The 69,378-nt window shown below is 47.9% G+C and overlaps 5 protein-coding genes across 9 annotated transcripts in view; all 5 read right to left on the reverse strand.

Annotated features, from left to right (window-relative positions):
• Positions 1–4,178: 4,178 nt before the first annotated feature.
• On the reverse strand, positions 4,179–10,193 carry LOC141942013 (AF4/FMR2 family member 1-like). Its single transcript, XM_074864955.1, has 9 exons — positions 10,176–10,193; positions 9,948–10,026; positions 9,033–9,231; positions 8,381–8,452; positions 7,675–7,768; positions 7,529–7,572; positions 6,542–6,714; positions 4,468–4,590; positions 4,179–4,320 (listed from the first exon to the last, which is right to left on the reverse strand). The coding sequence occupies exons 1-8, from the start codon at positions 10,191–10,193 to the stop codon at positions 4,469–4,471; spliced, it is 801 nt and encodes a 266-aa protein (XP_074721056.1). The 3' UTR covers positions 4,179–4,320; position 4,468.
• A 21,899-nt stretch (positions 10,194–32,092) lies between these two features.
• On the reverse strand, positions 32,093–32,963 carry LOC141942233 (placenta-specific gene 8 protein-like). Its single transcript, XM_074865179.1, has 3 exons — positions 32,858–32,963; positions 32,501–32,625; positions 32,093–32,200 (listed from the first exon to the last, which is right to left on the reverse strand). Exons 1-3 carry the CDS (start codon positions 32,961–32,963, stop codon positions 32,093–32,095), a joined length of 339 nt encoding a protein of 112 aa, XP_074721280.1.
• Positions 32,964–38,211: 5,248 nt separating this feature from the next.
• On the reverse strand, positions 38,212–45,867 carry LOC141942234 (placenta-specific gene 8 protein-like). Of its 4 annotated transcripts, XM_074865181.1 has the most exons (5): positions 45,675–45,862; positions 39,732–39,854; positions 39,403–39,527; positions 38,616–38,719; positions 38,212–38,365 (listed from the first exon to the last, which is right to left on the reverse strand). In XM_074865181.1, coding segments are annotated over exons 1-5 (417 nt in total). In that variant the 5' UTR covers positions 45,739–45,862; the 3' UTR covers positions 38,212–38,364. The 4 variants fall into 4 exon arrangements, with proteins under 4 accessions (XP_074721282.1, XP_074721281.1, XP_074721284.1 ...); XM_074865180.1 differs by lacking the exon at positions 38,212–38,365 and having other exon boundaries at positions 38,612–38,719; positions 45,675–45,867; XM_074865183.1 differs by lacking the exons at positions 38,212–38,365; positions 45,675–45,862 and adding an exon at positions 41,757–41,881 and having other exon boundaries at positions 38,612–38,719.
• An 8,208-nt stretch (positions 45,868–54,075) lies between these two features.
• COQ2 (coenzyme Q2, polyprenyltransferase) lies at positions 54,076–62,361 on the reverse strand. The gene is made up of 7 exons (XM_074867435.1): positions 62,145–62,361; positions 61,691–61,857; positions 59,542–59,663; positions 59,232–59,317; positions 58,236–58,369; positions 57,599–57,787; positions 54,076–54,594 (listed from the first exon to the last, which is right to left on the reverse strand). Exons 1-7 carry the CDS (start codon positions 62,359–62,361, stop codon positions 54,439–54,441), a joined length of 1,071 nt encoding a protein of 356 aa, XP_074723536.1. The 3' UTR covers positions 54,076–54,438.
• Positions 62,362–64,899: 2,538 nt separating this feature from the next.
• HPSE (heparanase) overlaps positions 64,900–69,378 on the reverse strand; it is a 15,413-nt gene continuing 10,934 nt past the window's right edge. For both annotated transcript variants that reach the window (XM_074867436.1, XM_074867437.1), the window contains 3 exons: positions 68,248–68,366; positions 67,946–68,092; positions 64,900–67,236 (listed from right to left, as the gene is read on the reverse strand). In XM_074867436.1, the coding sequence (XP_074723537.1) occupies positions 67,077–67,236; positions 67,946–68,092; positions 68,248–68,366 (426 nt within the window). In that variant the 3' untranslated portion in view covers positions 64,900–67,076. The remainder of the gene's footprint in view (positions 67,237–67,945; positions 68,093–68,247; positions 68,367–69,378) is intronic.

Consider the following 69,378-nt stretch of genomic DNA (forward strand, 5'->3'; position numbering starts at 1 on the left):
ACCAGACCTTTTGGCATTAGATGGGATGCACCTGTCCCAGAGGGGGAAAAGGATCTTGGGGCAGGAGTTTCTGGGCTCATTGACAGAGCTTTAAACTAGATGTGAAGGGGGAAGGGGGCAAAACATCAGCCCATCTGAAGTGCATGTATACCAATGCACACAGCATGGGTAACAAACAGGAGGAGCTTGAAGCCGTGATGAAACAGGAAAATTATGATGTTGTGGCTATTACAGAAACATGGTGGGACGTATCCCATGACTGGGGTACGCCAGTTGATGGCTACAAGCTCTTTAGGAGGGACAGACAAGGAAGGAGAGGTGGGGTGGCGCTGTATGTTAGGGACTGTTATGATTGCTTTGAGTACAAGTGTAGTGAAGACAGGGTAGAGTGTCTTTGTGTTAGAATCAGGGGGAAGGCCAACAGGGCAGATGTTGTAGTAGGAGTCTACTATAGGCCACCCACCCAGGACAGAGAGGTGGATGAAATATTCTATAGGCACTTAGGAGAAATCTCATGATCGCTTGCCCTTGTTCTTGTGGGAGACTTTAACTTCCCCGACATCTGCTGGAAATACAACACAGTAGAGCGGGATCAGTCCCAGAGATTCCTGGAATGTGTGGGAGATTATAACTTCCTGACACAGCTGGTGAGTGAACTGACCAGAGAAGGTGCCCTGCTGGATCTCCACTTTGTGAACAGAGAAGGACTGGTGGATGATGTGGTTGTTGGAGGCCGACTAGGGCACAGCGATCATGAAATAATAGAGCACTCTATTCTTAGGGAGGCCAGGAGAGAGGGAACCAGAACTGACATCATGGACTTCCAAAGGGCTGACTTTGTCTTGTTTAGGCATCTGCTTGACAGGATCCCTTGGGAGACGGTCCTGAAGGGTATAGGGGTCCAGGAAGGCTGGGCATTCTTCAAGAAGGAAGTCTTAATGGCTCAGGAGCAGGCAGTCCCCAGGTACTGTAAGAGAAGTCGGCAGCAGAGAAGGACACCCTGGCTAAACAGGGAGCTTTGGCTGGAACTCAGGGAGAAAAGGAGAGTTTACAGCCTTTGGAAGAAGGGGCTAGCCACTCACAGTGATTACAAAGATGCTGTGAGGCTATGCAGGGCAGAAATCAGGAGGTCTAAAGCCCAGCTGGAAATTAATCTGGCTTCAGAAATCAAGGACAACAAGAAAGGTTTCTATAAGTATGTCAGTAGCAAAAGAAAGACCAGGGAGAGTCTCCATCCCCTGCTAGATGCAGAAGGAAACATGGTAACAAGCGATGAGGAAAAGGCTGAGGTGCTTAATGCCTTCTTTGCTCTTTAATAGCAAGACTAGCTGTATTGAGGGAATCCAGCCTCCTCAGCCAGAAGACAGAGACTGGGAGAATGACCCCCCCGCAATCCAGGAGGAGATAGTCAGTGACCTATTGCATCACATAGACACACACAAGTCTATAGGACCGGATGGGATACACCCGAGGGTGCTGAAGGAGCTGGCTGGGGTGCTCGACAAGCTGCTTTCCATCATTTACCAGCAGTCCTGGCTGACTGGGGAGGTCCCGACAGATGGGAAATTGGCCAATGTGACGCCCATATATAAGAAGGGTCAGAAGGATGATCCAGGAAATTACAGGCCTGTCAGCTTGACGTCAGTGCCTGGGAAGCTGATGGAGCAGCTCATCCAGAGTACCATCACACAACACATGCGGGACAACCAGATGATCAGGCCCAGTCAGCATGGGTTTATGAAAGGCAGGTCCTGCTTGACAAACCTGATCTCCTTCTACCACAGGGCGACCTGCTTGTTGGATGAGGGAAAGGCTGTGGATGTTGTTTACCTTGACTTTAGTAAGGCCTTTAACACCGTTTCCCACAGCATTCTCCTGGCGAAACTGGCTGCTCGAGGCTTGGATGGGCACACACTTTTCTGGGTAAAAAACTGGCTGGATGGCCGGGCCCAGAGAGTTGTGGTGAACGGAGTTAAATCCAGTTGGCAGCCGGTCACGAGTGGTGTCCCCCAGGGCTCGGTTGTGGGGCCACTCCTGTTTAACATCTTTATTGATGATCTAGACGAGGGGATCGAGTGCACCCTCAGTAAGTTTGCAGATGACACCAAGTTGGGTGGGAGTGGGAGTGTTGATCTGCTCGAGGGTAGGGAGGCTCTGCAGAGAGATCTGGACAGGCTGGAGCGATGGGCTGAGGCCAACTGTATGAAGTTCAATAAGGCCAAATGCCGGGTGCTGCACTTGGGCCACAACAATCCCCAGCAGCACTACAGGCTTGGGGAGGAGTGGCTGGAGACCTGCCAGTCAGAGAGGGACCTGGGGGTGTTGTCTGACAGCCGGCTGAACATGAGCCAGCAGTGTGCCCAGGTGGCCAAGAAGGCCAATGGCATCCGGGCTTGCATCAGCAATAGCGTGGCCAGCAGGGACAGGGAAGTGATCTTACCCCTCTGCTCGGCACTGGTGAGGCCACATCTCGATGACTGGGTTCAGTTTTTGGCCCCTCACTCCAAAAAGGCCATTGAATGACTCGAGTGTGTCCAGAGAATGGCAACGAAGCTGGTGCAGGGTCTGGGGCACAGGTCTGATGGGGCGCGGCTGAGGGAACTGGGGGGGTTTAGTCTGGAGGAGGCTGAGGTGAGACCTCATTGCCCTCTACAACTCCCTGAAAGGAGGGTGCAGACAGGGGGGGATAAGTCTCTTGACCCAAGGAACAAGCGCCAGGACAAGAGGGAATGGCCTCAAGCTGCGCCAGGGCAGGGTTAGACTGGCTCTTAGGAAGTATTTCTTCCCAGAAGGGGTTGTTGGGCATTGGAATGGGCTGCCCAAGGAGGTGGTGGAGTCCCCATCCCTGGAGGGGTTGAAGAGTCGGGTTGACCCAGCGCTGAGGGATCTGGTGGAGTTGAGAACGGTCAGTGTGAGGTTCATGGTTGGACTGGAGGATCTTCAAGGTCTTTTCCAACCGAGATGATTCTGTAATTAAAATTAGCTCAAATTAATAACAAATCAGTAACAATCTAGTCCAACCCCTGACGTGAACAGGGACATCTTCATCTAGATCAAAGCGCTGTTACACCTGACCGTTGATGATTTGCATGAGGTGGAATGTTCCTGTTTCTTAGGGAATGTTGAAGCGGAAAAAATGCCTCTGTGGCCCTTTCCCGGGCCGTGGCGCGTCCACGCCCCTGCCCTCCTGCCCGTCTGACCGCCCGGAGGGAAGCGCTCCTGGCCGCGTCGATGGGTCCCGGCGCCGGGAACGGCCCCACCGGCGCTGCCGAACCGCCGCGGGCCAGGGCACGGCGGAGCCTCCACGCCTCCCTCCTGGCGCCCCCGGGGCCGGTGCTCCCCTGCGAGGCCGGGCAGCCGCTGCGGTGCTTGGGGAGTGCGCGGGCAGGAAGGGCTGAGTGGTTTTTTTAGCTTTGTAGGGGTGGATCTCCCTTTTCTTTGCCTGAAAAGGGCGGGTTTGGGAGGTGAAATGCTCCTCGCTGCCCACCGGACCCCTCCTGACCGCCCAGCGCCCTCCGCCCCCCGCGCCCAGGGGCCGCCTCGCCTGATGGCGGGCAGGGGGAGCCACTGGTGTTTGTCCCGGGAGGGGGCTGTGAAGGCAGAAGAAAGGCTCGGATGGAGGCCGAGCAGAAGGTGCCTTTGTGTCTGCCCGTCGGTGCTCTCGGCTCCCCATTCCCTCTGCGCAGCCAGTGCAGATGAGCCGCGGGACCGCTGAAGGAAGCCTCTGCTGCTGGGGCTGCACCTTCCGCAGGTGTCTGGAGCTGCTAAATGAGGCCTTGAATTCATCTGGATTTAAGGGAGGGAACTTCAGAATCCCCCCCAGCTCTGCCTGCATTGGGTTCCCCACACCCTCTCCCTCCCTCGGTCAAGCCTGATGCCAGGTCTGGGCAAACCATTCTCAGGGTGCTGGTGCTGGGGGCAGTGGTGGTGCCAGTTCGGAGCCACTGAACGCCCTGAGCACGCTGCCGCTCTGCTGCGGCAGATCTCCAGTGCCTTCTAAGGAAGCAGAGGCGAAGCTGATCCCTCTGCTCCCAGAGGCTCCTGCCACAAACCAAACACCCTCTGTGCCTCCGCCAGCACCCCGAAATCCTGCCCTCGACCCCAGCCTGTGCGCACAGGATAAACCCCCCGGCCTGCGCACAGCTCAGAGGGAGTGAAGCACCCAATTGCTGCCAGAGTTAAAAAAAGAAAAAAGTTTTATTCTCTTTTTTACGCTGCGGGTGTCAGTGCCGGTGTCGGTGTCGATGCAGGTGACGGTGTCAGTATCGGTGTCACTGTGGGTGTCGGTGTTGGAGGCACTGTCGGTGCTGATGTTGGTGCCTGTTTTCAAAGTTCAACATTATTGCAGTGTGACCATGTTCCATCTCCATTTGTTCCCCCTTGCAGGTGCTTTTAATCCAATAATTCAACAAGTCAGACTGTTACTTGGGCTTCAAAAGTGCAAATAAGTTCCAGGTACTCACCCACCTTAAGGTGTAGCTGTTTCCCGTCTCAGCCACTGCAAACCCTGCCTAGCGTAGCATACCACTTCGGGCACGCTGCTGTTCAGTGCCAGAGCGCATGTCGCTGTGCTGAGTTCAGCAAAAAACTCTGGAAAAAGGGGAGGCAGAGAGAAAACATTTGGTTGGTTTCACACAACAGGCACATCTGACAGGCGAGGGGCAGCGAGCAGCGGCAGCAGCAGCACCCTGTCAGTCGGCAGGTCCCGCTAAACACATCGTTAATGCAGAGAGCTCAGCAACAGTCGAAGGCCGGGCAGCATCACAAGCACAGAGGGCAGGGCACGTGGGACGAAAATGTACTCACACAGGCACACACACGCTGAACCGCCTTCCTGGGCTCTGGCTTTGAAAGAACACCGAGACGCCACGGTAGGTGGGCAGGAGTTTGGGTGTTCACACCCCAGTCCCTACTGGGGTGCCTGGGCGTGCTTCCCCCAGGTTTTAAACCTGCCAACTTTGTTGTCTTTCTGAGCAATTCCTGGCAGCACACACAGCTGTCACCAGGCTGGTCCCTTTGCTTCACCCATCCTCAGACCTTGGAGACATCAGGATTTCTCAGCTGAACAGGTTTCAAAATCTGTCCAGCTGGCCAGGCAATACAGCTCTGACTGGGGTTGCTCACAGCTGGGCACATCAGACAGATTGAAGAGAGCCCTCCTCTCCTGCCGCCAGCTCCAGCTCTGCACAGGTGGCTCCAACATCACTCACAACCAACCGCTTTCCACTAGTTTTCAACTTCCCTGTTTAAGGGATATCTGAAGGCCACTGCTCTTTCCTCCTCCTCTTATTCCCTATGAATTGCAGAAAAGAATCAAGGATGTGGCCTTTTTTTTTTTTTAGTTTGATGTACTCACTCTCTGTACCTCTGAGCATCTGTACCTTACACTGAGTATCAACAAGCTCCAGGTCTGAAACTCCTTCACCATCCTGAACAGCGGCAACAACTGCCAAACCCACAGAAGTCTTTACTATTCTCCTGCACAGATCCACTCCCCTGGGAGTATTTACTACCCCAGTCATCATTCCCCTCCATTAAAACAGCAACACAGAGCAGGTTTTGTCCTTCTCAGTGACAGCCTTTGGAGGATATAACCCAAAATACTACACACGCATTGCTGCTGCGAGCAGAGATTTGCTCAGAGGACACCCAGCAACTGAAGTTACTCTCTTCAAAGGGGACTTGCAAAGCCTTTTCAATATCAGCAGCTGCCTCGGTGTGAGGATTTTTACAGCCCTCCCACAATTCAGCCAGGCTCATCGTGCTTATTTTCTCATTCCAGTTTGCCAACAGACGGTGGCAATACATCCTGTCGCCCACAGCAACTAACAAAAGTTTGGGTTTTATGAGAAATGACACTGCAAACACCACATGGGATGGCAGGTTACAGACTGAACTGCACCCACTCTAGGGCTTTTGCTTATTCACCGTTGCTTGTACCACAGGAGAACACAACACTTTTAACAACAAAAGTGTAAAATCCAAAAAGTAGAAGCAATTTCAGGAAATGGTACTGGCAAATACTGGTCTCGTGCCCACCAAGGACTCCAATGCAAGAGCTGCTCAGCTTCTCTGTTACGGAGAGAAGCCAGCTTCACCGTTTTCAAGGCCAAAATACCTGCAGGTTTGACAAACCAACTAAAACACAAGGCTACAGGCCAAACCCCTGTTTTTAAAGAAGGGGAACCAACTCAGAAAAGCTAAGTGCCCCCAAGGGAAAAACAAACCGCAAAAACCCCCTTATGCTTCTCGTGTTACCATGAAGCAAGTTGGCTGGTTCCCTGCACTTGATACCCTCACCCCTTAGCTCTTAAGACCTCTGAGGGTGCCAAGACAACCTTTGCATTGGAGCACTCATCAATTTATCACCATCAGGTATCTCTGCCAATAACCTGCCAATGTGCCACAGCTGTCTGCTTCAACATACGTGATGCATTAATCATCCGGTACGGCGTTTGCTACACTGAGCGTTAGGATTGAAGCAAGTACATACACACAACCACCACACATGTGACCGAAAAGCCAGAGGGCAAAAACTTACCCGTGTTCTTCCCGGCCAGTGCATCGGCCTTTTCCCAAATATCACATGCATAGAGGATATGGGAAGTGATGTTGACATAGGCAGAGGTGATGTTTGGGATGTTGTAGGGCACAGTGACTGCAGAGCCATTGCTGTTTCTGCTGTAGCTGCCAGCATAAGTCATGCCTGTGCTTCTGCAGGAGAAAGAAACACCATCATGAACATTTAACTTCAGAGTGAAAGACATCAGACTCTTTTATGCCAGGAGCTATTTGGTACCCTCCAGGCCTGCAGGATGGAGTGGAGTGTTGAAAACTGAGATGTGTTCAGCTGCGTAACAAGTAATTCGGTAGCCCTCTGCCAAATGCAATTGCCACCGCACACAGAAAAACTCTTTCTTACTCCCTGTCGTTCAAACGTGGGCCAAGTGTGCTGGGCACTGGGTCAAACACTGTTACGTGACAGCTTGACTTTGACTGCCACATACACAGCAACACTGGTGCAGGTACACAGAAAGGACAAAGTGCTCAACAACTCAGAAATAGAAAATTAGCTTCTTTTTCTTAAGTGGTGACTAAGCCAAAGAGAAAACTATGAACTATGTTATGCTACCACAGGATGAAGGCATAATCCTACTGGGCAGTTGCTAGGGAGGTGGGGATAGCATCCCGTTAAGTCTCAAGGGATCTCTAACAAATGACAACAACAACAGGGGCTCTGACACAGCAGTGACAATACCTTCCTTGGTCCCCTGACCTGCTTCTCAGGTGGAGAACTGCTCTGCTTAATATAACTCTGGACTTCATAACAAAAAAAACACTTTCCGAGGAGAAAAGACAGGAAGGAGAGAGCAGAAATACTCCTGACCCTAACGGTATGATTTCAGGGGGCAAGAAGGAGCGAGTGGTGAGGCACTCCCAAATGGAGGCAGCAACTCAAACACTCCAGCTCCTGTTTTCACTCACACCTTCGTAGAAATATGACAACGTACGTATTTTTAAATCTTACCTTGCAACACATGGAGAAGGTGCTTGTGTAGATCTGGAGGAACTCTGCAGCAAGGAACAGAACTCTTGTTAGGTTTGGGCTATTCAGCCAACATCAGTAAGTCCCGCAGCCACCCAGCTGGCAGCTCAGTAACACGCTTGCCCTACCTTGAAGTGCTCATTCAGGATCCTGGAATACTTCAGGGCAGTGTCTTTTTTGTAACGGAACATTGCCATGTGCAGAAGGGACTGGCAGCGCATGCTGTGAACAGAAACACACCCAAGCATCAGTGCTGACGCTGGCTACTGCCTGCTCAGCAGTCACCAGCCTTGTGGGACAGAGGCAGGCACACATCAGCTGCACTGCAGCGGCAAGAAAGCTCCGAATGTCTCCTCCTCCGGCTCAGCTTAAGAAAAGACTCTTTAAAAACATCCCAAGGGAAAAAAAGCAACCGAGCAACCAAGGAAGGTCCATGCCTGGTCTTTTATATAAACATGTGCCCAGCCTCCCGTAGGTGTCACAGGCTGAGTAAGCCCCCGTCCAGAAGAGCCTTTGCTATGTTCAGCTTCAGTCTCAGTTACGCAGCTTAAACATGGGCAGCCAAATCGCATTCTCTCACCTTCAGAGAAAGCCCTTATCAGCTCTCCAGTTACCAGCAGATCTAATTTTAGAGCCTGTGCCTTCCACATGTGGTCCCTTTTGATATCCCGGCTTCCTTTAGAGATGTTCCAGTTCATTCTGGTTTTTATATTGTGGGGTTTTTTTTCCTTGCAGAACTCCAATTCCCATTTAACTCATTCCTTTGCCCCTGAAAGTAATGGGTCTATCAAGTCTAAAAACAGAATATGAAGCCACAGAAAAACAGTTACATACCATAACACAGCAAAGATTTTGTCCTGTGAAGATGCTGTGGAGTCTGTAAAGGACTTCAGTGTCATGATGAATCTAAGGAAACAAAATGAACAGAATCTTGTCAGCCATCAGTGCTCTGAAGTCCCACCGTTCATGAAAAATCATGTCATGCCATTATCTCAAACACCAGTCCAAAAGTCAGGAAACCTGCTCTGGCACTGAGTGGTTTGTACGATCCTGAGCAGAGGACTGTGTCTCCAAATGCCTTGTTTCCCAGGCAGCAGGAACAGATGTGGCCCCTTATGTGACTCACTCTGCTCTTACACTGATTAACAGGCAACATCCCTACAAGTAGAAGCCCTCCATAGGCCAGCTCTAGGCCTGGGGCCCAGAAGAGGTGCCCCACTACTGAAGGTGAAATATTAATTCAAGTGTTTCTGGACAAGACAGACATCTTAGTGGAAATGTTTCTTCTGGCAAAAAACAAGCAAGCAAATCTCCTTTTTGAAAACAAAGCAACAACAACATCTTGGAAATACAGTCCATCAAGTTCATCAAGACCAGAAAGCACAAACTGTTCTTCCACACACAATACAGTTGCTTTGTTTTTCTTAACTGAAATACTACTGAGCCGACATGCAAAAGTAACACCAGATCTGGATAAATTAAAAACTCCTTCATGTTCTTGACTGTCATAACCAGTGTCCTCTGGTGTACCTCGGCTGTGTGGCTCAGGTGCCGAGCAGGACACGGTGACTTCTTCTGATCAGCAGTGCTGAAACATGTCAAAGGATTTGTCTCTGGTGCCTCGCCAAGGGCTGTCTCGTGCTTGTGCAGCAACCCGGGCTCTGCTCCGTGGGGGGAATCCAGAGCTGCCAGTTGCAAACAAGAACACAACTCCCCCTCCCGCTCCAAACACGCTGCCTGACCACCACGCTGTGAAAACCGCTTACTTGAGGAGATCTATGGTGCCTCTGAACACGCTGGAAGCGCATTTTGGTTCTCTTGGGTCTGATTCCAAGGCAATCCCGTATTCGATGAAGGAAAGGGCAGCATCTAGGTACTGGAAGGCCCTTCCAGTCTTGTCGGTCTATTGAGAAGAAAATTCTCATTTTTAGACTAAGACAAAAGCTACTTCTCTCAAGCGTACCCGAATTCCTTTTTTCTCCCTAGTTAGGTGGGATTTGAAGAAAGAAAAAGAGGTAAGTCAGGCCTCTGGGTGATAATTAAAGGGTTCTCAGCAGAACCCCTAATGTGGTCCCAGTCATCAGCTTTGTGTGCTCTGGCTATTTGTATCTCTCCCTTGATGGTTTCTTTGAGTAATTTATTACCTTCAGATGTTTTGGATATTATTGTCTGGTCTTGGAGGCCTGCCTCGGGAGAGGCAGATGGGGCTTGCCCACTGCAGTATTCCCTCACTTCATTTTCACAGGTAAATGGCAAGTGGCAAATGCACATTATCTGAGTGAACCATCATTAGCAACAAAAGATGTTCCTTCACACACACTGTTAAACTGCCCATAGCGCAGAAAGCCAGTGACATCTGCAACGGTCACTTCCAAGTCTTGTTCACCAGCAACACAATTACCGTGAGGATCCTGATGGTTCAGAGTAAACTGTGTTGTAACTAACTGTTGCACCTCTCTTCCAAGGGCTTTGTGGTAGCTCTGCAAAGCCAACAGGCCTGCTGACCTCAGACAGCGCCAGCTCTGAATCCTGCTCTCTAGGCGTGTTCTCTAGGTGTGTTTATAACCAAGGGAAATGTCTGAACACTTGGCAGATAAAGACAGCCTCCCCACGAGCGACTCGAACATACTCCAAGGGTGGAAGTCATGTTAGCCAGTGAATCTTATCCCATGCAGGCAGGGATCGGCTCTGAATGCAAGAGCTGGTGAGCATTTCTAGCACAGGGCCGAGACTTACCATTGCATCAGCTTTGTGCTTCAGCCTCCTCGCCTCTTCAATGTAGTATTCCACCGGGCACTGTCTGAATTGGGGACAGAGAGAGGAAAAACAGAGAAAAAGGGTGGGAGAATGATCAGTTTTACCTTCCTATCCAGAGGATGCCAGGAGTCCAAACATCCTGTTTTGGTAAGCCCGTTACAGCCTTATCAAACAACCTTACAATTATGATAGTCACTGAATGAGTGTTGTCTGCATGTTCAGAAATGCGCAACAGCTGAATGCACAGATAAAATGAATTGTTTTCTTAAAAAATGTGTGTCAGAATAACATTTCAAAATAAAAAGCCACCGGAGGTTAGGCTACTGTGAGGCCAGGTTTACTTCTTTGGCCCCATGGAAAGATCGTAGTGATGTGATCTCCTATCATTCCTCAAGTACAATCCCACAGACACATTTTGATTGAAATATACAGTAAACTTTGCAGTGCCAGACACTCATCTCGGAACAAAAGAGCCTGCATTCAAGTTATCTGCTTACAAGAGAGATGGTCACCAAGGCTTCTCTTGTTGATTGGTCTCAATCAACACCTAGACAATGATAAAGTTCGACCACACACAGTTCTGTGCACTGGGATAATCTATTCACCATGCAAATAGCACACAGCCGCCTGTGCACCAACAAAATGAGCAAGTAAAGACTCACGACCTCCCTGAAAAAGCCAGTTGCCTGCCCAGCACCTTGTGACAGAGGAGTTTGCCACTTGTCAAGAATCAGACAAATCAAAACCCATCACTTGTAGGCAGGCACCAGACACACCTCCTCTCCGATTTAAAAAGGACCTAATTTCCAGAGTAGAGTCCCTCAAACCAAGAACTGTTGTCATGAGACCTTTGCTTTGTGGTGGTATGGGGGGTATCGCAGACACCAGAAGGCATTACGAGTCAGGTCAAAATGCGAGCAGTACACTGGTCTGCAGATGATGGGGTATGTTTCAGATCTACCAGAAGGACTGCAAATGCTATGCTGGAATAAATGAGAAATTCCTGGCCATAAAGGCCACCTGAAATTCCAGTCAGTCACAATTCAAAAGGCACGCTGGCTGTGTGTCCATTGTGTCCGTCACACACAAAAGAGACAAAGACAAGAAGATGATTTTAGTGGAGAAGGGAAATGCTCCCTACCCACCCATACATACAAATCTCTTTCCTGGACTGGCCTTTGCACCTTTCACCCCTCTACAAGTTTGGGCCAGTCAGAGGGAAAAGCCTATTGGCCCTGAGGCATCTTGGTTTGGTTAGAGAAAGGGGGAGCTGCATATCCACATGCTTCAGGAGCCCCCCAGTTCAGCAGTCTCGCACGGCAGCAAGGTGAGAAAACAGAGCTCTGCCATATCCATCACATCCCTGTGTTCTCAGCTGGGAGAAGATGGGTCCCACCCAGCACCGACCCCGTGGGCACCAGCAGCCAGCCAGCAAGTGCTATCCAAAGCCCGTAACCAGTGACAGCAAAAGCAGTTGAGGGAGCAGGCAGGACGAGCATTAACACCTGACTTGCTGCTTTCATCACCACCTGTCCAGTTAAGAAACTGGCAGTGATCACCCAGTCAAAATTGATGGACATACAGTTACACTTAGGACAACGGCCTTTCCCAAGAGGCTGCCAGAACTCTCTCTGCTGTGGATGTGGTTGCTCAGTCACGGGAACAAGAGTCACGACTTCTGGGCCACACTTTCAGCTCTTTCACCTCTTTGCAGCGGGAGTCTGAGCAAGCAACTCAATTTGTCTGCAGTTTCTCCATGTGCAAAGAGTCTTCACATCATCTTCTCACTTTACAAAGACTAAGAGCTTTAAACGCATGTGAAGTGTCACGAATCGGATAAAGCTTTCTGCTGCTTCCCACACAGAGAGAGTACAAACTTCCCCCAAATAAAGATGACAGCAGAACCCAGAAGGAGGAAGACATGGGCAAAGAACAAGACGTTCATCGACTCCTAGAACGGCTTAGGTTGGAAGGGACCTTTAAAGATCATCTAGTCCAACTCCCTTTTTAAAAGCATTGCAAGGCTACTTCTATTTCTCATGAGAGCAGAAATAATTGATACTTGAACTCTCAAGTCTTACTCACTGAGCATCATAGAACAGTTGGGGTTGGAAGGGACCTTTAGAAGTCATCTAGTCCAACCCCCCCTGCAATGAGCAGGGACATCTTCAGCTAGAGGGCAATTTCTCTTGCCATCCCCTGATGCCCCTGAACTACCGTGCAGAACAAGCCCTTGCTACTCCCCACAGAGCTGCTGCCACCTCCCAGATCACTGCGGGCAATCATCTGCTGCCAGATCACCACCACTGCAGTCTGGAGAAGGGGAAACGACTCCTGCATCCCCGCAGGCAGGCAGTCTACCACACTGTTTGCAACGCAAACAACATATCATTGTTTTGCACAAATTTGTTCCCTGTACCTGGTCCGAAAGAGCAGTGCAAATCCTTGCCTATTGGCTTAGAAGGAAAAGCAGCACGGGCACAACTGGCAATTAAATTTCTTGCAGCATGAACAGATTTTTTGAGCTACGTGTAATACACGGACCAGAGCATGCAGCAAGGTAAGCTGCAGGATGGACAAGTTGGTGTTTCAAACAGTGAAGTCTTCATCCCCATCTCAGCTGTTGGAAATCAGGACAAATGCCACAACATTCAAGGCTTTTGCAGCAGTGTAAAGCAAGTATGGGGGGATGACCAGCCACTGAAACATCAGCTTATGCTTGGATGACTAGAACCATAATCCTCAGCATTAAGGACAGAGAAGAAGACAGGTGACACCCAAGTATCACTTCACATCTGCAACAAATACAAAGGCAAATCAATTACATTCCCACAGCCACATGGTTGGTTCCAGGATGTAAAGAGAAATCTGCAGCAGATGAAGTTTCAGAAGGCACATTAGGTTAGAAGCAAACTCACAAGTATGAGGACAGGAGATACAGTTCTTTTGCCTTAACCTCTTAAAGAAAGACTCAGTTTTATGCATCTTTCTGCCATCCCACCAGTGTATACTCACTTCGATTTACTGGAGTCCTTCTCAGCTGAAGACTGCAATGACTTTGTTTCTTTTTCTGATTTCTTTCTCTTCTGATCAATCTCCTTCTCCACTTCCCTCTAACAAGAAGGAAAAAAAAAAAAGAAAAAATCACTCAGGTTTTCAAAGTGCATGTAAAGTACAGACCAACTAAGCTTGATCGATTCTGGTTAAAGAAAGAAAAGACATGATATTGGAATCAACAAAGGGGGAACCCAGAGCATAGCGGATCTAGATTTCAGGCTCACTGACAAGTATCCTCAAATGACATTTTATCTACTTTTGCTTAGATAGATTAATTATTTTGTAGTGAAGGGGGTGCAACTGCTAAACCTCTTGTTGCTAATGGTAATCAAAATTAAGGCACTTCCATTGCTGAAAACAAGCATTTCATCTGTTCTGGATGAACTTTTTTCTCCTCCCTCAGTCTGAATTGTACAGACAGGTATTCAGATTCCTCCTGGGAAAGTCATGAACTGCAAGCAATTGTGTTTTGTGACACACCTCATCAAAGGGAAGGAAAAAACTGCGTTCACAGGGGAGTTAGATCTCTCAGATTGCCCCAGATGTGCAGGGGGTTTTGGTTTTATTAACAAGAATCTGGTACAGGTGAAATTTTAAACAGTCAGTTAAAATCATTGCCATTGTCTTCCTGAAGAACAAGAACCATTAAGGCACAGGGGTGATAAATAATACTTTTTAATTGCACTCCACAGATCTTAAAATACCAGGTGTGCAAATCATCAGCCCACCTGAATTAAAAACTTCAGCATAATTTCTTGCATGCCAGGCAAATGTAAAAGAAACTGCACTGATCAGTGAGCATCACCCACAGTGTGCCTGGTGGTGGGCAGAAGCATTCCAGGCCTTGCTGTCTCCCTCCTGAGAGCACAGCCAGGTTTATGTCACCATGATGGAGCTCAGTGGGTTGTGCTGGGTACAGTCCCTCTGGCAGTGTGCTCAGAGCAAGGCTCCAGCACCTCAATCATGGCCTGGAACTGTTTCCCAGGTTGCCACAGATGTCTGACAGCTGGACCTGGCCTAGCTGGCCACCAAGTCTGAGCCTCCAAAGACACTGATGCACCATGACATAAGAGAGACAGCAAGGCTCTGAGGTGAGTTTTCCTGCAATTAGACACTCAGACTGCAAGAGGAGACATGTCTAACATCAAACAGCTCCTCTCTGGGGTCTCTGAGACAACAGGAGAAGTGACAGATTTACTGCCTTCTCTACCTTTCTCTGCAAGAGGGGGACTGCCAGCTTCCCTCAAGATTCTTCACCATTTCCCTGCTCTTCTTAATTCTCCCCCACAACTATGAGAAGCTCAGAAAATTATGAGACTAAAGGAAACCCATGCGGGAACTAAGGGTATTCACCCACACCTGCTAAGCCACCTGCTCCGTGAGGAGAACCAAAAAGGTGTGCAGGCCCTGGCATACCCCCAGGGAACACCCACTCACCATAGGCCTGCAGCCAACTCTTTGTGCACCTGAACCACTGGCTGGAGGGACATTCACAGTCCCCTTTGGGAGGGAGCTTCCTAAAAACCACCAGTGAGTAGTGGCCACCTCAGCTAAAGGACTGTCTTGTCATTGAAGGGAAAGCAACTCTTACAGCTGAAAGACTCTGCAGAGGGGTCTCTGGGAAGCCCCTCACTGGACACATTAACATTGTGGCTGGCACCACAGCAGCTTCAGGGACAACCTGAGACGTTTGCTGCGTAGTTATCCAAGCGCTGAGATCCAAAGCAGGGTTCAGTGATGGGTGTTACTATCAGTGACCCTGGCTCAGTTCACAGTCTGCATTGATGGACAAGCAAAAGGCAGGGGGCTGCTGCTCTCACCCCTAGGAGTAACACAGGTGACACCTGCAGAATTTGTTCGTCTTTGTGTAAGCAAGCAATCACGACTGTTTTGTGGAAAGAAATGACTTCACCCAGGAAAAGACTACACTGCTCAGGCTGAGGTTGCACAGTGAAAGGCAGCAGAAGGTGCCCACGTGGACAAAACCGAAACACACAGACCGGGGCGGCCTGGGTGGGTTCTCCCTCTGGACACCCCCACAAACTGCAGGCAAGGTGCTCTCCCACAGCAGACATTAAATGGGTAGTGCAGATGGCTGCAGAGTCTGGGAGGTGCTGCAGATACTGTGTTGCTTTGAAAGGGGTTGCAAGGGGAAGGGGGACCACAGCGCTTCTTGGGTTGAAAGCCAGAGAAACCCACAGATGCTACCAGGGGGCTGGTCAGCCACACGCTGACACAGCCTGCTGCCAGAAGCTCCTCCAACATAGGAGGGCTGGGGCTTTGTTGTCTCAGAAAGCTATTATTCCAACAAAAAACATCCAAAAATGTGTTAAAACACCAAAGCATTTGTTAGCTTACAGGGCTTTTCACTTGCTCAGCAGGGGATTTGTGACCAACAGGAAACACCTGTGGACAGTTTTGATGCACACTCCCTTTAGAAGCAGGATAACACCTTGAGAGAAGGAGCATAATGGATCCACTCCCAAGCTATGAAGCGGAAACAAACTCTACACATGTGTTTTTCAACCACCACTTTGGTCCTTGTACAAACCCACCTCTACCTCCACCTCTCACCTTCCTCTTTTGACGGGACTTGTCACGAGTGTCTGTGATTTTCCTCCCCAGGTCCCACTTCCTCTCACGAGGGAGTTCCTTGGCCTCTGCTCTCTTCTGGTGACTGCCGGGATAGTGTGGTGACTTCTGGTGACTGGCGGGGCAGTCCCTCACCTGCGAGAGCAACTGCTTCTCCCTGACAGACAAGGAAAGTTTGTCCTGGTGGAAATCCTCTCTGGCCACCATGGCAGGCCTGTGGCCACTGGTCCTGCTTGGGGGTTGTGCCCTGGCCTTGAGGAAGGGGACTGAGAGCAAGATGCTCCTGGGCGCTGCCAGGCAAAACATCTCTCACAGGCTTGGGGTCCAGGAAGGGTTTGGCATTGGCCTGGTGGGAGCTCTTGTGCTTTCTGCTCTCAACGGGCACTTGCAGTACCGGCTTCAGGTCTCACACTCACCCTTCACTACAACAACTGAAAATCCCATCAGCTCCAGTGTGATCTACACATACACTGGCGGAGGGGAAGAGCAGAAAAGAAGGGAACAGTTGGGGAAATACCATTCTGGTTCCTAGGCCAAACCCAGCATGCCTGGATTATTCATTTCTAACTGGAGCCTTCAGTAAAACCCCACACAACTAAAGCCAGTTTTCAAGAGCAGCTTCAGGCAGTTAGAAACCACAGCCTGTATCTAACAAGAGAAACCAGGAGCCCTTACCCATCTACCCCCTATATAAAAAGTAGTTGTGGTTTTCCTCCTTATTTGGTCTAGCTAGTAGTTTGGGAACAAACCTGTACCTTGGAGGAGCAAGTGAAGAAGGTGGCTTTTCAGCAACCTGTTTTGTTCACAAAAACAAAGAGGAGAGGGGGAGGAAAGGTGAGCTTAAGGTAGTTGGAACAACACCACAAGTCATGATGATTTAAAGGGATGTCTAAAACTGACTTGGTCTAAACATCTAAAACATCTAAAACTGACTTGGTCATCACTATCCTCTTCGCTATCACTGAGCTGCAGGTCATCCTGGAGGATTCTGAAAGACAGCCAGAAGATAAACATCAGCCAAGGCAGGCACGGTTTCAAGCAGCAGACACTGAAAAAGACTTGGTTTGCGCCTGCCAAAACAAACCAGCCTCCCACATCCTTTTTGAACATTCGGCATGCTCAGTCTCCTCAACCCTGTCGTTACCTATATGAGTGATAAAATGAGAACACACAACCTGGACATTTCACTGCGCTTTCCAACTGATCTCAGGACGGTTTGCAATGGAGGTCAGTATTGCCAGCTGCCATCTACAAAGTCCTGTGAGGGGACTGCTCCTCAGCGCCGGTTACCTAGCGCACTCACAACACAGCCCACAAAGGTTACCTAGCACACCAACACAGCGGTTACCTAGCGCACTAACATGGCAGGGCAGGCTGGAAGAAGTGTGACCTTTGTAGAGCAAGAGGCTAGCACGCTGTTTGCCCCCACGGGCTCCCCAAGGGGCAGACAGCATTGTCTCTGCACCAGAAGCTGGGCATGCTCATGCTCTCTGCTCTCAGGGGTGGCAAATATTTCTTTTGTCACAGGGGTTCTCTTTTTGCTGCTGAAGTCTCCTGTCACACATACATAAGTAAATGCCAAGGTCAAGCCTGTCTCCTATCCCTTCTCTACACAATGAACTTCATGCTCCTGCACATCTCAGCAGTAACCGTAACACTGAGCAGTTCTCAAAGCAGTTTATAAGCGGGGAGGCACAAACTTGCTTTTACTATTGCTAGAGAAGAGAGAGGCTGCCTGCAAATGTTTCCCAAAGCATAATCTACTCCTCTGCCTGCAAGTGGTAACTACTGCTTGAAATTTCAATGCATTAGGTCCTCAGAAGGCTGGAAGGGAAGGATTTGTGGGGAGGGACCCAAAGTCCTCCCAAATTTTCATCACCCTCTTTGGCAGTCATGCGGGTATCCCAAAAGGAGCTGGAAAACAGACAGGCAAAACTCTTGCTGTTCAAAACTATTGTGATTCAGATCTTGAAACTGGCTGGAGACAGACTCCTCAACCCAGAGAATTACACAAGTGTCATTCCAAAAACGGGATGAAAAGGTTGGGAACAGAGACAGGGATCTTAATCAATCAGGTCAAAACTCTTGCTTGTTTCAACCTCCTTTGAAACAAAGGGCTCTCTGTAAGAAATTTTTCTCATGCCCAAATAAGAAAAATAAGCCTCCAAGCCCTCATGACAACACATTTTATAGCAAGAAACCAAATAGGAAAGATCCCCAGTGAACCACATCACCTTGGAAAAGTGGGGAGTTGGTGTTCCTGATGCTTGTTGGGAAAACTACACAAATTTTCACACTCTTTCAAGCCATCATGTCAAACTATGAATAAAATGAAAAGATTTACTGACCCCACAGTCCCCGAGTATCTCTTGCCGATGGTGGAGAGGTTCTCAGTGCACAAGGACTCACAAAGGTTTATGTGCTTGCTTTGTTCAGCCATTTTGACTTTGCCATTCCCCTGTGACTACCCTCCTTCTTCTAAGAGAAAACATAACAGGGAAAAGAAGAAATATCTTAAGAAAGGTAGAAATGCATATATACACACTATTAAAAAAGGCTGTAGAAATTTCATCTTCACCCCACTTTGCAACTAGCTCACATTCTGAGAATATCAATTGGGGTTTTTAGAAAGTCCACATGAAAAGTTCTTTTCCTTTGTTTGTTTTTTGAAATAAAAATAATATTTTAAAAAAAGACAATACTTTTAGAAAACTTTTCCTTGAGCAATTGCAGAGAGGTATACCATAGGATTGCTTTAAAATTTCACCCCTGGTTTTCACAGTTTTCGTAGCTGTAGCTTCACTAGCCCTCACAGGCTTCAAAAAGATATGCAGAATAGATCAGATTCAGTTTGTATTCCTTAGAATTTACATCAGTTGAATGCATTATTAGCAGTATGAATAGCACGAAGTGTGACATGATGTTAAGTAGCCACAGATTAAAGAGAAAAACCCCTTCAATCTGGTGCATTAATAGTTGGGGGTTTTTTCTTCAGTTTTGTTTTGTTTTTTACCACAGTCACCATAATCATGAAACAGTAATGTTTCTGTTGGTGAAAATTCCCTGCATTGAAATTTTCTGAGAAAAATCAGACTGATAAAACCTTAATCTTCAGAATAATCAAGAAAAATTTAATTCATTCCTGGTTCTTTTAAGTAACTGCACAGTAGAGATGGGAAATGAGTCTGGCTACTTACGGTGTTCTTGGTTGAGAACGAGGCAATGTTTTTGAAGGTGCATCATACTATTCTGTAAATCAGAAAGGAATTGTTGCGTTTATTTGCCTCACTTGTAACGTATTTTACCCTGTGGTCTCTGAACGTCAGATTAGAAAGTCACTTTCTTCCAGCAGGTAACTATTGGCCATTGAGATTAGTCATCACTCCAAATGGGGTTTCCTTATCATACACTGTTTGTTCTCTGCCAAACTGCTGCCTTAATTTCTAGGTCATGACTGTATACAATCTCTTCAGCATTTTCTAAACTCATCACTGCTCAACAAAGCACAGGAAATCGCGCTCCTTAATCAATGTAAACCCTTGATGTTCTCCTCAAAATATAACACACAAAACTGTCTGTCCATACACACATAAGAGCGTGTTTCCTTTGGATTTCTGCTTACTCAGATTCTGTGCTACAGATCCAACAGGCTGTGATTCCTCGAAAGGAAGGACAAAGTGCAAATTGAGAAGAACATAAATCAGCTCTCTCTTCAGAGCAGCATATCAGTGATTTGTTTTCCACGTGTTACTGTAATAAATACTTTCACTAACTTGTCAAAGCATGACTTCGAAGTGTCCAATAATCTAAGCTGTCCTGATGTAGCTTAGCATGGACAGAAATGGTACATGCTACTGCCACCAAAAAGGTGTTGCCAGCACATTAGTGCTAACACACATGAAGAGCCTAGCACAGACAAGGATCTTTGCCTTGAACATATGCTCAAGTACTTTAATGGGGGTTAATCTAGACAAGGCCTTTGGGGAAGCTGGGGCTCAGAAATTCAGAACCACCGTGTTGAAATTGCACAAGAGCACAAGACATACTTTTCTTGGCTCCTGATCCTCAAGTTTGAAATCCTGAAGAGTGGAATATAGGTGCTCCAGGAAGTGAATTTGCATGGCCTGCCACCCTCACTGCCTTTCCAGGAACAGTTATTTCAGGATTTCCCCCCAAGTCCAAGACCACCTCTGTTCTCAAGGTGTGCACCCACCATCGCCATCCGGAGTGGCTGTCATCACAACCGTTCCCTGCCAACTTCCCAAAGAAAGCAGCAGGCAGAATAACACAGTATCAACACTTAGCGCAGCTCAGAAAGTCAGGAATTATGTTCATGCTGAATGCATCTCATGACGAGCATGCACCACGCATAGTTTGCTCAGGGGTTTAAAAGAAATCAATGAGGAACGTGTCTGTGCAAAGTACATTTTTGTACTTTTGGCACCAAATAGACTGAAGTGTGAAAATCTCTACCATGTCACAATTTACAAGTGCCATTTTTTCATCAAGGCACAGGTATGAAAGTTCAGAAGTGTCCCTGGTTTCTGTATCTATTAGGAATAACATGAAATACAAAGATTTACAGGGAATGGAACCACATGGTTACCTTTGGCTCTAGAAGCAGGGATGAGAGCAATCTACGGGGGTTTCTGTGCAAGAACTAGAAGCAGCCTACAACTAACCTGGGTAACTATTTGCATTGTTACCACCCTTGCCTTCTCCTTTCTCCCCTCCCACTGCTCAGTTCACTGCCCACTTCACTCACTAGTTGTGCAATCTTTCAGTAGATGATAAACTCCTCAATACACTGCACTCCACCTCTTCGTGTATTTGTACATGTTTCCCTGTGGTTGCTACAAAAATAGTATTATGCATTACTAACAGGCAAGGAAATAGGATGTCTCATGAAACACAAAATGATACTTTGTATCTCTCTAGGATAGATATAAAACGTACCTGCACAGGATTCTTGGCTGTGGGTCTTTCCCCGCCCCTTCTCCAAGTAAGATTATAGGTAGTACTTCTAACATGTAATGAAAGTGTTAGGTACTAGCAGTACCTAATCTCTCATTTGGTTTTTTGTGTTTTTTAAAACAGCAAGGTGAACAGATCTTCACTGCTTTTTAGGACTGGACTCCTGATGGGCTGGATTTTTGCCTTGGCAGGAGTTTTTCAAGATTCCTGCAGTGAAAGAAAAAGCAGCCAATGACTTCAGAATCCATGGTCCCAGAGCAGGCAAAACAACATCTCATAAAGGGAAAAAGGCGGCAGCAGCAGCAGCAAACCAGGTGTTCCAACAGTGACGGTGAAGAAGACATCTTTGTATTTGAAGCAAATGAGGTGTGGAGGGATTTTCATGGCTCTCTTCTTCACTTCTTTGAAGCTGGAGAGCGCTGTGATGTTACACTGAAGGTGATACTGTCACACATCCATTGCATTTAACAGTCTGAGATTAAGCTACATATACGTGTGCTGGAAGTGGCTATGAATTTGGGCAGGGGTATGGAAGCCGTAGAATATCTTTCCTAGCAAACTCCATTTCTGGGACAAAGCTAACTTCCAGCTTTCTCAAAGAATTAAAAAAAAAAATAACTCTCCCACACAATTATGTTCTACAGCTGATCAAAGAGTAAAGGAGGAGGAAACCAGATTTATGACTCTTGCATAGCGTTGCTTTAATGCATTCTTTGTTACTCAGCTGTATATTACTTATATCCTGATCACAATAATTTTATATCTAGCATCCATTGCCAGCACCCACGAGTCTTAGATGTTGCTTAGCTAGACAACTTAGTAGTGTGAGAGAGTTATTTAAGAAAAAGAGATGAAGCACAGCTCCTACACCAATAAATGATGGATGCCTTTAAGAGAAATTGCTTGCCTGCTGCTTTTCCTATTAGCTATTAACAGGGAAAATCCTTGACAGATGTGTGTTCCTGGTGCCCCTCTGGTAGGCATCTCATCTTTCTAAAATGCCTGGGAGACAATGGAAATCTCCAAGAGGAAGAGGGGTTCTCTCCCTTCCACCCCAGCGGACAACAAGAGTAGAACAAGCAAGAACATTTTTCTGTTCTGCTTCACAACAGGTAGGAAGTTGCCTGTGAGCAGGCACTAGATGCAGCATCAAATAGGTCCAGTGGCTCGTAACAGCTGAGGTAATGCTCACAGGACACTGGCTGACAGTACTGAAGCTGCTCCAGACAACACGAGAGCCATGAAGCAGAACTTGCCTGAGAGCTCATCATCAGGTCTTTTTACAGCTGTCATTTTAAAAGGTGTTTTGGGGAACAAGGTTCATGTCAAAACTCTTAACAACCCTCCTCTTCCCTTTTCTTGACCTCAGCCTCACCTTTCTCCCTTTCCACCCACCCTTGTCAAAAAGGCAGAAAGTCTTGTTTTATAAACACAGTTAAACATACACTCCTGCTAGGGAAACTTGCCTTGGCAAATACACTTTACTGTGGCTGCAGTTTAACTTGCCCTAAGTTAGGCTTTGTATTAATGTTCATTTGTATTATTAATTGTGTGGAGCTACTTTGGTAATCTAAGAATATTAGACTGCACAACTGGGCTTCCAGCCCTCAGGTAGAGAATGTCATCTATGGAGGCTAGAGCAACCTACTTACACCTTACCGTAAGGCTTCCTAAATCACTGATTTTCAAGGAACTGGTAACTATATCTTGAACTAGGGTTTTCTGGAGGACTTGATTTTTCTTTCTGTAGTGCTCGGGCCTTTCTCATGTTTTAAGAATAATTACATCTCTACTGAACTTTCTGCTTTTGTGCGTGACCTCTGATAGTGAGCAATTCCAGCACTGCTGTTGTCAGAGCAAGTATTGATTTAACTTCTGGCTCTTAAAATATGATAGTTCATAACTGGAGGGGAACTTTGATTTTGAAATACCGAGAACATGCTAGATCTTTAAAATGAAGCAGATCTGGGTGATGAGGCTCTCCAGGGAAGGTACTTCATGATGGAGCTGTGGGGTCCTGCTGAGCCTCGCTGGGGGCTGTGCTTCAGGCTCTTGGCTTTCAGCAGCCCAAGCCCAGGCTCTCCTGGAATGGGGGTCTCTGGTTTGCTCCCCACCTTGCCCATCAGGCCTAGAAGCCATCCTGCTTTGCCCTTGGGCCGCAAGGGGGGGAACCTTTTGGGCTGGCGGGGGGAACTTGGGGCAACTTTGAGGGGACAGAGGTGATATTCTGGGGGGAAGAAGTTGAGGTATCCCGGGACAAAATGATCTTTTATTGTGTGAAAAGCTGAAGTAACTTAGAGGGGACAGAGGGGACATTTTGGGGGGAAAGGTGGAAGTAACTTAGAGGGGAGATAGGTGACAATTTTTAGGGAAATGCTGAGGTACCTCAGAGAGCACAGGGTAAGCATTTGGGAGGGAAAGAGTTAGGTTTCTTAAGGGGGACAGAACCACCATTTTGGAAGGGAAAAATAGAGGTGACTGAGAGAACAGGGCAAGACCTAGGGGAGAGCTCCATCATTGTTGAGAGTAAAGTTGAGGTTACTTAGGATGGGGTAGACATGGGCAGCATTTTTGTGGGAGAAGCTATGATATTGCAAAATGCTGAAGGCAGCAGAAAGGATGAATATTTTTAGGCCATGCAGAATGAGCTTCTTGGTTTGTGTAGTTATTTTGGCTCTAGGCACTCTGGTCCAGGAGGGATGAAGAGGGGGTCATGTAGCAGGATTTTCACAGAAAAGAAGCATCATTATAGGGACCAATTCAATTTAACAGCTGAACTATGGTATTTTCCTTTATTTAGAGTTCTGAAGCCCAAGATGAAGAGAAACTCCTGGAGACGTTGTCTCTGCAGGAAGAGAAAAGAAGGATCACCATCACCTTCCTGTAAGTTCAGCAAGAGGTTTGCCTGCGTTGAATGGGCTGGTGGTGTCACTGTTCACTTGACTCTTGCTTAGATTTTGGCTAACACAGCTCAAAGCCTGGTGTATGCTGGGAGCACTGCTACATCCCTAGGGGGTGATTTCTGAGCCTGTACACTTCCAACCTATAAAAAAGGGAGCTGAGGGAGTGTTGAAATCTTTAGCTGTGGCTTAAATGGTATTTTTTTCCAAAAGGTCCTTCAACGTACGCTATAGATTTATCACTGTACGCCCCACAGTATAAAAACCAGAGGAGAACCTCAGCTAAAGTAAATGTAATAGAAAAGAGACAGCCTGTCTCCATGCAAAAGACAAAAGCAAAAAGAGGGAAGTATAAAATATTATGGAAAATGTGTTTAGATAAGGGGCACTCTCTGAGTCAGTTAAATGGGCTGCCAACTCCTGTCCTAGGACAACTGGCCGGGTTTCCCTCATTAACTTCTCATGATAGCCCTCTGAGACTTAGGACAGGTGATGGGGGTGACACCCTAAGATTTAAAAGGATAATGACTAGGGAGCCAAAGGAAGCAAGGGAAGGAAGCTCAGGGATACACCCAAACCTATCCGCATAAAACTTAGACATGAATATGTGGGGAACTAGGGGCAAGGCTTGGTGCAGTGGCAGTACTGGCAGCCACTACTCCCACTGCTAAGGATTCAAGTCCCGAGATGATGCTCGCAGTTAACGATTGCTACCTTACAACATCCCTCACTGACACAGGAGCCCAAATACCGATGGTAAATAAGGACACTTACAAAGGACAGCCTCCATTTAGCGAGCAGTTACTTTCCATTTTACGTTACTTTTCATTTTTGGGAAAATCACTACTCACCCACTGAGGGCTAAACTAATTCTGTCTAATGGACAGACAGTCTGCCCAACCTTACTTTCAGGTTCCCCTAATGTATTAGGTATGGATGTACTGAAGGGTCAGTCATGGGTGGGGAAAATGGGAAACAGGGACACCACCCCCTTTACCCCAGTTTACCTCCTACAAATGCATCCCTGACTGTTCATCTGTTGCTGTCAGCTGCTCCTTTACCCCACAGCAAGCTAGTTAATACTCCACAATACAAACTGCCTCTGACGCTATTCATCCTGTTACTGATTTGATAAAGGAAGAGCAGGGAATCGTTGCCAGGTCTCATTCCCCTTACAATTCTCCTGTATAGCCAGTAAATAAACCAAATGGCAACTGGCAACTAACAGTAGGTTCCCAAGCCGTGAACAGTCACTGAACCGCTCACTACAGCTGTTCACAGTATTAGTGATACAATTTTCTTAACGAACAAGCCTTTCCATGGACGGGAACTGGTGTCATTGTGGAAGATTTCCGGTGGGTGTTCTGTGGTACTGCAGTCTCCCTCGGGGGGGTTTACGGTCAGCTATCGCGTTGTCACCGGTGAGGTTTTACAACCCGAGTTTGGGGGTACTGCAGTGCCTTGGGGGCGTCGGGCAGTCAGGGCTTGGCGGTACCGTAGCATCACTGGGGGTTTTACCGCCCAAGTGTCACAATCGGAGGCACCACGGACACGCAAGAGATGGGAGCGGTGCCCCTCAGCCAGCTTGCGGTAGAAATCCCGCCCCCTCCCAGCAGCCGCAGCGGCCATTGGCTACGGAAGCCAGTCCGTTATTCCTGTGCTCTGCTCTCATTGGCTACTAGCCTCCCCTTCCGGTTTACCCATAAGTACATCAGACCCGGGAAGCTCCGCCCTATTCCTGGGTGCCGCCGTTTTGTTGTGCCGCCCCTTTATGATGGGCGCCGCCATTTTGTACGAGGCGGCTGACATTCCTCCGTGGGAGCCGCCATCTCTTGACCCCGTGATGGCAATCAGCTCTGTGATTGGCTGCCTAGTTCCTCTTGAACTAGGAAGTGCTCAGGCGGAAGTAGCCGTACATTTATTTACAACAGGTACTGCATTTGTGCGTTATATTAATAGAAATACGGAAGTATAAATATAGTATATAAGATAAAAATATATATTAAATATATATTCTATAGATATATAACTGTAGGTAGACGCAGAGAGCGGGTCCCGCGGTAGCGCATAGCTGCCGTTCCCGGTGCTCGGGCCGCGGGCCCGCTCCCGCCCGGCTATGTGCCAGCGTCCCCGGCACCCGCCAGTGCCGGACGGCGGGTGGGCGAAGGTGCCCCACGCCCCCCCCCCCCCCCCGGTTCTTCCTGCAGGGAGGGTGCCCCCACCCCAGTTCTGAAGTGCTCCCTGAAACTGCGTGTGGGGCCCCAGGGCTGTGGGTGGGCTACAGTCCCCCCCCACCCAGTAACAACACATCACCCACACAGCTGGAAAACAGAAATTCCGTTTTTCAGCACCCAAAATGGAGACACGGGGCTGCATTTTTGTGGCTCAAAACCAGAGCAGGAGTTCTGCATTTCTGAAGCTCAAAAACCGATTAAGTCAAGTCCTGTGTTTTCAGAGCCTGAAAACAGAGATTGCCTTTTATTTTTCAGGGTGGAAAACTTAAGTCCTGTGTTTCTGGGGCTCAAAAACAGGGCAAGTGCTGTATTTCTGAAGCTTAGAAAAAGATGTAAGTAATGCATTTTGAGGACTTGTAAACAGGTTTAGTTGGCAGTTTTCAGTCCCCAAAACAGGCTCGGGGGGACTTTGGGCAGGTGGGAGGGGAATGGGAGGGCTTTGGGGGGCAAGGTGGGCAGGGTGCATGGATCCCAGCAGTCACATTGGTCCCTGAAGTTAGGGAGGCTGGTATGTCTCCCTCAACCTCTAAGGTGAAAGGCACTTCTTTTCCCCAACTCTAGTCAATGTTTGTACAACCACTGGAATGGTTATTAAATAAACAATATTTAGACAATGTACAATTATGACAGTTAATATTCAGGATATGACAATGATTGATTTACAACTTTGCCAGAAGCCCACACTGCTTTAATTAGCTTTTAACAAGAAGAAGCAGTTACAGAGCTGTAATTAGGTGGAGCTTTAATTAGCTGGCAACAAGCAGAAGCTTCTACAATGCAGAGTTGGAAGCAGCAGGAGCAACTCTTCTCCAGCCTGGGCAGTAGCTGGAGCTAAACTAACTCATCAGGGCTTCAAATAACCTGAGCTGGAACATCGACTGTCTGGAGCTGAAGTTATTTCAAGCACAAGTGTCCATCAGTCAGAGCGGTAACAAGCAGGAGCACCTTGTGTCTGGAGTGTCCAGGAGCAAAAGCTGGAATTACCTGAAACTCCGAGAAGCCCAAACATCCATCTGCTGGAGCTGCAGTATAGCTGTAGTGTCTATTAGGCAGAGGCAGAGCATCTCATATCCCAACTGTGCAGTAGCCAGAGCTGCAGTTTGGAGCAGGAGCTGAAATAACTTGGAGCTTCAAATACCTGGAGCATCTCTCATCCAGAGCATCAGTAGCTGCAGTGTCTATCTAGGCACAAGAGTCAAAGTTCTCCCCAGAAGGTCAGGTGAGAAAGAGCATCTTGCTCAAACTCCTCCACTAAGTGAGGTGGATTTCAGCACAGCACAAAACAACAGAGAGCAGCACTAGGGCTACCACTGGGTCAGACCCCAACAGCTCTTGGTCCCTCTTCCCTGAACCCCCTTCACAGCTCCCAGCCCCCGAGGCACAAACTGCCTGGGAGGGGCTTTGTTTGGGGGGCTGTGGGAGCTCCCTACACAGCCCTTGTGAGCCTGGACTCGCAAACCGCAATGACAGTGAGCACAGAAACCACGACAACAGCAAGCTGAGCTCCCAGCCATGGCTGCTCTGTCAAGGGGTGTCCTACACCCACTTAATGTGTCTACACAAAGAAGGTTTGAAAGTAACACGGTACCTGCCCAAGATGAGCTACTCTGCTCAAGCTGCTCTGCAGAGATCTCCCGCACAGCTGGACCCTTGACAGGGGTGCCTGGCTGTCTCCTGACTCTGTGATGTGGATCATTTTGACCCAGCGCTGAGGGATCTGGTGGAGTTGAGAACGGTCAGTGTGAGGTTAATGGTTGGACTGGATGATCTTCAAGGTTTTTTCCAACCGAGATGATTCTGTGAAGGCTTTTCCATCGTCCCTGCTCCTGGCAACAGTTTGGCGAGTGTCATGCCGGTAACACCTCAGATAATACATACAGGTGAGTGATCATAAGTATGTACTTGCTTTACTCATCGTGATTTGTAGTAACTTGTAATAAATTCACGTAAACAAAGCCTCTGCATCCTTGTGTACTACAGCATCCTACAAACCTGCTGTTGCAGCCTTCACACAGCTGAGGGTCATGTCACACTCACAGGTTGTGGCAGTGACGCCTGCCCAGCCAAATGAGCCTGGTGTGGGGCTCCCACAGGGACAGGGACACAGGCCCTGGGCTGGCATCACTCAGCTCAGCTTGGCCCAGCCGTGCCCCCCCCGCAGCCCCTGCATGGAGGAGGGGATCCCCAGCAGGGCCAGCCCTGTGCCCAGAAACCACCCCCAAAAAAAAGGGGAAACCTGCCCAGGGCAGCTCCCTGTGCCATTCAGCACTATCCAGCCCAGGGGGAGGCACACGCGGACCCCCCCACTGCAACACCCCGTGTGCTGCTGCCCGGTGCAGCCCCCAGCAACACCCCAACCAGGCGAGCAGCAACAACCACCAACCGCAGTGGGGTTTTCCTCAGCAACAGCCAGACGCAGCCCCAGTCACCCAATCCCACTGGGCTCTGCTGTGGGTGCAGCACCTCTTCTGCAGTGTGACCCCAAGATCCCTGGGCCCCTACCAGAAGCAAGAGCCGCCCCCCAGCTCAGCCCTGATGGCACGGTCAGCTGCAGAGCTGTTTGGTTGCTGCTTTGGTTGCTCACCAGACATCACCTGCAGCTCCTCTGTCCCCCGCCGTTCCTCGGACGAGGTGGGCGCTGGTGCCCCTTGCCCAGACTTGGGGCTGGCTGCTCCTGGGTCCTCACTGCACAGACCCAGCACTGCCTGCTCCCATATCCCTGTGGGGGTCAGAGCTTTGGTCCCCATCCCCACAGCCTGGCCCCTGCATGCGTTGGGGGAGAAACGGCCCTGGAGGGGAGACCCCATGATCAGGGATGGGCAAAGCCACGGGGTCCTGACAGCCTCTGTCAGGACGGGCCAAGGGGTAGAAGGGCCCCAAGCAGGAATGACTGTCGGGGGACCCCATCAACCGTCACAGCAGGAGGGATGGGGATGAGTCTCTTGACCCAAGGAACAAGCGCCAGGACAAGAGGGAATGGCCTCAAGCTGCGCCAGGACAGGGTTAGACTGGCTCTTAGGAAGTATTTCTTTCCAGAAGGGGTTGTTGGGTGTTGGAATGGGCTGCCCAGGGCAGGGGGGGAGTCCCCATCCCTGGAGGGGTTGAAGAGTCGGGCTGACCCAGCGCTGAGGGATCTGGTGGAGTTGAGAACGGTCAGGGTGAGGTTAATGGTTAGACTGGAGGATCTTCAAGGGCTTTTCCAACCGAGAGGATTCTGTGATTCTGTGAAGATGGGGGCAGGAGGAGCCCCATGCTGGGCTCACCTGTCATTGGAAGGGGGGACCATGCTGGGCTCACCTGTCATTGGAAGGGGGGACCCCAGCAGTCACGGTCGGGTGGCCTTGAAGACCTTGACCCTGGGCGCTCTCGGCTCATCCCAGAGCAGCAGGGCTGTCACTGAACTGGCCACCCCAAATCAGGTAGCTGCCTGTGCTGCGGGGGGAGGCTCAGCCCCAGCCCCCCTGCCCCTGCTCCATGCCTGTCAGCCTGCAGGCAATGGGGATTTGGGCCCAGCCACCAGGAGTGAGCAGAGGTGACCCCCACATGCCTGTGGGCCATGCACGGACCAGCACAGTGATGTCTGTCCCCGCAGCACATGCAACTTGTTGGCTCCCAGCTCAGGCTGTCACCGTGCCACCACCATCTACTGTTGCTTCATTGCACATGTTTTGAATGTGCAAACACACATGTGTGCACTGTCAGTGAGGGCACAGCCTCACCCCTTCACACCAAGGATGTGACAGTGCTGTGGCCACTGCAGAAAAATGTAATAGGAGTTGCAGTGGGAAAAACAGGGGGGTGGGAAAGGTATTTTGGAATAAAACCCACTCCTGTTCTGAAGGTTCCAGGACAGAAGCATAGATGTGCCAGAGCCTGAGGGCCCCATGCAGGCCCAGCCTACCACCCTCTCTGGGCCAAAAGCACCTTTTTCTGTTAAAAGCAACAAAGCTTAAACCAATCTGAGCCAGTGCTCAGCAGCTGCAGAGTGATCCCAGCCCTAAAGTTACCTCTTCCTTGTTCTTTGACATGCAATAATGGATAAACCCTCTCACCCCCAAGCCCCAGCAAGGCACAGGTTGTCTGAGCTCTTCCACCGTGGTGTATTGTTACCAAAACCCGGTCAGTGAAGAACTCCCTAACACCCAGTTTATTCAGTGCCAGTGCACGGGGGATCGTTCCTCCTAACATGCACACTGAGAGACAAAGGCACATTCATTATAGACATTAAAATAAATAAATATTCATGTAATTTCTGAGAAGTACCTGCCTCTTTCTAGGAAATATGCATATGTTAATATATGGTGCAAGCATACTAAAATTGGGGAAGGGTCTCTGGTGGTTGTTTTGAGGCAAAGACCTTAACTCAGTTTCCCCATATATCACAGAACCATCCAGGTTGGAAAAGACCTTGAAGCTCCTCCAGTCCAACCATGAACCTCACACTGACAGTTCCCAACTCCACCAGATCCCTCAGTGCTGGGTCAACCCGACTCTTCAACCCCTCCAGGGATGGGGACTCCACCCCTGCCCTGGGCAGCCCATTCCAACGCCCAGCAACCCCTTCTGCAAAGAAATACTTCCTAAGAGCCAGTTAACCCTGCCCTGGCACAGCTTGAGGCCATTCCCTCTTGTCCTGGCGCTTGTTCCTTGGATCAAGAGACTCATCCCCCCTCTCTGCACCCTCCTTTCAGGGAGTTGTAGAGGACGATGAGGTCTCCCCTCAGCATCCTCTTCTCCAGACTAACCCCCCCAGTTCCCTCAGCCGCTCCCCATCAGACCTGTGCTCCAGACCCTGCACCAGCTTCGTTGCCCTTCTCTGGACATGCTCGAGTCATTCAATGGCCTTTTTGGAGTGAGGGGCCCAAAACTGAACCCAGTAATTGAGGTGTGGCCCCACCAGTGCCGAGTACAGGGGTAAGGTATGGTAACTCCCAGTTTAGATTGCTCTTTGGCGTGCAGCCTCACTTATCTTGTTTATACAGAGAGGACCTGTTATGGTTTGGTTTGGTCCTTGAAACACAGACTGACTTGTCTGTTTGGCATGCAGACTCCCTTACCTTGTCCTTACAAAGTTTATACAATTATACAAAGAGGCTTGTTGTTTGTATACTAAATTGTTTAAGTTTTTGGTATCAGTATAACACCCAACATCCACACCCTCAGCTGTGGGGGTCTCACCCCACAGAGAAGCAGTTCCCACAGGACAGGTTTGTGCTGAGTGGGACTGCGATCCCCACCATCACCATCACGCTCCCGCTGCCACCTTCTGTGTCTTGGTGCTGGGGACTGTCCAGGCAGAAAAGGGGATGGGTTTAGTGTTCTCAGGCACAGGGCGATGCTGTCACCAGCTCTGCATGCTGACAGTGTCCACCGAGAAGCTGAGCTGTCAGCAGCAGGCTTGGCTTTTGTTTTGTTTTATTTTATCTTCTCACTGAACTTTGTGGTCTGGTCTCATCCCAGTGTGGTCTGCAAGAGAAAGTTCTTTATCTGATAACCTCAGCATTGCTCTGACCACACAGCGTACAAAAGAACAACGCTGTCCTCTGGTGCTGCAGGACACACAAAAGTAAATAACAACACGCAGGCAGGAAGACAAACTCTGCTGTTTATTGCTGGAGGGAATCAACCACAATCAAGGCAAACCCCCTCACGGTGCATTTCCCACCAGCCAGGGCAGCGGCGGCTCCTGCCCGCAGCAGCTTTGCAGGGCGCAGCGAGGCGGCGGCATCTGCAACGGGACAGGAGAGGAGGGTCAGGGAGCAGGGCCGTGCCTTGCCGCACCATCTGCGTGCGTGTGTGTGTCCCAGTCCTGTCTCGTGGCTGGACCCAGGTGGTGGGCCCTGAGCAGATCCCCTGTCCTGCAAGAGGTTCCCAGCGACATTTTGCCGCAGGACAGGTCACCCTTTCACCTGGCCGTTGCTGTTTCGGCACCGCAGCAACCCTGTGTCTTTAGTCAGGCACTGGGGGAAAGGGAGACTCTGGGAACCCACTCAGCTCTGTGCGGCAGTGATTTATAAACCAGCATGCCCAGTTTACCAGAATATGCCCAGCTCCTTCCTCCGCTTGATGTCTCTCTTCAGCTGGCAGAGCGCACACATGGGGCAGCACGCAGCGGAGATGAAGTCACCCAGAATGGAGCCCTGCCAAGCACAGGACGTTGTATGAATAACCCCTTCCCACATCAGCTTTTTAAGTCTTCCACTTCTTCACTGTCAACGCCCCTGGGCAGCTCACCCCTGGCCCCCCAGCACATTGCTGCTCATGCCCAGCAAGGACTGGGATGAGGCGGTGTGCGGCTGGATTACCTCTGCCTCACAGCAGGGACGCAGATGTGTCCCTGGCAACTCCCTGGTGTTGTTCTTCCTCTTGGGCACCCCTTTCTCTTTCCCTGACCCACACCCCAGCACCCAGCGGAGCGGGCCCCGGCATTGGTCACTGACCGGAATGTTGTATCTGGTGCGGTAAAGCGTCCTCATGGCCACGCTGGGGCCGCACAGGCAGAACTCGTCCATGGCCCCGGCCACTTGGCACCCCAGGCAGCTGAAGCAGAAGGCTCCGCAAATACCTGTGGGACACCGAGACACATGCTTGGCTGAGGGGTGCAAAGAAAGAAGAAAGTGGGGAACGCTGGCTGGGGATGCAGAGCCATGGCTCTTGACCTCATATGAGAGCTGCTCCACCACTGGTGCCCACAAAAGTGGGGTTTGCAGCAGGAGCGATGAAGCAGAAGGAGCGGGGAAAACAGCAGAAACACAGCGTGAGCCAGCACCAGGAACAAGTGGTACGTATGTACTCACACACGCCGAAGTCGGAGAAGCAGTCCAGCAGCCCTGACTGCCACTCGCCTGCCCGCGGGGCAGCCGAAAACTGGGGCTGGACTGTGATCACGTGGTGAGAGGCCATTGCCAACACAGGGTCGGGTCCCTCCAGGCAGTTTGTGGTCTGGAAGGAAAAGCCATCAGAGAAAGATGCTGCAGGTGTTTCCGAAGTGGGTGTCTCGCTCAGGCTGCTGCATTCGACGACGGAGAGGGCAGCACAGGTCCCTGAGAGTTCCCCACTGCCAGGACACCGCCATCCCACCACAAAGTGGGGGGCACAGCTCGGCCAGGAGCTGCCACTGTCCTTCACAGCAAAGCCCTCCCCAAACCCAGCACCCCACCAAAGACAGCAGCACCTCATCCCCCTGCCTATGCAAGTAAAATGCCTCTGTAAAAACAGAAGTCCTTCTGCTTCAGAGCCTCAGGGCTTCAACACTTCAATCCTGTCTTTTTACCCCCAGGTCATCTTTCAACATTATCTGCTTAAAATGGTAATTTTTTTAAGTTTGCAGTGTCCCAAAGCTACTACAGCTCAGTCCTAGCTTTCTCAACTCTCAGTAGTCACCTTAATCTTTGCTTTGCTCCCTGAGCATCCCAGCCTGTTTGCCTCCCCCTCTCCCTCTCCATTCCTCCTTCACCTGCTTTCTCAGCACGCTTCAAGGCAGTGGGTTTTCTTTGGCCCTTTCCATCACCCTAAGCCCAGTCACCAGTTCTCATCTCCCCTCCACTTGCCTGTCTGTGCCAGTGCCTAATCCTCATTCTCCTCTTCCTCTGTTCCCTGGGGCCACCATAGCTCCTGGCGCCCTGCTCCTGCCCATCCTTCCCCAGCCAGGGGCTGCAACCTCTGAGAGCAGCAGAGTTCCCACTCCACAGCACCAAATCCCCAAACCTACCTGACCCATGTAACAATTCCACCTCCACCTCATCTCCACCCGTGGCCCCTTCCCTCCCCACTGCACCCTGCAAGGCGTGGCACCACCCTCTGCCATTCTCACTTCAGCTTTGAAGCTTTAATTAATAAAAAAAAATAAAATAGAGGATGCTCCCATAAGAAGTCCCATACAGACACACTCCCTGTCCTGTGCCCAAGCTCGGTGATGCTCTCTTAACCAGCATGGAGATGAGATGCAAAGGCTCCCATGCTCTAACAGCTACGAGGGCTCCCTCCCACTCCCAGCCCACTGCACACATCCTCAGCAAAGAAATGATGAGCAGGAAAGCTGACTGAATTTCAGGCACCATCATGGTGGGCTGCTGCTCCTTTGCTTGGGAAGGGTCCCAGGGCAGTTCCCCAGGAAGGTCCTCTCCAGCCCCCGCATCCCCGCACAGCCCACGGACATTTCTGCGATGGGTGTTATGGGTGTCTAACAGAGCACCTTCAAACACTTTGTGTCCTGCCTGCCCCTGCCCGGCTTTGTCACATTTGTTCTGCCTGGGTGATGGCTGGGGGTGCCCGCTGAGCAGCCCTCTCCTCCCCGCCCTGGAGCTCGGAGCCCTTGCGTGACAAGGGGGCACCTGAGTTTTAGGACACTGGGAGGAGCAAAAAGAAAAACAGGAGAAGCATTTATGTTTTGAAGCATGGGATCAATCTCTGTAATTTCTGTTAAAACAGAAATTATAAAGTGACTGAGATTGTTTTCACATCAGAATTACACATATGCACAGAACTTAACAAGAATACGGTGGAATAAATATACTATGCCCAGCACCAGATGATGCCATCAAGCACATTACCCACTTCCAACACCACAGAGATACAGGCTGTGGCATTGCATTTGTATTGACTGTTGTCAACAGGTGGCAAAGGGGTCGATGGCTTTGCCAGCAGCTCCTGCGGCTCCCATTTACAGACTGGCCTGGACACAACTCTGCTGTCAGACACAGCCTGTTGCTGTATGGCTGGCGCTTGCCCCCTGGCAGTACATGGAGAAGCAAAGGGATGTTGAATTACATCGTAGGAGGGAAGAAAGCTTGTAAGAATTCTCCGCATGATTTGTTCATGACTTTTTGCAACTTTCTGCCAGCACAGAGCGTGGCTGGGCTGACCCTATCTGAGACACCAGTATCTGCTCCCATTAGGTGACAAGTGGCCTTGAAGGATGAACTGAGAGCTGGTGGGATTGCTTCAGTCACTGGCCCCCACCAGGAGTTAAAAACCAAGGGTATTTTCCTGCTGCTACTGAACAGGGCTGTTGAGCAGTAAAAATGATGCTGTGCCCTCTCTGGGGCAAGTCATCTGGCTGTTGGCAGGGACCCTTGGGGTGAGCGCAGGCAACCCCACCACCCATGGGTGCAGCAGGGGCCATATGGTGCCTATTGTTCCTCGCCAGACACCCCCTGCCCCTGCCCTGGCTGGCTGTCCCTTCTTGTTCACACACGAGGTCCCAGGTAATTCCTGCCACCTCTGCAGCCAAAGTGACACCTCATGGCATGCCAAAACAATGGCCCCGGACTTGTCACGGAACGATTTATGACAAAGCAGGGGCCAGGAGGGGCAGGGGAGGGGACAGACCACGGCCGGGCCATGCAGTGGGGTTGCCAGGCAGGGACAGCATGGGGGTCCCATGCAGGGACAGGGATTCCCAGCAGCAGGCAGGACAGCAGGGAACACAGGCAGAAGCGTGCACAGGAGCAACAGCAGCAGTTTTAGGGGCAAAGGAGGTGCTTCCCCCACCGCCAGATAACCAGATTAATAGCACCACATCATGAAAATGCAGCCGGGTGGTGCCCATCGCCACACAGAAACTGTGCCCTTTGCAGGCAGGGCTGACCATGGACTTTCCCTGCCCCTCCCCAGGTATGAGCACACCATGTCCCTGCGTGGATGAAAGCTGCAATGCCGAGCAGGCAGCGGCCCAGAGAAGCTTCTGCCGCGCGTTCATCTTCTAAGAGGTGGCCCAGGCCCAGCACATGCAACACATCACCCTGAATGCCCCCAAATCTAGAGCTCCATGGCACCACCAGCGGTGTTGGAATAGCTGACAGGAACAAAATGGGTCCTGAGGTGCACACAGCCACATTTCACCAATAACCAAGGTCATAAAGCAGCATTTTGTTACGTATAGGCACACATGTGTGTGCACAAACAAACTATACAACGCTGCCGTCCTTTAACGCCACTGCCCATGCTGTTGAGATGCCTGTCAGCAGCACCCAGCACATTCTGGTTCAGCTCTGAAGTAGTTTTTCCAGGTAGAAAACCTCACCTCTGTTTCTACCCCTTCCCCAGCAACACCGCTTCCATAGAGCAGTTTCCGTAGTTTTATACCACAGCTCTTGCCCGAACAAAGCCAAGCCATACGTACCCGTCGAGCTGCCCTTGTCCCTGGAGACATGTGTCCTTTTTCCTGGTTCCTTTATATGCTCTGGGTGCTCCCTAGCAAACGACCTCTGCTCCCTCTGGCTAACAGACCAGGCGTCGGCTTAGGTGCTGCTTTGTAGAATTGCAGCTTTCGTTGCTGCAAGCTCGCTGCCGCTTCTAGCGAGCTCCTGCTGCCAACCCCTCACCTTTCCCCACCGCAGCATCCTGCAGGCCTGGAGCCCCTATGGGACACACCGCTTTTGGTAGCAATTTTCAGAGAAGGGCAGTTTGCATTCGGGCTCCTGCGCTGCCTTAAGCTGTATGCCCCTGGAGGTGCAGCGCCTTTCCTTCGTTAAGCCTGAGCATAGAATCACAGAACCATCTCGGTTGGAAAAGCCCTTGAAGATCCTCCAGTCCAACCATGAACCTCACACTGACCGTTCTCAACTCCACCAGATCCCTCAGCGCTGGGTCAACCCGACTCTTCAACCCCTCCAGGTATGGGGACTCCACCCCTGCCCTGGGCAACAAGAACTGACTGTAACTTCACTGGGTGACACAGGCGCGTGGTATTTCTCCTCTCCCCTTCTCCACATTCTCGGCCTTTACCTCTCTTTGGTTAAAAATGTGGTTTTCTGTATTTCCAGGGATCATCCGGGCCATCTGAGGTTTAGGCAGGTGGTAGCGCTGCAACGCAGACCCACCTTCCAGCACTGACAGAGCCTCTACCTGCCCTGTACAAGGTTTGTGGTGAAGGTGAAGGCAAAGACGGGGGGAAAAAATATCATATTTCCCTTAGAGAGTGAAGCTAGGGGAGATCTGTAGGGATCTAAAATCATTCAGCATCCCTGCGAGAGTGATAGAGGGAGGGCGGGTGTAACCTCTGCCTTTTGGAGGGAGAGCGTGTGGCTCAGAGGCAGGCTTGCTCTGTCCGGCCATGGCCAGGAGATGGCAGGGCTGGCCCACGGAGGGGACTTGGCCAACCCACGACCCAACCAAATTTTTACCCGGAGGAGGGTGGGAATTCATGCTCAGGTTCCAATAGGGGAGAGTGTCTCTGCAACACAGGAGGTGGACTAGTGCCAGGCAGCCAAAAATCCCCGTGGCTCTACATTCAGAAAGGTGAGACTGGCCAGCAGCCCTGGGTGGCCACCTGGGCCACCACAGCAGGGTCAACTTGGCACTTGGTGGCCTGCAGCCACCACCCACCTGCTGGAAGCCCCAGCTCTGCCCTAGAGCACAGAATCACAGAATCATCTAGGTTGGAAAAGACCTTGAAGATCCTCCAGTCCAACCATGAACCTCACACTGACCGTTCTCAACTCCACCAGATCCCTCAGCGCTGGGTCAACCCGACTCTTCAACCCCTCCAGGGATGGGGACTCCACCCCTGCCCTGGGCAGCCCATTCCAACGCCCAACAACCCCTTCTGCAAAGAAATACTCCCTAAGAGCCAGTCTAACCCTGCCCTGGCGCAGCTTGAGGCCATTCCCTCTTGTCCTGGCGCTTGTTCCTTGGGTCAAGAGACTCATCCCCCCTCTCTGCACCCTCCTTTCAGGGAGTTGTAGAGGGCGATGAGGTCTCCCCTCAGCCTCCTCTTCTCCAGACTAAACCCCCCCAGTTCCCTCAGCCGCGCCCCATCAGACCTGTGCTCCAGACCCTGCACCAGCTTCGTTGCCCTTCTCTGGACACGCTCGAGTCATTCAATGGCCTTTTTGGAGTGAGGGGCCCAAAACTGAACCCAGTAATTGAGGTGTGGCCTCACCAGTGCCGAGTACAGGGGTAAGATCACTTCCTTGTCCCAAGCAGAAGTCGCTTTTCCAAATTTTACAACTTGGATGAGCGACACTTACTCCTATGTAAGCACCCACTAAACATCCTTTCTAAGTGAGCAAATAACAAAATACTAGTGAAAATTTTCCTCTGTAGTGGGCACAGGGAAATCTCAGCTGCACCAGGGGCTGCTGACACGGACGGAGTGGGAGAAGGATGGGTGCTCTCAGGCAGTGCAAGAGTGACACACACACACGCAGGAAGGCAAATTCTGCTGTTTATTCATGGTATTACTCAGGGAAGGGGGAACAAACCATTATCAAGGCAACCCCTGCAGTACGTTCCCCACCAGCCAGGGCAGTGGCCACTCCTGCCCGCAGCAGCTCCGCGGGGCACAGTGAGGACGGCAGCATCTGCAACAGGATGGGAGGGTCAGGGAGCAGGGCCGTGCCTCACCGCACCGTCTGTGTCCCCCCAGTCCTGCATGATGTTCCCAGCAACATTTTGCTGTGGGACAGGTCATTCTTGTCACCTGTCCACGGCCATTTTCCCACTGCAGCCACCCTGTGTCTTACGTCAGGTGTTGGCAGGAGAGACTCCGTGAAGCTGCTTGGCTGCGTGCAGCAGCAGCTTTATAAACCAGCGCCAGCACGCCCAGCTTACCAGAATATGCCCAGCTCCTTCCTCCGCTTGATGTCTCTCTTCATCTGGCAAACGGAGCATGTGAGGCACCACATGGTGGTACAGAAGTCAGAGCAAATGGACCCCTGTTAGGAAGAAATTGGTTAGGGATGTAGGCTATCCAAAAGCCATGTTTTGGCCAAGAAAAGGTTAATCACATTTCACTTAGTGTGCAGATAGCGACTTACCTTCCAGCTTCTGCAGTTAAGACTGGGGGGAAAAAACACACAGAGAAAGAGATAATTTGGGCAAACTGGACTTGGGCCACTATGGTTTGCACTGGGGACAGTACAAACCCCCAGTGGGAAGAAACAATTTCACATACATACACCTTCCTCCTGCTTCTGACTACAGATGTTTATCTGTGCAACTGACAATCTGGTCTTTAGTCTGACCGCAATTATCTCAAATCCTTCCCATTTTTCAAAGATTGGGGGTGGCATGGGGAAGCAGCAGCTGAGGTTCTGCAAGCCGCTGTGGTCGGCGGCAGCTGAATGCAGGACACGTGCCGCCAGTAAAGGATGCTGGGAGGGAGCTGTAACCAATTAACGTATGTTGTTGGACACCAGCGCAAGGATCGGCGTGGCTGAGGGCATCCCAACCCCTGTCCTGTGCTCCTGGCATCATGCAGGATACGAAAGTGAAAAAAAAAGGGCGAGTGGGGAGTGCTGCTGCCCCATGCTCATCCCTGATATGCAGAGAGAGGGGCCTTGGGGCAACCTTGTCTTTCAGCTTCGCAGCATGGTGAGGGGGCAGGTTAACCACTGACCGGGATGTTGTATCTGGTGCGGTAGAGCGTCCTCATGGCCACGCTGGTCCCGCACAGGCAGCACTCATTCATGTCCCCGGCCACTTGGCAGGCGAGGCAGGGGAAGCAGAACATCCCACAGCAGCCTGGCAGGGGAGAAACACGGCGGCAGGTGAGGCTCTGCCTGCCCGCCCAGCACCGCTGGCATCGGGGCAGGAACGGGGGAGGACCAAGCTACATGTCTATAGCTATCACACCACCAACCCAAGTTGGCAGGGGTGAGAAAAATGTCCCACGAGGGTGTGGGATGCTGCTGACGGCTGAGGGCTGGGGCTGCAGGAGGCACTCACAGACACCACAGTCGCTGCAGCAGTCCATCAGCCCCGTCTGCCACATGTTCCTCGAGGCAGCGGCCATGCCATGCTGCGGCTGGACTGTCACGACGGTTGTGACGGCCATTTCTGGTTGCTTTTCTGAAAGAGACGAGGGGAACGGGACGGTTAGGGAAAAAACTGCGGTCAGTCTGATCCCCCAACTGAGCTGGTTGCCATTGCTCTTCAGCAGCAGTCTTTCACCCAGCTCCCTTGATGCCACTGGAGGTGACAAAGCATAACCATATCTTACCTGCATTTGTGTCTTTCCAAGGTTTTTGCATTTTCTGCCATTTTATCCAGCCTTCAAAATAGCATCAGACCACTGACATTCCCCACTCCACCCCAGAAAGCCTTCTCTGGTGCTTAGACACAGCTCACCAATTTCCCTCATGCCAAGGAGGGCTGGGCAGTGAACCTAGGCTAAAGCCAGTGACTTGGGCATTTTCGTTGTTGAACTTGGCATATTTTACACAAGGTCGTTTTGGCACAGGTACAAAGCATGTGGGAAGCAGCTATGCTCTCGCATTTCTTTGTAACGAAGCCAGGCTCCACGCAAGAGAGATACCATAGAAAACTAGTATCTCCAGTTTCTTGTCAGAGAGAGCCAGAAAGGCAGAAACTCAATGCTGTGTCCAAAGTCCAAACCCGAGTCCTTGCCTTCCTATTCTCCCAGCAACAGGAAGAATAATTTTGTGTATTTGTCTAGGGAAAATTTTTGTGTAAAAGACAGCACCAAAACAGTTAAAAGAGCAAGTAAATCTTGAAAACTAGTAAGCCTCAGGTCTAATAAAACCAAAAGTCTCTGTTTCCTATTCTCCCAGCAATAGGAAGAGTAATTTTGTGTATTTGTCTAGGGAGAATTTTTGTGTAAAAGACAGCACCAAAACACTCTCAGATAACAATTAAAAGCAAGTTTTGCCTCAAGGCCAGGTTCTTGTAGCTGGCCAGGTTCTTCCAGTTAGGCACAAATAAAGGGGAAGAAGACAAAAAAAAAAAAAAAAAAAAAAAAAAGATAAACTGCTTGCTCACATTCATTGAGACTTTTTGCTACAAATTGGGTTGTTTTTTCTTTTTTCTTTTTAGAAATAGCAGCGTGGCAACGGCAGAGCCATGCTGCTGAGTGGGGAGGCTGCTTCCCACCCAGTTTCTGAGCTCAGAAGAGAAACTGAAACGAACTGGGCCATGCTCGGCGCGGGGAAGGGGGGGCATCCTCCCTCTCCACCCTTTGGAACAACGATGGCTTCTCCAGAATTCCCACTCCTGGCAGCACTGGGCAGCCTGCAAGCCCGGCAGTGTCAGGGAAGTGTCCAGAGGGAACCTGTGAGCCAGCATTGCCTCCGAGTGCGTCCCTCTACTGACCCACAGCAGATTTACCGCTGATTGGTAAATCTCACTACTTTCTCCACTTTTACAAATGCACAGCATTCTGCGTACGAGTCTTAATCACATATTATTCTCTTAGCTGCAAACATTCATGAAGAGGCTGCAACATTAAGATGCTCTTGTCACCAAGAGCACACCCCATTGAAAAGGACAGCAAATGCTCAGAGAGACCAGGCAGCAACATGGAAAAGCAACTACATCCAAGCTTCTGGCAGGACAGCAGCTACATCCAGCACATCCTCAGAGCCTACCAGAAAACACGTGCAACTAAGCAGCCTTGCTAAGAGGAATTTGGGCTTGAGCACCCAGGCAGACAAAAGAGAGCCCGATTTCAACAGAGAGCAAAGTACCAGCCAGATTCCTTTAACGCAGTGATACAATTCTGGTAGCAGAAGAAAACAGCAAAGAAATAACCTCTCTATAATCCAGCTTTTGTGCAAAGCTTTTTAAAAGTCCCCCGTCCCCCCCCCCCCCCCCCCCCAAGTAGGATTTGCCATATATTTTGCTTTCAGTTATCTGCTGAGCAGGAAAAATAAAAAAACCCTCTACTTTTGCACTATTATCCCACCTTCCCAGGCTAACAAGGTTTTACTATTTCCATGATTTAAGAGAACCGACCTTCTGGTGAGCAGCCTCTGTCAGCGCAGCCTTCCTTGGCAGCTGGGACCCTGCACAGCGTGGCTCTGGGGAAGATGAAACTAAACTTTGGAGGCTCTTACTGGCATAATTGTGGGAGGTAACTGGAGGGGGAAGTCAGGAGCTGTGCGTTCTCACTATGACTACGGGATTAACACACATGCAGAGCACAACTTCCCCCCCTCCCCCCCGAATGAAATCATAGACTGCTATTTATCTTTTTAAAAAATGGTTGCACGCATATTGTCTTATTCACTTAACTCTGAGTGCATGTGTTTGTTGTTTGGGGGAGAAGAGCTTTGAATAATGTGCATCCTTTGGGATAGACATTTTTGCAACATTTTTCCCCCAGAGAAAAAGCATACTTCTTGGATTTCAGACCAGACTAAATGAAGAGCACCTCAGGGTGCTTCACTCTGAGCTCTTCCCTCTCCTCAAGGAAAAATTGTCTCCGCCACCTGCAGCCACCTGCTCCTTCTTAGGGTTTTCATTTCGGAATTACACCCCATGTGGAGGCTTTCTATAAAAATTGGGCTGATTCCCCAAGTGCTTGTTATAAGCTATGTAGCCCAACTATTGTAAAATTAACCAAGTCCTTACCACACATGCATCCATTTATCTCTATGCAATACTACTATTACTATTTACTATTTCTTCACTAACATGCCACAAATATTCAACCGCTCATGCCCTGCGGGAGTCACTGACCATTTTGGACGCACTTCCTTGTTTCGTAAAGAAGCTGTGACACCAGGACGGCAGTTTTTGTTTCCCAACACGATAACACAAGAGCTTGCAGAGAGCACAGAATGGGTCTGAGCATCACAAGTTCAAAGCATCCCGTGTGAAGTGCTGATGGTGTGTTCCCCTTCTCTCTCTCACCGTTGACTGGGAAAGGAGAAGTTTGGGTTAAACTGCAACTCACCAGCTTTGTTGACAGGCCAGAATTTATGGTGCATTAAGTGGAGCCTTTTACCAATAGTGCTGCTGAGATAACAGTGATCCCTGCCCTGAAATGCTCCCCTTGGCTTCCAACAGCTCCAAAGTTTAACTGCAGCTGTCCCTGCTTTAGAATGGGGCTGCCTTGCTGACCCCTGCCTGGATCGTACACATATTTTTTATTCCAAAAACATTGTAAGAGGCTGTGGGAACTGAAGTTTGTGAAAAGCTGTAGTTCAGCTGATGCTTTCTAGAAGAGGAGATACCTGACCTCCCACCGGCTGGGTGGACTGGGTTCATGCAAAATGCCAGTTAGCCTGGGAGTCTGCTAGGGAGGGAGGGAAGTGGGAAGCTGAAAGGCACGGTCAGTATGGGAGATAACACATTAAAACAAAAGCCCATCAGCTACATTTTAAAGATTTTAACAGTCTGTCCTCTATTCAGAGCTGGGGTGGCACTGACTGCCTGAGCAACCGGGCCCTGCAAGTGCTTTTCTGCCCCAGAAAAGCAGCCTGCTTCTACCTGCAATCTGGGTGCATCAAAGCCCTTTGTCACCCTGAGCAAACACCACCATAAACACCTACCTCAGCTAACAAGGTGCCCTTTACCCAGCATTTCAGTCAGGCACAAAACCCTGAAAAAATCTCAACCACTGAAATCAAAATGCAAACTCCTGAAACTCGCAGCAAGAGCATCACCCTCGCCCAGCGCCAGCCCCGAGCGCCCATTGCCTCCCATCGGAGGTGCTGTGGTTTCTGGTCAGAGCTCACCACGGGGCCTGGCTGGGACTCTGCCGGTGGCCACAGGCCCCTTCACAGGCAGCTTCTACGGGTCCATGAAGTGGCACTGCGGGAAGAGAGGCAGTTGGCTGCACAGCCTCAGCCACAGCACAACCACAAGAGCAGAACGCCTCAGTAGCAAGGAAAAAAGGAAACGTGCTAACAAACCCACACCTGTAATGCCTTTTTCCATGTGGTAAAAATAAGATATTATTTCCAATCAGACAGTGGAAAAAATCAGCAGAAATTAATATTGAAACGAAGAAATTATCTCAACAGTCAGAATCCAGTATAACTGTTAAGCAGGAATTCTTTATTAGCAGCGCTGGGTCGCCCTGGGGATTCTCCACCATACAGGCTCCCCCGAACTAGCAAGGGACATCAGTTTCCATACACACAAATCATACATATTTGTTAGATTTCCGGGAAAGGTGTGTCTTATGATCATGAGTTCCTAGAATTCATTTACATAGTCCAAGCCTGCGCTGTGCAATAAAGTCCAGGTTTCTTCTTCCTAAATCGGCAGAATCATCCTCCCTAGATTGTATCTCTGTGTCCTTTTGTTCAAGTTCCCCCTTATCTTAGTTTGCCCAAGTGTCCATTGAAGGCTCTGAGTCTGCCATCAGTGAGTTATATAGGAAGCTTTTACTTTTGTCTAGACAGACAAAGAGGCCTGGGGAAGACAGTTGAGGAGTCACTGGGAAACAAACACAAGGAAAACTCTCATGCATCACAGTTTAGTCTTAATCAGAAATTCATTGGTTTGAGCCCTTTCGATATTCACCAATTTAATGTGTATTACAGTAAATGTAATTTCGATAAAGATTCGGGAGTGTAGATTAAAAAATACTCCCTGAACACATTTTTGCTTTCTCTGCAAAGAATAAAGTATAAATGATGCAGTCCACCATTGTGTTTTACAGAGAAGTGGCAACCAGGAACTAGTTTATTCCATTTTACACCAATACCATCCATATGCAAACATTCTCACCTATTCTCTGTACCATTTGAAACAACTCCATCATGCAGCTTAAAACACTACCACAGATGAGCAAAGCCACCTTCCCCAGTATGCTGCCTTATGCTCCTCATTACACAAACCCTGGCGTCTTGAGTGGTGAGAATTGGGTTCGTTTAGAGAGGGTCTGCTGTAAGCCCACAGGTGTGCAAGTCAGGGGGGGCTGCCTGGTGGAGAAGGGTGTCTGGGGGGCCTCTCTCCAACACTCTGGTTTCACCAACCCTTGCAAGAGACAGACTGACAACCTCAGGGTTTAATGGGGTTTTGTTTCAGACATGGAAAAGGGCTTCTGCATCTGAAACTTCCAGATGTCTCAGCTGGTTCAATGGAAGAGCACCTCTCCCCCAAACCTTGCCTCCTTCCCACAACTTGGAATCACGGAATCATCTAGGTTGGAAAAGACCTTAAAGATCATCCAGTCCAACCATGAACCTCACACTGACCGTTCTCAACTCCACCAGATCCCTCAGCGCTGGGTCAACCCGACTCTTCAACCCCTCCAGGGATGGGGACTCCCCCCCTGCCCTGGGCAGCCCATTCCAACACCCAACAACCCCTTCTGCAAAGAAATACTCCCTAAGAGCCAGTCTAACCCTGCCCTGGCGCAGCTTGAGGCCATTCCCTCTTGTCCTATTGCTTGTTCCTTGGTTCAAGACACTCACCCCCTCCTCTCTGCACCCTCCTTTCAGGGAGTTGTAGAGGGCGATGAGGTCTCCCCTCAGCCTCCTCTTCTCTAGACTAAACCCCCCCCCAGTTCCGCTCTTCATAAGATGACTCAGGCAAAAGGAAAATCCCTGCAACTATAAAAGCCAGAAGAGAAAGGAGCTGAGCAAGTGCTAGGGGAAATTTTCACAGTCCTTAGAAATACAGCTAAGGGTCAGGTTCACATCTCATCAAAACCAAAGCAACTGCAGTTGGCCCAAGGCAAGACGTGTTGCCTGCCCACACCTGCGCGTCCCTTGTCCCTCCCATGCCAGGGACACCGCACACAGTGGAGTGGGTCCGCTCGCCTGGCTGATCAGACAGAAAACAGCGCTGGGGTTATAGCTGGGGGGTGCATTGCCACCTGGGCAAGCTGCCCAAACCCCTCATGCAGTGGACACCCAAACATGAGGTGCAGCGCACAGCAGGGAGCTTACGGCTGGGGCCAAGGGCGTCACCTACTTTGTAGCAGCTCACAGCCATGACATGTCACCAAAGGAAAGTAGGAGGAGATGTGGTTTTGCATCCATTTTCAGTTGCACGCTAGCTTGGGCAAAGGTTTGTCACAAGATGCTTCATGCAGCCTGGCTGAGCTTCTGCTTCCTCCACTCTGTCGTCTGTCATTTCTCACCATCTCCTCAGCAGTGCCACTTCCTCCGGGTTACTCAGATTTACAGGACAACACCCTCTGGAAGTCAAACTTCATCTCAGGAGCTCAACAGGTAAAAAACAACTAAAGTAAAAATCATCAATCAAATCAACTCGCTTGTAACAGACTAGTCCAACTTGTTAATTTTGTAATCTGCTACTTCATTAATCCCCTAACTCACAAATTCACTGACTTGCACCTGCACACAAGCCAAAGAGCTACCAGAGGGTGTGAGTGCAGGTCCTCCTGTCCCCATCCCCGTCCCCACATGGTGGTGGCAAGCGGGAGAACCTCTGCAGTCTGGCTGCTCTTGGGCCAGCTCCAGGGGCTTTTTTGGGTAAGCTGACCTGCGTCTACCTTCCAGCTTGTACGTGTGCTCTGTGCCATTTCTACGGCCTCCTGTGGTGGTGCAGACCCCCTGGGCCACACTGCGAAGTCAGGGCCAGCCAAGACTGTGCTATTGTCTTGGCTACAAATGCAGCGAGCTGGGACGATCTGGCACTTTCTTGGTCTTTATACAAGGGCAGCAAGTTGGGATGGTTAGGCACTCCCATACCGTCCCCAAAACTCCTGCTGCCTGACAGTGAGGTAGGACAATTAGGTGCTCCCTAACCGTACCAGGAACTCCTGCTGTCTGGGAACGGTATCTCTAACTCCTGCAGCCCGGATCGTACCCCGCTCTGGAAGGTACCAGAATTACCTGACAAGAATTATGGCCAAAATGAAAAATTACTGTCCCAAAGTCTTGCAAACCTATAAACAGCGACCCTAAGTGACACCCTTTGAGCTCTCTGGGATCGCAGTGGACTGTGACCCAGTATCTCCCTCTGAGCTGGGATGCCTCTCAGAGCAGATTTTGCAAGGATTTTGATGAATAGATTTTGTGAAGATTTCCAAGATCGTCCTCTGTTAGATGGCGACGAAGGAAAAAGGTTCAAAGATTGTCTGCTGACAAACGTTGACAAAGGAAAACAGTGAGTAATTCACTAAAATTAGATTTCACGAGCTTTCAAAGTCCATTTGGTACCAATAATTTACCATCATAAGTTAACATCTATATCCGTCTTGTATTTGTGTGTGTGTGCATTCAATTTAGGAAACATTATGGTCTTGATTATGACAAATTTTATTAAATCACCCCTATAATTAGCTGATGATTAAGTATTGTTATAAATCATTCAACCTAACCTTGTGGTTTACTGTAACAGTGTTAATAAATCTTAAATTGCTGCTACCTCAAAATTATGTAGGATCCATAATCAGTCATTCCCTGACAAATTAGTGTAATAAGATATTTTCCTTACCTTTTACATTAATTCCATCAGACATAAACCGTTGAACAAGTCTGGGACTAAGACTGTATCTAGCTGCACCTAGACTCCTCTCTGAGAAGGCGTTTAGAAAGCAAGGGGGTCCAGTCTGAACCTTGTAACTCAACAGGAAGGTCTCTCTTACCTTTTTACATCTTCAGTCTCTGTATAAATCACATTGAATCAATTCTAACTTGATTTTCCTTTGTATGTTTCTTTCACGTAGCAATAGAGTGAACCTTGCCATCAAACTTTAAGACTCACTTTTATAAATCCACATTAAAAATCACTTTTGCTAACGCCTTTGGCAGTGATTCTTTTAAGTGGTCTAAAACACTCTTCCACCACACCTCCCAAGAGTTTTATCCCAACCTGCCAGCTGCTGCCACCATGCTGAAGGGTCTGATGGACCTTACCTTCTCCTGTCCCTTGTGTCCAGCATACACGATACCCTTGCTTTAACCAACAGCACTGCTCCCAGCGTACACGAGGAGCGGCACGTTAGCCCAACACCCGAGCAGGAGCTGAGTGAACAGCCACACGTGATGCATCACAAAGTTAATCCAACATTAACCAAGCTATTGGCAGAATGACATCCAACACACTTCACAACAGAATTTGAGATGCGACAAGTACTTTTTAAATGTGTTGATGTTACTTAGCAGAGTAGTTGTACTGTTGATTAAAAAGGGCCTTTACTACTTAATAACAGAGATACTTTTTAAAATAGATGGGAGAAGGCAGTCTTGGGCTGGGAGAGATGACGTGCAAGCGGGGGAAGCTGTGTGGCTCTGCGCTTGCTGCGTGCACGTGACCACAAGCCCTCTGCAGAGAGGAGAACTTTGCTCACCTTCAGTTCAACGGCAGTCTTGTTTCTCCCCTCCATGTGCATGTGATGCCTCTTGCGTTACGAAGGGATTTCTTCTGTGTGACTTCATCCACCCGGCACCCAACGCGCTCATGCTGATAGCCTCTCATGGTAGCTCCCTATGTGTTTAACCTCCAGTTTTCTGAAGTACCTTCTGACTTACCTTGGTGTAAATAAATCAGCACTGAGCAGCTCAAACTCCTGAAGGCAACTTTCTGGTTCCCCCCCACTGCATTGCCACTGATTTCTTCAGCAAGGCCTGAAGACAGCAGCTACAACAGTCACCGTCTTTGCACCCGCCGTGAAGCAGATGGCTTCCTTGTATGGATGTCCCAAGATCTCAGAGGACACCTGACACCACAGCAGCTCATTACTTGTCTGAGAGACACAGGAAGGAGTGGGAGGATGCTCTCCCTATCCTACGAGAAAAATCAGGCAAGTGGTCCCCGCGTGGCGCTGTCAGCAGGCCAGCTGTGGAGAGCACCCTCGCCACATAAAGACCCAACAAGGGATGAACCTGCGGGTGTCAGAGCCCTGCTTGGCACTGAGCAACAGCGTCTTTATCACCTGTCACCTGGGAGAGGAGGTATGCCCTGCAACACCAGACCTTCACCCCCGCCAAGAGCAACCTCAGCCTCATCAGTTTCACAGACAACCTGTGCTTATCAGCCTTGGCTTTCTGCCCTGGGTCTCGCTCCCAAGCAGGAAGGAGACAGGAGACCTCCCAACCCCTCTGTCTGACAGACATGGTCAGTGCAACACCTTTTCCAGTGACCTGTCAAATCTTTCATTTATTGCATTACTGCAGCCACAGTGTAGTGTCATGCACGTGGAAGAACAGCAGGGAAAAAAAGCATCATGCCAACACTACGCAAATACATTCTGTAAGGTCCCTTCCAACCAGTGCTTAAATAAAGCACAACAGTAATGCAGGTATTGCCAAAAAACTCATTATGGTGTACATAAATGTCTGTGCTTTCCGTCATTTTTCTCTCAAGCACTTTTATTTTCATTTATGTATTTCCTGAAAAGGTGGTTGATGACATGACAGCATTTTGGGGAAAACAAGCTCTGACGAAGCTGGAAAATCTGTCTGACAAATATTTGGTCATGCTACAGCATGACAGCCAACACAAAATGCACACAGGTCTTTCTACTAAGCAGCCACTTAGCACTGTTGAAGTTTTTCCTCACAACAGTCCCTTCATGCTATGCATGTACTGTTGCCTGCAGGGTTAACTTGCAGATAAAATTATTTCCCTCCAATATACGTTTAATTCAGAGCTGAACAATACTTTGATGCCAATCCAGGAAAAAAAGCAAGGTACTGTGGAATGGGCATACAGTTTCTTCCCCCCCACCTCACAGCTTGTTACAGCCTTGGTTCTGTTCTTTATGCAGTTGGAGCAACATATTTTATATTAGATACTTCTCCCTGTTACGCTACCTGTCATAGCCAAGAAGTTCTGCAATTTGGAAGAATTGTGTTCTGCTGGTGTAAACATTCAGGGGTGGGTTTTGTTTGGTTGGTTTTTTTTCATTAGGGCAGGAATTTCCGCTCACTCTTCCAGAAATAAAAGCTGTACTTTTAAAAGTTTTGAATGCGGCATTTGAACACTGTTTTTTGTTACTGGTTTTGTTTTGCTTTTTTAATTGTATTAGACCTCTTCCTGCTTAGCTCAGACAAAACCATGCGTGTACAGCTGCCTGGGCGGGGGTAGGGGGATGGAAAACCATTTTTTTTTTGCAATTTCTTTTGTAATTTTGGTACTGTATCTAGCACACAGTGTTAAAATTTGCTCTGGCCTTTTGCCTCTGTCACAACCTACAGGGAGGCACTGCAGGAAACTCACCTGTCCAGTATGCCAGGAGCCTTCAGCTAGTACCAAGACTTCACATTATCCATGGCGGTTGACATCCACATTTTTTCTTGTCAACTTTGTTTTGAAGCTTAAATGGATCTTCTCTCCTGGTATTTACACTGTGATGCATTTAGAAATAAATTAATGGCCCTTTCCCTGCTTTTGCCAAAAGGAAAAAACAAAGAACCGCCCACAAAATACATTCTCCTGCTCTGTTTACCACACCAGTCCTTCATCACAACCATTGTGCTTTCAGTGTCTTCCCTGAAGACACTGCTAACCGCAATGCCGTGCCAGAACAGGTGATGGGCTACCTTTATCTTCAGCCAGCTTTTCAGTGACTTCAGCCCACAGGATGCTCCAATCTTTCCACGTGCTGACACACCTTTCCGACTTTTGAGTCAAGCCACTTTTTCGCTACCAGTGGCTGGTGCTAAGCCTGGCCTACCAAGCTGGTGACCCTCTGTGGCCAGACTGCCCTTCCAGCCATGCTGGCTGTCCCACGTCCTCCAGCCTGCGCTGTTTGCATACCACAGTTCCTCAGCTAGGTGCCTCCAGCCATCCTTTCCTGAAATTAGAGGGAGGGATGGAAGAATCTGACCCCCTTGCATTAATATGATGCCATATTTACCAATATGAATAGCAAAATACAGTCACAATTCGCCTTGGATGAGCCTACGGCGAGTCCCTCCCCTTGGCGAAGGTGAGTGTGAAAGCTCCCGTGTGCCACTGTCCCAAGCAGGCTTCTGAGTCAAAAACCCAGCGCCACCATGAAGGGCTGCCAACACCTTGGCAACCCCTCCCCATATCCCCACAGGCACTAGCACCCCTACATACTCATGGCTACTCCTGGACAAAGAGCTGGTGTTGCTTTGATAGAGCTTTCTGCAAAGGACAATGGGAGCGCACAAAGACAAGCGTTTGTGTTGGTTACAGTCTTCTGTTTCGCTGAGCAACTGCCAGTGCTTCATGTTGCCTTTGCAATGCACATTTGACCTTCCTGCTGCCTCCACAAGCATTTATCTCAAGGTTCTGGGGAAAAGGAAGGGGAGGAGAAACTTCCAGAGGACACTGTTTATTTGCGCAAAAGCACACTAGCTAATAATGAAGCTGCTGCTTAGAGATAAGTGTACTTGATACTTTTTTAAACAAACTGTATCTAAATACAGCAGAAAGCTCTTTGTGAAGATTTGGAATAGAACAACTTGGGAATGGAAACAGAGGATATGCACATACACCTGCCAGCAGATGCAAACAGGGTTTTAGCCAGGAAGTAGCTCAGCCTTTGTCTCCTTTGCACTTAAAAAGTTATTTCTTATTTCTGTGTATTAATCATAAAATGCTCACACAAATATCACTCCCAGTATTACAGCCTAAAACCTAAACGTTTCTTCATTTGTCACGGAACGAACCTAAAATACAGCTACGGCTTATCTTTGTGAAATGCATTTCGAGATGAATTTAGAAAACCCCCATGGAAAACATGCAGTGATTTTCAAGTTTAGGACATGAGGACTGTTCTGAAACTTGAATTTTTACTCTATTTAGCTACACCTTCTTCTTCCTCTCATTACAAGGCAAACACTTGTGACAAGGTGTCATCAGACAAAGGACACCAGTAGGTTCAGAGGCACTACAAAATGTGAGCTCTTCCCAAATTTAAGCTACTTAAAGACACTTTAATATGTTAAGAACAGATGAGTAACTTTTGCCACAACCCCTCTAAGCTAATATTACAGGTACTAAGAAACTGATCCATACTAATTACATCACAAGACTTTTTTATTACTATTAAATCCCTTATAACCAAAGTTCACACGAAGTTGGATGCATCCAATTCTCCCTCTACAAAATGCAACTTTGTCACATAATTGTTCAGAAACTCCTTATTCTTCATTTTTAAACTGCTTTGCTTTGACTTAATACTTCCTCCACCCCAAAATTGTAAACCCAATTTAAGAACAATTTCTGCGTAAGGACCAAGGAGGCCCTAAAAGCAGTTACACTTCCTAATTTTTTCATATATTTCTATCTTATGTGCAGTCAGGCTGAAAAATCTACTTTTTCTTATTTGCTCAAAATATATTTGACATTGCTTGTTTAAATAGTAAAAGAAAACACAACTTTGCAAGGTGTATGTTAAAAAGACGTGTTAAGAACACACAGAAGTTTGTTCCAGCCCCAAAAAGGATCTTCTGTGACCAAAGCCATTGACTCATTACATGTTTTTTCGTTTCCCTGCAACAGGAACTTCTTTGCCAACTGTTATTGGTAATGCAACCCTATAGTTAGCAAACCCTGAACATGTGGCTCTGGACTGCAACATCTCTCAGACATATCGGTTTAAATAACCTTAAAATATGATACCCATCTTCAGAGCTAGACCAGTAGGCAGCCTTATTTTTGGTGTGACTGCACACACAGTTGTGCCCCACCACTTCAGGAACAGAGCAGACATCAGGGAAGGTCGCTGGAATCCCATAATGAGTTTGGCAAACAAATGCTCTGCATCACCGAACCACAGCCCCGCATGCAGGCTTACGCAAAGCCACCCGTGGGGAAAAGCGTGCTCGCACTGCCCACCAGTATGTAAACTGAGGTAAATTCCACTGTATCGTTCTCCTGGAATAGGCACATCCGTTGCTCCTTCCACAGAAATTAATTCCAGAACATGTCCTACAAGCTCTTTAACATCAGGAGTCAAAGAAAAGGTTAACTACTGTGCAAATCATGTAACTGAGCGAGTGTAAACCACTTGTGAAGTGCTAAGGCATGGACAACAGGCCCAAGCTAGAGTTGCCCTATAGATGAATCCTGTACATTTTATAACTGATAACCATTGTGCTAGTAGGGCTTGTGCTGGGTTATAACAAACCACCTCTGCTGATGTAAAAAGTGCCAAAGTGTTGAAGTATTGAAGCCTGACAGGCCCTGAGCCGAAGCTGCTGACTTAGTATGTAATCATTAGTGAAATATGTATGCTCAGTTATGAAAGATGTAGCTTAGATATCATAAAACATGTCTATGCTGAATATATCTTTATCCTTCTTTGTGTGGGGGCAAGTTAATAAGGCCATGGAGCCAGTTGTCTGGCCTTGGGACCAGATGTGTGACCTTGCTAATAAATAAATTAGATAAGCAGGGAAACTCCCTTTGCTTCCTCCTTGAGCCCTGGCCAGGCTCTGGGAGAATCTAATGTGAGAGTGAAACCAGGTGTTTTCACTCAAAACAAAGGTGCCAGCTATTCTGGCTTGCTGATTTTTGGTATATAAGGCTGGACCCGCTCACAGTGACTTCGGATGCCTCAGCTATGGGTGGAGGCACTGTGTAGGGTTTCCCACTTGCCGGGACAGGCTCTGCAAATCCTCGCTGTAACCGGGGCTGCCCAGCGCCTGCGGGTCTGGATGATGGTAACGGGTGCAAGTGGTGAGGGATCTTTCTTCATCACTATTCTCTCTCTCACATAGTAATGATTTGATGCATTACCCTGTATTTCCCTGTTCGTTTGCTTTAAGTGCATTATTCTGCCTTTTCTTACTGCATGTTTTCTGTATTACTCTGTTACATTATTTAGTTATCCCCAGTAAAATACGCCTGCTCTTTTCACTCTGGTGTCCGAGTTCAGTTGGTATCCTTAATCAGCAAAACAACTTGAAAACATGAATGTTTTGTAGCAATGTAACTGTTAGCCTGCAGTTGTTATTTGTGTTTATAGGCATCCTCCTATAAACAAATTATTCCTGTAAGACTACAAATAAAACCAGTAGGCATAAGTAAAAATGAACAGAATTAAAAAATAAAAATGAGGATCACTTTGCATGATGAATTCATAGCTCAGGGTCAACACCAGTCATGCACACTTGGCGATAGCTCTGGGTTGCTGTTTTTAAGTCAGTAGTCTGTGTTCAAATCATTCTTGATAAACAAGCTCCACTCCCTCTGTGCAGGCAACTTTGTCTGTTCTTTTCATGTGAAAAGGAACCACTGTCAGCAACCACTGCAAGAGGTACTTTTAAGTACTTCTCTGTTGACTTCTTATTCTAGACCTCACACACTCACACAGTCCTGACTGCTTCTAGACATCTCAGGATAGAAATTGTTACTGCAATTCTTCCACACAACAAGCTCCAACCCAAACTGAAAATTATTCATGTAATAAATCAGAATACCAAACTGTACAGCCACATTTTATTCACCTCCTGAAATCACTTTGCATTTTTCCATGTGCCATCACTGAGACATCTGTTTTGTATAAAATCTTGGGCTCACAGTCTTGAGAGCTTGACAGAAGTTTGCTTGTACTGCACAGAAGCAGCAGAGCAGCCTCACTTGAAGCCTCTATGAAGGCTGAAGTCATTTAAGGATCATAAAAACTTACATTGTAGGATAATCTCATTTGCATGTTTTCAGAAACAAGAACGTTTTCACCAGTTTTTATAAATAGTGTAAAGCAGCTATAGTTATGTTAAAAGTATTTTCCTTCTTACAGAACTTAATTTTAGCTGGACTAAAATATCAGTATTTATAGTATTTTCAACTACTTGTTTTCTACAGGCTCTTCTACATTTTTAGAGTCTTTTCGTTTCCACAGATTTCCAAGCACAATCCCTGTGAAGAGCAGAACTCCTACAGTACGATTTGAAGCAAATTTCTTCCAACAGTCTTCAGGTTTGTCTATGTCCAAAGTGTAAATCTGCAAAAGCACAGTATAACATTCTAGCATTATTATTCTACAGATGCATATATATTTGACACATCACAGACACAAAAAGGTCTGTAACTTTCAAAACCTGAATCTCAAATTCTGGTCTACCCTTATGTCCACAATAAATAGGAATACTCTGTGCTTACAACGGATTTTTTGCATAACTGGCACCTAGGTTTACTTGACAGATTTATTCAACATACAGCAGAAAAGTCACGGATCACATATGAATACAATTCCCAGACCCTCTCAATGAAGGACCATATAAACAGCCTGGATACTGATGTGTCTGGTTTGATATTTTAAAATGTAAAAACATCTGACCATGTAAACAAGGCTTTTTGAGATTTTCCTCAGTAGGTAGCCATCTAATTCTTAAGTGTGAACTTCAAATAAAAATAAATAAACCTTCAAATCTCTGCTGCAAGGTGTTGCTCCCTGTTCCAGTAGAGAGAAGGCACTGGAAAGCCAGCAGTGAACCAGGCTAACTGGAATGCACAGAAAGGTGCCCAGCCCTGCCTAAGTCACACAGGGCTGGTTTAGTCCAGTTGCTGTTAGCCATGTCTGTTCACCTCTCTTGCAAAAGAGAACCAGTACACCTACAACAACAGCGAGAAGCAAGGCCTCCCCAGCATGGCAGCTGTCTGCTGTGAGTCACAACTAAAGGTGGAAAAAAACCCACACAGTCCAGCAAAAGCAAAGTTACTGAAAAACATTCCTGGAAACAAAACTTGATACACAAGTCCTGAGAGGGATGACAAGAGGAAATGTTAGGCAAAACAAGTGAAAGGGTTAATAAAAAAGTACCCCCCAAAATCTGAAACCTTGCAATTCAGCCTCTGAAGAAGCCAAGACAGAATGCATCTGACTAAAAGAAGTGAAACCTTCCCTGGGAAACCTGTTTCTCTGCTATTTGCAGGGGTACAGAGGTGACAGGGCTGGGTTCTGATCAAATAATCTGAAATATTGTCCCCAAGCTTCTAAGACACGATGTTATACACACCCTTGAAAACCTGTCAGTTCCTCAAGCACAGGGAACTGAAAACACTGAACCGACAAACAAAACCTAACAGCAGCCGAGCCACAAGATATACCTTCAGAAATGCAAAGCAAATAAAAGATGTTTATTTTTCTATCAGTGAACTTCTTCAGTGGGATAGAAATTTGACATCTTTAGGACCCAAATTCCTCTGTCTCAGGCACAAATTCAGTGAATTAAGGAAAACCTACTCCTCATGCAGCTTACTCGGTTTTCTAAACTCCATTAAGCACACGTTCAGAAATCTTGAACAAGATGCATGAGGCTGTTTAGGCAGAACTAATATTAAAATAATCACTCAAAAAGAAGCTACTCTGTGGTACACAGAAAAATGCCGCTCTTATGACTTTGGCAATCTACACAACTGTTGTGCACTCTTCACTTACATTCAATATGTCTGCATTCTCACTTATAAATCCTCCCTGCAGGAAAGTAATTTCCATTTCTGCCAAAACTTCAGTGTAAGGCCTCTCTGACAATTCAAACTGTAAATGATTATCCAGCGGAATGTAGTATTCCTTCCCTCATAGATTTCCAAGCACAATTGCTATGAAAAGCAGTGGCTGACAAGCACCAGACTACATCATCCCAAGAATTCTCCTACTCAGAGGTATGTTTAATACCCATCACCTGCATGAGCTACTCCCATTAAAGTGCAACATAAGTCTAACCTGCTTTAAAAAGTTTAATGATAAACACAGACTTAACTTCTCAGACTGTCAACACTTTTACTACGTGCAACGCACTATCCCCTTTGCTATCACTCGCCTATCAAGGCCAGCAATTAATTTTCATAGAGACTGACTTGTCACTACAAGGCTGAGCAACACAGTTGTTAGGATTCAGAAAGAACAGGATAAGAAGATCCTATCTACTTCCTTTACTGACAAAGCTAATTTCTTTCTTTCTGTTATTCGTTAAAATTTCTAAACTAATACAACTACAAGACTTAACTGGATTGTTCTCTGCTATAAAAAGAGCTGTGAATTAGAACTATCAATGACCAGAAAATTATATTAACAACTGCTGCTGCTGCCTTGAGCAACAAGTAGAAAGAAATGTTCTGTTACACCTTTTAAGGTCACCCTGATATGATTGGTCCATGTTTGCTTAACATGTATCAAACTTTCAGAACAAGGAGACACTGGGCTCAGAGAACCTGGAGTTTTGCAGTCAGAACCTGCCAAAAACAGCCAACCACATTCAAGAAAAACAAGCGTGTAGGTTAACCCACACTGTGCATGCTCCAGAGGAGAGTTCAACTAAAGGAAACCCCTGAAGACCACCAAAGATCCCCAGGAAGGACCCTCAGAGACTCAAAGCACATGCGTAATTAGGATGCAAATGTTACAATTTGTTCCAGGAAACAGAATGACTATGTGTAACTATTCCAGGAAATCTAATGCATATGTAAATTGTTCTGCAATATAAACTCTGTGCGTTGTCACTTGAGGCATGCACGTTGGGTGGCACGATCCTCCGTGCATCCGGTGCTGTAATAAAGAATGCCTGCCTTCTGAAACTTCAAACCAAGGCTTAGACGATTCTTTTCCGACCAAACTTATGGTAACACTACAGGTGGTAGTGAACAAGCCACAGAAAATTTTCTTATATTGTTAGATCCCAGACTGAACCTCCAGGCCACAGTACAGAATTGTTTAGACGTAAAATTAACCATCACTGAGACAGAACATGCAACATTCATTTTCATATTGTTCTGTTGGTTCGGAACAGACTGAAAATGAGTGTTTTACAGTGTGTGGACCACTGGAGGCCTCTTCAAACAAACAGTCTGCAAAAGGTACTTAAGCAAGCTCATTGTCATGAGACTTCAGTTCTCTTTAGAGGAATTGGGGTTTTTTAGGTAGATGGCGAATTGATGGGTGTTGAAAAGCACCCTGATTTCTTATCAAGAACTTCCACATGGAAAAAGTATAAATAAATCCATCAAACCTGGTGCGCTAGGTGAGCCCCTACGGCAGCCACAGCTGAGTAATACGGGAACGTCTGGTTACAATTCATTCCTGCCATGCACAAACTCAGGAGCATTGCAAGGCTGAAGGCACTGAGCCACTGCTTCGTATCCTCCTTGAAGTGTAACGCTGTTGACTTCACACCGATAATGATGTCGTCCCTCTTATCCTAGGATGAAAGGATGAATTAGCAAAAAATCCACAATCAAACTGTCGCTTCGTAAGGAAAATAAGAAGGGGGCCTTGCTTAAGTTTCCAGTGCTTCTTATGAGGAACCCAATTTAAGTGCATTTGTAAGTCCCTACATTAAAATATAAATCAGAAGGTTAGTTCTTAGAGCTGCTTTAGCAGCCAAGAGCTAATACCAATGCCAAAGTTATTTACACAATGCAAATGCATCAGCACACAAAGTGCATTGTACTTCCAGCTTTCTACTCGATATGTAAAACATTTTCAAATAACAATAAAAGGTGCAAGGGCTGAGGTTTCTTTGGTGCTGTTTTAGCTCAGCTGAGAGCGAAGAACTGCAACAGGTTAGTACTGCTGTTTGACAACAAAGTTGTAAATTAAACACGCAAACATACACAGATATCTAAAATTTCCCACTGTTACTCCACCTGATGTGCATAAATGGTATCGTATACCAGTGTCCACATTACTCCAGCAAAGTACAAGGGCAAACACACAGACCACTCACATGACCCTCTGATGGCAGACCAGCCAAGAAGGGCTCCCCAATTAAATGTAAGTCCTAAAAACATAAAGGGAGTAAAAAAAAGAAAAAAGTTATAAGATTGCCAGGAGCAATCTAAATTACACGTATAGAATTAAATATTATTTGTTCAAGCGTGTATCATAGCAGCAGCTTTTTGTACAATACTGGCATCTCTATTTTTCTACCGCTTATTTTCAGGCAGGTAATAAATAAAAGTAATTTGACATTAAATACCCTGGAAATACAAGGAGAAATATGTATAGCCATGCATTTTCCCCAATTTAAATCTGCACAGAACTATTCCAGTGTACTCAAACAACGGGTCTAAAGTTAACATTCTTAGATGCCAGTATAACAGAAGATGTTGGTATGACTGCAAAACAGTGCACCACAGCCAACTATGGTACTTCAAGGCTGAAAATTACAATTTTAGGTCAAAAAACTGAAGGCAGCTGGAATGTGAAGGCCAAGATACAAAGGTACGTTTCAGTAGTTCAACCTGGAATATAAGCACCGTCAGTTTCTGCATAGGAATTATTTTAGAGGCTGAAGACTGAAATGCAGGACAAATGCATGTTTAAGAAAGGTTTCGAGATAACCCCTAAACTAAAGCTGATTCCCAAATGGCAAATATTTTCTCCCTCCTTTTCTCCCTCCCCTCACTCCGTCAAAATAAGGAACTGATTTTTAACAAGAAAAACCCCAAACCCAAACATCAACTCTTATATGTGTTATAAATTGTTTAAGAAGCTTCTGGCACAACAGAACATTGTCTGTAAGGCATTTCTATTTTAATATAGTTATAAGAAATCAGATTGCTGAAGTTCAATTACTGATTTGTAAAACACCCTAAAAAGTACATCTGAAGAAAAAAATAGTAAAAATATTTCCAACTCACCCAAAACTAACTGTGGCCAATATGTTATTCTCTTCATCAGAGGGTAGGTGATCACAAGAGACAAAGAGGCTGCTCCCAGAATGATACTGTAAAAAGTACCAAGAGGTTTATTGTTTGCCAGTCTAAAGATCGTAAGATAATAGTGCAGCATTACAGGAGTTGCACATAGTACTGAACTCATTCTTTTACTTTCAAATACAATTCCATGACTCTTCCTTCTGCCCCCAATACCTTTTCTGCTGAAAATCTCTGTGCTTAACTCTGGACCTGGAATCAAATTTTAAAAAACAAAAAACAAGTTATACATCACCTATAGTAATTCAGACACAGAAGCACACAAAGTGCCAAGCTAAGCTGTCCCCCAAGAAAAACGAAGGACTGAAAAGTGGAGATCTCTCCAGCTGCCAGGGGCCTACTTGCTGTCCTCACCACCTAAAAATGGAAAGAATAACATGAATACTAAATCCAATATAACATATTCCAATGTGTATTAAAACTAAAAGTCACACCATTGGCATATAAGCGGAAAAATAAACAGAAACAGGTCACAGAACGTATGAGACGAGTTCCTTCAACAATACAAACGTAGCATATCATCACGGACATGAGCTGTATTTCTAAGCAGCAGCACTTAAAACAGAAGTATGCAGGCTTTAAAAACTACAGCAGAAATAAAGTGCCACTTGTGTCCAGTGAGGCTGATTAGAAACACTGTAGACATCTTGTATATGAATTTTATTACCTTAGGAAAAAAAAAAAAATCAGACTTAAAAAGTTGTGAGCTAACTATCTGAATTTTGAGCAGCACTTCTGTGCTTAAACACTTTAAAGTGAATACCATATAAAATATCATAAAGATGTAGGGCTCCTCTAGCATTGTTAATAACCATTGCTATTACACATGTATATTACGCATAACCATTGTTAATAACCGTGAAAGTACAATTAATTTAATCCTAGTTGGGATGCAATGGAGTTTAGAAACGCTGGAACAAGAAATCATACATGGCAAACTGAAGGAAGAAACAAATATCAGAAAAAAGTTAAACTGTTATATATGGTGATTTACTTGCCAAAGGTGACGACTGCAAAAAGAAAAAAAAAAAAAAGACAGAAGTTTTGCATTTTGATGAAAATGGTGTAAAATCTACTTGAAGAGGTTAAAACTTTTAACAGAATACTATGTATGTATAAAGTGTTCTGCATATGCTTTAATAATGTGAATTTACATAAACCCTTTTAGTTTGTTCCCCCCCCAATCAGGTTATGTTTAATGTCAACTACTGCTTTTGCAGTTTAAACATGCATTTAACATGACCAATTCCACTGCTCATCGTAACCAAACATGGGACATTTCATTTAAAGAAGGGAAAGAAAAGATTTACCAAATAGTCAGTAACATAAAATCTAAAGCCCCAAACCACAATCACCAACACAAGCCAACATCCTGCTATTGACCCAGCCTCTATCACATTTGTTTTGAAGATATCCTTTTAAGGTATGTAAGAAAGAGCTGCAATGGAAATTTTTAAAACTTTACACCTAACCACATCACGTTAGTGTATAAATGAATTCATTATATTGAAAATTCCATCTTACTTATCACACAGACCACCCTGTCAAACACTTTTGGTATATGTAGTTGTTAATAACCTCTGAACCCTAAACTATCCAAAGCTGCCACAAAGCCTGTACTGATTCGTGGCCTTCCCAAGAGAACAACAGTGCTGTAAGAAGAACTTCACATACCAGATTGGCTCATTATCCTGTCTCTTGCCAGCATCAAAACCCAAAACCAGAGGAACAATATAGAAACAGAAAACAGGACAAGCAAACAGTGATGCATCACCAGGACACTTCCCTGCAAGCCTGCACTTGTGCACATTCCAACATCTGACCCTGGGCACTGCCTTTTGCTTACTTCCCTCTTCTGAACAAAAGGGAGATGAAAAATACAACATAACAGAAGAGGATTAGCTCAGGTTGGGCACTATACTCTTCACAGCCATTCTCATGAAGAAATTAACAATACTTAAGGAAACCCTGCTCCTGAAAATTAGAAAAAAAAAATAAAATGGTTCTTGGGTAGATTGTAACTAGCAAGTGCAGCAAAAAAAGTGTTACTTTGTTCTGTCATGCAAAACAAATTTGAAATATAAACTTGTTCAAGTACTACCTCCAGCTGACAACACCACATAATTTATCTTACACAGAGGTAAGTACTCTAGAAGACTTATTACAGTTCCAGACAGAGAAATGTTATACAGAATGAAATGATTTCTCCTGTGCTAGGAGGAAATGTAGACAAATTCATTGCATGCAGCTCAGATAGAAACACGGAGGAATTTCTGAACCTGGAGCAATTGCTGCTGCTTTTGGAGATGAGCGGGCATGTATTTGGTTAATTCAGCAGCAATTCATGTCCCTAGGTCTCGGCAAGCCCACGAGGGTTTCTCTACCTTTTTGTCATAGTCACGATCCCACATGTCATTGATGGTGCAGCCGGCCCCGCGCATGAGCACCGCTCCGATGCCGAACAGGGACAGCGTGTGCCAGTCGGGGAGGCAGCCCGGCTCGGCCGCCAAAGCGATGCTCCAGGTGCACGGCAGGTACAGCAGCCATGTCCCTGAGGGGAGGCAAAACCCGCGCGTGGGGTGAGCAGGGCAGCGAGGCGCGGGGCTGGGGCTGCGGGGCAGGACGGCAGCTCGCTGCTGAGTAACGGCGTTGCCGCGCAGACACACGCTCCTTTGGCAGAATCGTCTGCCACCGGCACAGCACCCCCCGCACCCTCCCGGCCGCCCGTCAGAGGCAACCGCGGCTCCACGCGTCACCCTGGCCGCCCCGTCGCCATGGTTACCGCGTCAATATGGCTTCCGCGTCGCCATGGCTACGGCCCCGCCCCGCCCCGCTCACCGGCGGGCTGGTGCAGCCGCATGAGGCGCAGGTACGGCTGCAGCGGGGCCGGCGCGGCGCGCACCAGCTCGGCCGCCGAAAAGCTGAGCGGCCGCGGTGGTGCCGGCGGCGCGGAGGGGCGGCGAAACGGCGGGGCAGCGGCGGCGGCGACGAGGGGCAGGCGGGAGGCGCGGAGGCCAGGAGCGCCCCGGCAGAGCCGCGCCAAGAGCGCCGCCATCTTGCCGGCGCGCTTCCGGCGTGACGGCGTCACGTGGCACCGCGCATGCGCAGGGCCCCCGCCGGGCCCGGGCGCGGGGCCGCTGTGAGGGGGGCTGGAGCTTCCGGTAAAACAAGAGGCTGCACAGATTTAATAACTTCCCTAATCTGTAGTTGCTGCACCTCAGCACCTCGCTAAAAGCATGTGTGCTGGTTTTGCCTAAATTTCTTCAATCTTCCACACTATTTGTTGAAATCCCATAGGTGGCTGTGTATCATCAAACATATCGTCATCAAGACATAGGTGTTCATGCATCAGCATATGTCTCATCTCCCAGACCTCTCAGACTGCAGTTAATAAAAATTTCTGATTTAATATATGGCCTTTGGATCTCTGTCCTCATTCACTCAGTTCTCCCACCATCTTAGGTGAGCTATTGCATAAACTGGGGAGGGAGGGGAGCTTTGGACAGAGCCATAAAAACTTTGCCTTGCATGGCATGGTTTCAGGGATAAAACGTCCGCAGATTTGCTGCCGAAAGATTTCTTGGGGGAATTCAGTGTCCCTGTAGTGTATAACTTCTGTTTCATTCCACACTTCCTTCAGCTTGAATGACTGACACACTCACCAAGGGAAACTATTTTGAACTTTTAATTTCCAAAAATGTTGTCTACCAGGAGGAAGTAAAAACCCAATGTGACAGAGAAGTGACTTTCACATTCATCTGTTCGCTGTTTTTCATGAGCAGTATTCCACAGCAGTAAAACAATTTACACAGGACCATAAAAGAAACAGTTGCTCACCTCTGATGAAGTGTAACTACTATCTTTTTTTTTGTGACTTTAGAATCATAGAATCATAGAATAATTTAGGTTGGAAAAGACCTTTAAGATCGACTCCAACCATAAAAAAACATAGAATCATAGAATCATTCAGGTTGGAAAAGACCCTTGGGATCATTGAGTCCAACCATCAGCCCGACTCTACAAAGTTCTCCCCTACACCATATCCCCCAACATCTCATCCAAACGACCCTTAAACACATCCAGGGATGGTGACTCCACCCCCTCCCTGGGCAGCCTGTTCCACTGTCTGACCACTCTCTGTGAAACATTTTTCCCTAATGTCCAGTCTGAACCTCCCCTGTTGCAGTTTAAAGCCATTCCCTCTTGTTCTGTCACTAATCACCTGTGAGAAGAGACCAGCACCAACCTCTCTACAATGTCCTTTCAGGTAGTTGTAGAGACTGATGAGGTCTCACCTCAGCCTTCTCCTCCTCAAACTAAACAGTCCCAGCTCCTTCAACTGCTCCTCATAGGATTGCTCCTCTTTAGCTCTGTTCCATGCTGATGAGGTCAGTCATCGTGGGCTTTATTTGGGTATGGACGATTGCCTGAGCATGTTTGAAGAGGACAGCGAGCGAGTCCCAGCAACACGTGCCCACAGCCTTTCTGCCTGCGGTGTCCGCAGGAACTTCAGTACTCTGATTTTCACCGGGTGGGTGCTCCTCTGCAGACACTGTGGGCAGGTTTTTTTTTAAAATGTGTGATGTGGTGAGCAAACTCTGGACCATCTGCAGCCAATTTTTAAGAAGCTCATGAAAGCAAAGCAGAAAAGCAAACTTACTGTCATGAGATTTATATTCGTTATAAGGCGGCTTGGCCCCTCATTAAAAAAAAATCTAGAAAAGAGCACATTTCAGACTGAAAAATGACCAAAAGCTATTAAGGTTCTACTTGTGTTGTTTGACTCAAATCTGAGTTGATGGTCAAATTGCCTCTGATTTTAAGGAGGTTATCGGTTTCCTTATCTTCACATAGATTAAAATATTCCCTATACAAAGGTCTCATGATGCAATTTACTCCACCTTCCAGGACCTGATTTACAGTAAATACAAGGTGAGTAATCCAAGCTCCAGAATCAAAAATGCAGAAGTAAATTGGAACTTGTGCAAGATATAATCGTTGTTCCTGGTCTCAGATAAGTAAGTATGTGTGTGTGTATATATATATATATATAACTATTGACATTAAAGGTCGAGTCCCCAAGCTTTACAGCATTCATAGAGAAAAAAAACAGCCCGCCCTTGAGATAAGGTGCCCATGGGGCAGGTGTTGCTGCTGCAGACGGATCCTGCAAGGGTGATGTTTGCCTCTGGTTCTGACCGAACCTGTCTTGGTGCGCTGGGATCCAGCATCTTGTTTCCTACACTCCTCCCTCCCGCTCGCTTTGTACAGAGCTAACAGTAGCTATCAGCTTGATATACAAAACTTTGTAAAGAGAAGTTGTTTGGGTGTGTGTAGAGCTTTTTAAGTTGAAAGCGGTTACATGAGCTGTAAATCACACCTTTTGCCACTCTGCCATAGCATCCCAACTGGTGGTCAACTACAGTTGAAACACACCAACCTGGATATGATTTCTTTGATTTTTATTTACTTGGGTACTCTTGTTGGGAATCATAAAAAGCGCAGATGATGTACAACCAAAAGAAATGTAGGGAGTGTCGCAGTATCAGTATGCCAAAAAGGAGTCTTAAAAAAAAATGGAAGATTGCCAAAATCTGGTATAAATCACTTTAATTAAAATCTTCAAATACAAAAGTCACAAGCATTGGAATAAACAAAACTGTTAGAAAAGTTCTAAAAAGAAGCTACCAGGCAAACAATAACTTTGATGACTTAGCTGTAACATATTATTATAGCAATAATATATATTAACTTTATGTTGACCGTATGTAAGTCTTTCCACTCCATTTTACACTCTCTTTTTTTACTGAACTTGGACAATGTAAACAAACTTAGCCTTCCTTATTCTCATTTCTGATCTATATTACCCTGATACACAACCCTTTGCAGAACGCATCTGTGCTGTGGATGCAAACGCTCCCTTGACACAATGAACTTAAATGTAACCTTTTCATCGTGCAGTTTTTCATCACAGCTTCAAAAGTACCTCTGTTTTTAAAGTCTTCTTATTAAAAAAGGTCCCCTCCTCCCCTGCCCTGCATAGCTGGTAGCATCCTTTTAAAGCTTAAAAAGGGAAATACAGTCATGTGGTATTGTTTTCCCCTGCTGTGCTTAAAATATCGTAAGGCGTTTACAGTGGCATGGCTTATATATATCTTCAAGAAAAATAAATGCAAATAAACGTGTGGGAGACAACAGGTATTCTCTGAGGCGTTTTGCTACCCTGCAGACTGGCAGCCTGCGTGCCAGAGGAAAGTGGCCAGCAGCACACCGAACCCGCAGCAGGGTGTGCATGGGGAATGCACAGATGGGGAGAAAAGCCGACGCAGATTTCTGGCCCACAATGAGCATTTCCCCAGCAGGAGGGATGTCAGCCTGCCCAGGCAGGTTTGTCCCCAGGAAGCTCTAAGGCCACTGATGTCCTTCTGATGGTCAAGGGGTGGGTGGTTTGCTCAGGGGCTTTACTGTCCCGTTTCCTCGAGGACAAGAGAGCCCTGAGCAAGTTAGGGAGTGTAAAGCAGATAGGGTCACCTGCAGATAGGGTCAGGGAAGGGAAGTCCTTTCCAGCTGAACTGCCTGCAAGGTGGTGAAGGTTGAGGAGTCGCGAGCCCTCGCCGTGCAGCCCACTGACCACAGAGGGTTTGCCGGGGCACTGGTGGGCTCCTCTCCTTAATCCTCCCGGGGATCAAGTGTGTGAGGGCAGAAGTAGCCCACCCTGCAGGAACAGCCTGCATTTTGTGTGTCGAAAACCCACCTTTGGAAACCACGTGGCCACAGCTCCATCTTGTGACTGAACTCTCCTAGCTTAGGAAAAACACACGTGCTGCCCCAAATCCCATGGAGGACCTGGTTTCTCAGCAAGGTGTTTCCCCCTGCAGGCACCCCGACCTCGGTTTGCTTTGCGTGTCCCCGCTTTCCACCCTGAGATGCCCTCAGCAACCACAACCCCTCCTTGGGCTTCCCCCCGTGGTGCAGGCAAAAATCACAGCCGTACAACTAAAATAAAAACCCTGCTCATCCTTTCTAAAGGCAAGCTCTTGGGGGAACTGCCTTGAGAGCTGTGCTTGTGAAAATGAGGAGAGGGGAGGTTGCGGTTACCAGCTGGCAGAGCTGGTGCAGCTCCGTGCATGGAGAAGGACCCTGTGCTCATGCACAGCAATCCAGGCTGGACCAAGAGCAAAACCAGGCCCTGGCTGGGCTTGCTCTACCTGGATAATTCCCCCAAGAGCTTAACAAGCATCCTTCATGTACAAATCACGCCACAGGCCAGCGGGGAAGGGCATTGTGCGGCATGGCGATGGGGTCGGCGTGGCTTGGCATGGCGCTGCGCGAGGCCGGGGGGAAGGCAGCCTCACACAGCGGCCGGGAGGTGCAGGGAGGGTGGTGGAGCAGGGATGGCTCCCCCCCTGACCCCGGCTGCACCTGCTGAGGGGAGCTTGTCCTGTGAGGTGCTGAGGAGATCCTGTCCTGGAGGGCAGAGGGGAGCCTGTGCTGGGTGGGCTGAGGGGCGCCTGTCCCATGGGGGACTTTTTTTTGGTCTTATGCAAGCATGTAAAAAACATGGGGGTTGGAACTAGATGATCTTTAAGGTCCCTTCCAACCCAAACCGATCTCTGATTCTATGTCTTCCCCAGCCCACAGGTCATGCCAGCACTGCCACATTTGCATCCCTTGACAGAATTAAATCTCACGGTAGAAATGTTAATTTCTAGGATTAAACTTCCCTACTAGCCAAGTGCTTTAAATTTATCCTGTGTGTGTATTAACCGCTTAAATGCAAGCAATAGCTTTGGCATTTTTGATAACATAAAAGCCGTAAGAGAAGGCTGGAAGGCCGAGTACGCTGCCGGGCCCAAGGGGTTTTTCGATAAGCTCTGGCAGCGTTTTGCCATCCACCATCCGTAGCACACGGCCGTTCAGCTCAATAGACCTGGAGAGGTACAGAGAGACTGTTTGGGCAGCTGTGCTATGTTTGCCATCGAGCACAAACAGCTCTGAACCCGAGTGTAAACACAAACTCAGCCCAAAGCCAAATTAAACTTCCCTTGAGGGTTTATGTGTGTGCACACACACAGCATCTGCTGCGCTCCCTCTGCAAGGACTCCTTAGAGTCATAGCACAGGCAAGTTGAAAAGCACGTTTAGTGAGGTTAACAGCACAACAGGCTTTGAAAAGGACAAATTTTAACTGGTTTTGCTCCTGCAAGATGTCTTCTATGCCCACCGAGCAGATCCTTCCTGTGCCGATGCATCAGTGGTAACAACCACAGAAACCATACAAAGCCTGAACACACTGCTGTAAGTCAGGAGCCAGCACTTGGGAAAGCAAGATAACTGTGCTTGTGCAAAGAAAAAGGACTAGCAGCTGGTATAGAGCCCTGAACCCTGCTAGGAAAAAGCTTCCCGATTAACATCAAACAAGTGTCCTTGTACCTTAGCAAGCTTTCAGCAGCCTGATTTTAGGAGACCTGATTTAACAGAAGTCAGACCTTACTGAACGCACCCCCCCCGCCCCCGATGGCTGAATATAATCCCCATACCCCAACCACTACCTTGCAAATTGAACAAGGTGAGGTTTTAGAGGCCATCTAACTCTACTCAGAATCCTTTCTACAGAGACAGGAGGGATTGCACGCTTACCTGGAAAGTATATTCTCTTTGCCATGAGGCAGCAAGAGGTACTGATCCACGTGCTTGCTTGATAAGTAAATTGGTAGCTGCAAATGTTGGGTAACATTGTAGAGGTTTAAGGCAAACAGGGTCACGTCCCCTTCTCTGTACTTTGGGCTGCAAGGCAAGAGAAGATGATGGTGGGGATCAGGAGAGAAAGAGGTTTCACAGAAATAAATGTGAGTCCTCGTGATGTCCCAGATTGCTTTTGTTGGCCCGCGAGTGGCCGTGGGGTCAGTTTCTGGGAAATTTTGCCCTTTCTGGAAGCTTACTGGAGGGTGTTCGTGCAGTGGAGGTAGACGCGGAGCTTCCTCTTGTCCGCTCCTCCCAGATCGACCTGCAGCACCTTGGTACCCACCAGCTTCTTGTAGAGCAGCGAGAGCCAGTAGTCCTGGGAGGCACAAAAACACACATAAACACTTGTGTCCTGCCAGGTACTCCACACAGTATGTTCATTTTGCTGGTAATTTCAGGGGTTTTTTCCTTACAATTTTTTGCTTTATGAAATTTTTCACCGTATCTGTCTAAATTTCCATAAACAGCATAGCTAAAGAGAAAACCCTGCCTCCAGGCTGCAGAACAGCTTTGTTTACAAGGTACCTTAGAGTCATTTTTCCCCTCCTATGCAAATCTCGGAGCTCTTTCTGGGCAGGAAGAGTGTTTGCATTTTGGAAACGCCCTTTTACAGGGTACAGGGCACCTCAGGGCTGAACCCCTGGGGGTGAGCAGCCCTTCCTACAGGAAAGCCTGTGCCCAGTCCACAGGTGCAAGGCAGGGAAGAAGCCTTTATGCTTCTTCTTTATGCAACTTTAATGCCTTTGAAAGGGCTCAAACCAATGAATTTCTGATTAAGACTAAACTGTGATGCATGAGAGTTTTCCTTGTGTTTGTTTCCCAGTGACTCCTCAACTGTCTTCCCCAAGCCTCTTTGTCTGTCTAGACAAAAGTAAAAGCTTCCTATATAACTCACTGATGGCAGACTCAGAGCCTTCAATGGACACTTGGGCAAACTAAGATAAGGGGGAACTTGAACAAAAGGACACAGAGATACAATCTAGGGAGGATGATTCTGCTGATTTAGGAAGGAGGCACCTGGACTTTACTGCACAGCACATGCTCTGGAAAGGAGGTCAGCTAGTGAACACCGTGAAGAAGACTGCTTACTTCTTCCCTCGACCACCGAAGCCCCTCACCCTATTTCCACTACGCATACTGGGACTATGTAAATGAATTCCGGGAACTCATTATCATAAGACACCCCTTTCCAGGAAATCTAACAAATATGTATGATTTGTGTGTATGGAAACTGGTGTCCCTTGATAGTTTGGGGGAGCCCGTATGGTGGAGAATCCCCAGGGCGACCCAGCACTGCTAATAAAGAATTTCTCCTTAACAGTTATATT

Source organism: Strix uralensis, chromosome 4, assembly GCF_047716275.1.
Source record: "Strix uralensis isolate ZFMK-TIS-50842 chromosome 4, bStrUra1, whole genome shotgun sequence".
In the NCBI taxonomy this organism is placed as follows: Eukaryota; Metazoa; Chordata; class Aves; order Strigiformes; family Strigidae; genus Strix; species Strix uralensis.

Bases quoted from the DNA above. Each gene is read 5' to 3' on its own strand.
- LOC141942013 (XM_074864955.1), bottom strand. The intron at 9,232-9,947 runs GTAATTGTGTTG...TGCAACTGGCAG, and splicing joins GAACCATCAGGATCCTCACG to CTCTGGATTCCCCCCACGGA. The intron at 7,769-8,380 runs GTATGTAACTGT...TTCTGTTCACAG, and splicing joins AAAATCTTTGCTGTGTTATG to CATGCGCTGCCAGTCCCTTC.
- LOC141942233 (XM_074865179.1), bottom strand. From the start codon at position 32,963: ATGGCCTCTCACCACGTGATCACAGTCCAGCCCCAGTTTTCGGCTGCC. The intron at 32,626-32,857 runs GTGAGTACATAC...GGTGTCCCACAG, and splicing joins CTTCTCCGACTTCGGCGTGT to GTATTTGCGGAGCCTTCTGC. The intron at 32,201-32,500 runs GTCAGTGACCAA...TGTGCTTGGCAG, and splicing joins GCACCAGATACAACATTCCG to GGCTCCATTCTGGGTGACTT.
- LOC141942234 (XM_074865180.1), bottom strand. From the start codon at position 45,738: ATGCAAAACCACATCTCCTCCTACTTTCCTTTGGTGACATGTCATGGC. The intron at 39,528-39,731 runs GTGAGTGCCTCC...CTCCCCTGCCAG, and splicing joins CTGCAGCGACTGTGGTGTCT to GCTGCTGTGGGATGTTCTGC. The intron at 38,720-39,402 runs GTCAGTGGTTAA...TCTTCCTAACAG, and splicing joins GCACCAGATACAACATCCCG to GGGTCCATTTGCTCTGACTT.
- COQ2 (XM_074867435.1), bottom strand. From the start codon at position 62,361: ATGGCGGCGCTCTTGGCGCGGCTCTGCCGGGGCGCTCCTGGCCTCCGC. The intron at 61,858-62,144 runs GTGAGCGGGGCG...GCCTCCCCTCAG, and splicing joins GCGGCTGCACCAGCCCGCCG to GGACATGGCTGCTGTACCTG. The intron at 59,318-59,541 runs GTGATGTATAAC...TACTTTTTACAG, and splicing joins CTGTGTCTGAATTACTATAG to TATCATTCTGGGAGCAGCCT.